The 67,192-nt window shown below is 41.3% G+C and overlaps 1 long non-coding RNA gene across 2 annotated transcripts; it reads right to left on the minus strand.

The window, feature by feature from the left end:
• Positions 1-21,053: 21,053 nt before the first annotated feature.
• LOC140120564 (uncharacterized) lies at positions 21,054-37,229 on the minus strand. 2 transcript variants are annotated; one of them, XR_011853874.1, is made up of 3 exons: positions 37,162-37,229; positions 26,235-26,313; positions 21,054-21,323 (listed from the first exon to the last, which is right to left on the minus strand). It is a non-coding gene; the product is annotated as an uncharacterized lncRNA (long non-coding RNA). The 2 variants fall into 2 exon arrangements; XR_011853875.1 differs by lacking the exon at positions 37,162-37,229 and adding an exon at positions 33,119-33,171.
• Between the last annotated feature and the right edge of the window lie 29,963 nt (positions 37,230-67,192).

The following is a 67,192-nucleotide window of genomic DNA, read 5'->3' on the forward strand; positions in this document are numbered from 1 at the left end:
GTGCCTCAGCTTATATTTGGGTCGGCTTATACTGGAATATATAAAAAATTAGTAAAGCTGTTCCACATGTATTGACATTTAAAGGACATTGGACATAAAGGTACTAATGACCCTTGGTCATGATTAGCAGAAACCAATCTGTGCAACAAGGGTGTTCATTATTAATACATATTCTTCACTGAAAAGCTGAAACAAGTTACTGTTCCTTGTGGCACTAAATGTATTAAAAAGTGTCCGTAATATGACCATATATGCCTACCAAGAATTTCCAAGTTTTTTTTGTATCATACTTTCTTAATCTTGGATTGTTTTTTATGTGACAACTGAAGATTCTTTAGAATGGATGTTTCTATAATACTGTATGAACATTGGTTTTTCTATGTGCTGTTCCTTCCACTGAGTTCATACCCCTAATGGTGTATTGCTTGGAGCACCACCCCTTTTGTCATATGACTGAGGTCTTGCCCTCTTCACACAAGCTTCTCCTCACCGCCATCCTCTCCATAGTCCTGGTGCGGTTCACAAAGAGCAGTATGAAGCGATGGTCACAGACGATTTTGGATGTCCTGTTCATACCTGGGCTCAGGATAAGAATAATGAGAAGACAGACTCCTACAGGGAAATTAAAAAGCAATGTTTAAGTGCATATACTTTATCTCATATAGTTAATATGCATACATTTTAATACTGGCAGTGTCATTTTTTTCCATTGCTGCAATGTATGAGAAATCGGGACTACTACAGACTGGAACTGGAACTTTAGAAGCATATCCAGAGCAGGTTTGAGTATGGTGGACTAGTGGTGAGGACTTCCATCCTGTCTTTGTATTAGAACTACATATTCTACATGTTTCAGGGCACTAACAGTTCAGCGAGGACATTGTGCACCCACATGAGTTGCATTTTAATTGTCATTATTCAGAAGTATACTGCTCATCCACACACAGTAAGGCCTCCTTCACATGGACGTATGCTCACTTGGCTGTAGCCCGAACGAGCATGCAGCTGCGAGCTAGAGAGGAGGAGGGGTGAGTGCTATTCACCCCTTCTCTCTCCATAGCAAGGTATGGCGCCTGGCCGTAAACACAGGAAAAGATAGAGCATGCCCTATCTTTTTCCGTGCACAGTATGGTGGCACTCACCATACCGCACCTAGGAGTCATAGGCGTCTTTGGGGATATATATTCAGCTACAAATTTGCAGTCGGATGTATATCCCCACAACATCCATGTGAAAGGGGCCTAAGAGCTTACAGAAAATGTCTGCCAAATTGCTTAGCCTTCTCAGTCGTGAGATGTATGGAAACAGGTGGAACACTAGCTTTGGAATTTTATGGGGGAAATTTATCATATGTGTGCAAGGGCAGGGAATGAGCACCCATTGGGAAATATTAACAATTCCTGGCAGATTAAGAATTTGAATTATTTTTGGGTTTGTATGCCTGAAAACTGGCATATGGTCCCTAATAAATCCCCCACCCCCTAAGAGTATTCAGGATATAGAGGCCCGGCTGCAACATCTACTGGCAATTGTGCCACAGGACACCATATGGAATCTGTATGCTTCAATGGCCTTCAATGTTTCATATTGTATTTGACTAGAAGCAACCAAAAAAAAAAGTAGTTCCTCCCCAATAAAAATATCCTTTTCCTATAATGTTGTAATTACTTACACATTCACACATATTCAGTTTAAAATAAATGACTCCTTTTTGTTGTATTTTTTGTCAATGAATGTATTTCATGTGTTTATCAGTGTCATGTTAGTTGCTTCCTTCTCCTATCTGACATAATCCCAAGAAAATATTTGGTAAATTGGCCAATGTGAACTATCATTGTTCTTTCTCATTTACATAAGCAATGAAGTCATTCTTAAAAGTTCCAATACTACGCATTTTCTGTTTTGATATCACATACAGACCTGATTGTGAGGTGAAGAATGTGATACAGCAGGGCTCTTTACTGGAACACTACTGGAAGTATCTTTTATCCCACCCCTTCAGCTTCCTGACCATATCTCTTCCAGGAAACTATGGCCAAGAGCAGATTAATTGTTTCCTTTTAAACCTCTCAACTTTTATTCACTAGAAATAAAAAATGTGCTATTTCTTATTCTCATTTAAAAATATGCAACCATAAAGGTACAAAATTATGTAGACCATGACGTCCAAGAATGTCTTCTGTTCCGACCCCAACAATGTGATACAATGTTAGAGTTGTTCAATATTTTTGTAATTTTACTGACAAGACAGAGAAATAGGTGCAGGACCTGAACTGACTCACAATCTCTGTTCCTGTTCTAAATGTATTTACCCCTTAAAGACCACACAAATTTATTTTTTTTGCGTTTCCATAACTTTGTTATTTTTCTGTTTACAGAGCTGTAGAAGGGCTTGTTTTACATCCTAGTGACGACATTGCATATTTCATGCCGTTTACTGGGAAGCTGGAAAAAATTTCGAATGCCAGTGTTTGGGATGACTGTGCCGGGGAACCCAAAAGTGTGCATGTTAGGGTGTGTGGTAGAGCTTGAGGTTACCAGAAAGCAACAATTAGTGATTGCAAAGGTGTTATATCAGTTGGCAAATCTATTGCCTTGCGCTGGTTGGGTGCTGCCATGCCGAGAATGAGGGAAGTGAAGAGGTCATTGAATAACACCACATGGATGGTAAGTGGCTTGACTGTCCGGGGCTGGCCTTGGAGGAATTGCTACGGAGCTGGATACGCGCCCGACTATTAGGGGTGTGAACTGCGGTGTATCTCCTAACACTGCAAGGATTGGAAAGAGATGGCGGAGTGATAGAATAGTCATGAAGATAGGTGTAATTGACTAGATAGCAGGGAGGGGGTTTGAACATGTTACCATCATCTGTTTCTGATGCAGTATCCAATCGTAATGCTATTATACTAGGAAACTGTAATCTATTCTGTGGTATATGCATCAATAAAGTGTTGCTTGATTTAAAAGAGATCCACATTGAAATCTTCTAGCTTTTCTTAAACGCCAGAATGCCATGGACAGAACCTTACTTTCTTAGGTGTATACAACAATTGTATCCTGTGTGCACCATGTTAGAAGTGCCAAACCTGGAGTGCTTTGCCTGTTTCCATGCGTGTTTATCACAGGATTTTATTCATATTTAAGGCCTTTTTAAATCATTTTTAGTGAGTATATTGAATACATTTTTAAGATCCTTATATGTGTCAATGCTACACTTTTGCGATTCTACCTTCCACAGAACGCATTGTCGGATTAGTGGCTCCCATAGCATGCACTCAGAATATACATAAGGAAGTAAGGTCCTGACCCTGGCATTTAAGAAAATGCTAGAAGAATTCTGTGTGGATCTCTACTCTGGATAACATTTTTTTTAGAAAACCCAAGCAGATAAAATCATAGAAACATTCATATCCATATTCCATAATGTACACACAAATTACACAAAACTCCGAGCTTAGATGTCTTGGCTGCCCAAGCAAATTTTTATCCAACTATGTCATCTTTAAAAGAAGAGGCTTAATACATTCCTGCCCATAATGCCACAGCTCAGCGTTCAACGTCCAGAAGCACTCGTCTTCTAGAGCACACTCATCACAGAATCGATCTTACCGGCACTGCCTACGAACAGCCCTGATCAGTCCTCAGGGCTGCCATGGAAAGATTGACGCCCCCCAAAGACAGCACGTGGGGGGATGATTGTTGGATCATGGACATTTCATTAATGAGGGAAGGCTGCTGACCATTTTATTAAAGAGTAGCGGCTGCATTTCCCAACCTAGGCTTAAACTGAAGTCATTGGGGCAGATTTATCAAGCTGTCTGAAAGTCAGAATATTTCTAGTTGCCCATGGCAACCAATCACAGCTCAGCATTCATTTTACCAGTGCTCATGAATATTTTAAAGGGGAGCTGTGATTGGTTACTGATGGCAACTAGAAATATTCTGACTTTCAGATTGCTTGATAAATCTGCCCCAATACGTTTTTCCAGTTTTTTTGTGCTTAAATTAGGCGCCTTTGCTTATACTCGAGTATGTACAGTACAAATATATTTTATGGACAAAGACCAGGGGACATTATAGGAGTGTGTGTGTGGGACTACAGAAAAAGGGGTATTATAGTGTCTCCTTTTCTGTAGCACCCTTCTTATAAAGACAGATAACAGAAAAAGGAGCACTATTAGGAGGGGGCTACAGAAAAGGGGGCAGCTGCAGGAAAGGGGGTATTTTAGATTGAGGGCTGCTGGTAATGGCACAATATATGGCAGAGAGCATGTGTGTCTGGCTTGTCTATCAATTTTGTGATATGTGTGTTATTGCCTGTTTAGTGCCACCAGAAGAAACCAAGATTTTCTGCAAACAAAGCTGAGGACCTGAGCAAGTTAGGATGGCACCTGAGAAGTATTTTATGAGCCCTAAATGGTATATCTGTTATTGATGTCTCAATGTGTAGGCCTAGCCCCCTTCAGGTTCTGCACCCTCTATATAGTCTGTGACTGCTAAGTTGTATGATATACTTTTTGTGCAGTTTGTGTATTCTTTCTATCTGTAATCACTCTTTGGTTGCAGGTATCTTTTGCTATTAGATGCATATGCAACATCCCCCACTGAGACCTAGCCTTTCTTCATTGGCTGGAGGCAGCCGGAACCCAGAATATCGGAGTGGCTGACTGATGCGACCTTGGGCCCGTTATGGTCACAGTGCTTGGTATTTGGACCGGAGGACGGGCAAAAAGCCTGACAGGTCTGCAGCTGGTGGTGTGTGCAAGAAAAGTGGAGGGAGAGGCTGATGGGGGCTATGGCAACCCCTGAGGTGTATAAAGGGATCCCTGGGTGATGATGGATGGGGAGCCTGTGATAGTGAACAGCATTATCCACGGATCACACGGTGGCGTGTTTTGCAAATCACCACAATTCTGTATTGGAACTTCAACAGCAAGCAAAGGCCTAACATCAGGAGCAAATTCAGCAGGCTGGAAAGCTGGTCCGAGTGCAGGTCCATAGGAAGTTTCTGCCTGCCCATGGTGTCAAGCAGTGGGCCTGAGACACCTCTGCTTCCTAGTATGAAACACTGACTTCTGCAATATACAGGCAGGTGCTGCACCCTTGCTTCTGACTCAGCAATTCAAACCAACTTTCTTCTTCTGTAGGACTGCCTGTGTGCTCTCACCCACAAGAGGTTTTATACTCCCGCAGTGACAGTCCCTGTGCAACTAGCTTCCACCTTGCTTTACAGCATTGGTTAAAGGCAATAGATATGCTAACTCTTACCCTCCCAGGCAGTGGTCCCAGGCTGCAATTACAAAGTATTCCACTTTTGTAGCGTTGATCAATCTCCCTAGACAGCTCCTAGCATGGAAAGGGCACTATTCGCAACAACTACCCACGCTATGCATTGGCAGGGTTGTTGCATACCCCTTTGTTAAGTGAACAAGCTACCCACGGCTTAGCTATGGTCTGGATGAGAATGAAGGATGGGGGTTGGCTGGTAATACACAGCCTTCAGAAGGTCCATGGAGGGGCAAAAACTAGAGTGCACTTTGGGTGAAGTGCTTGCAGCTTATACAGTGTTGGGGAGACAAACTGCTCACGGTCTTGGCAATTGGAACTGGGGTTGGTGTCGGACTTAGTACATGCACAATTTACAATACAATTGGTAGCTATCACCCTTAAACCAACTGTTTTCTTAGGCAAGGCGTGGTGTCATGTCCTGTAATTAACTCCTTGCATCAAGGCCTGTTCGAGGACACATCACCTAGGTGGCATAATCATAGACATATGATATATAGTATACCTGCCGTCTTGCAGTCTTACCCTTAACGTATGACATCTAAGCGTCACTGCTAAGCTAAGATAACCCCAGTCCCCTTAAGACCCGCGGTTTACAAAGGCCACAAAGATACAAAGCTTCAGTTTGAGACGTAAGCCTGCAGTCATGAATTGATATAAATACAAATATAGATGGTCTGAGACTGTCTTTTCCACCTGGCTGCAAAGCCTATCAAAGGTTTAATCCATATTAACATATAATACTTGTTACTATATTTGTGGAAACATCTCATTGGCATTAACCAGCTCAATGGGTACATGACTTATAAATGTTAAATAACGTTTCACATGTCTACCTGTAGTATTAGATATAGCAATGTCCATTTTGTCAGGCACAAGGGGAAGTGGACCCACTGGACCACCACGGACGATGATGTATGCGACACCTGGGACCTGAGTCTAAGTGGCAGCCGGTTTTCACCAGAGCCCGTTGCAAAGCATGTTGGACTTGTTGCGGCATGGTCGAGGATGTAGCAGTAGGTTAGGACAGGCAGCACGGGATCAGAGTCAGGAACGGAATCAAGGTCACAATGGGAAATCAGGATAATCACAAAGCTTTCTCTCAGGTATAGAAGCACAAAGATCTGGTGGGGACACAGGTAAGGGCTATGAATTTACATCAGAGTCCATTGGGCACAGTCCTTGATGAAGGACAATCAATGAGGGGCACAGTCCTTAGCAGTAGAAGAGGTAATTCGGCTCACTCTGCGTTCAGCAGAGAGGGGTGCTGGGGATAAGTCCAGGAAAGTCTCTGACTTATAGAATAAAGGGAAAGAGTCTCAGGACAGTCTCTGGCTCCATAGGAGAAGGCATTTGGGCTCAGCCCAACTAGAATAAAGCAAAAAGCAGTAGAAGGACATATATACAATGCAGTAAAGAACCTGTTTTTTAGGGGTTGCAGCCCTTACTTTGAGAAAGATTGTACTCTTGCAGGTAGACAGTAGTCTTTCCTTTTGTCTCTATTTGAGATCAGCAAAGAGTCTGCTGCGTGGAGACCTCTGTTTCCTCGCTGTTGTCCTCATTGTCAGGAACTTAAGTAGCTTAGGGTCAATGATGGCAGCATGCTCAGGAACGGAGTTGTCCTCTAGGGGCAGCGGCACGGGTGACTGATGTAGAGATGACAGCCTCTCAGGGCAGGATCTCCCTGGTGTGGAAATAAGCACAGAGAACTGAGGTATATGGTTATTCCACAGCCACACTCTCCGAAGATAAGAGGTTCCACACAGGCATGGCGGTCGAACATTTTTATTTCCATGTTAATTAAGTAGTTTGAGTAGCATTGATGTTCACAAGGCTGGTATTGATAACAGTGTTATTAGTACCAGGAGGTATGGTGGAGAAAGCAGAAAACAGTGCCCAAGTTGACACTGCAGATGGAGTAAGTCCCTGTAGACACAGCCTGCATGCTGTGTTCCGCCATGGCCCACATGATGCTCTTGTGTGGCTCTGAGGCCCACACACTGTACAGGTTTCCGATGCGGCACTGGGTCTCAAAGGTTCTGAATGGCAGATAGCGGGTGTCATCTGGATCAAGGGGGGAAGGACATCCAGATTTCCATGCCGCTAGGGCTCAATTGTCCCACTGTTGGATCTATGCTGCCTCTATGCCTGCCTGTCTGTATGGTTCTGTGGTGAATGGTGCCGGAGAAGACTGGGGAAAGGGAGGGAATTTAGGGGAAAAAGGGAAATGCCATGGGACGAATTGGACCTCTCCAACAAGTGACACTGCGGGTACAATGGAGGGGGTACAAGCTCATATCATGAGCTCATACCATGCTCATGATTGACCCAGACAGAATTGTCTCCAGTCGAGTGTGTTAGAGGATTGTGTCAGCTGTTAAAAGTGTTAAAAGTAAACTGCTATCCAAACTAAGAATATGTGCTTGTACATCATTGCTTCAGTAATCCAGATATGCTTTTTATATCATTCTTCCTATTTGTTTTTATACCAGATCAGATCAGTTTTAAAAAATGCATTCCTCTGCCTGAGAGCAAGTGACATGTATTAGTTAAACACTACAGCAAATCTGTTGATTGGAAAGTCCTACTTCAAGAGAAGTATATATTGTAAAAAAAATATCCCTTTGTCTCATTAGTCACTCAACTTTTCAACAAACTTTATATATATAAATAGGTTAAGTAAACAAAAGAAACTTTTTAAGCCCCTCGAGATGCAGCCAGTTTATAAGGGACAGCCCCGGCTTTTTTGCGGGATGAGATGCATTTTTATGAATTTTGGAGGGTTGCTATGCCCTATTCATGAAAATGTATTCATTTTTTTTTTGGGGGGGGGGGGTTTGAATAGCAAAAAACAACAATTCTGTAATTGACTTTTGACATTTTTTGGTAGCTTTAGTTATATTCATTACAAATAAAACCAATACAAAATTGCATGCCAAAGCTTTGTCATAGCAGTGATCGGGAACCCCTGAGAACGTTGCTCTGACTGTGGGTGTTACACAGGGATCTCAGCTGTTTGTTACATCAGACATCCTGTGTTTCCTGATGCCGGTTCAGCTCCGGCGATGAGGTGAACCAACATTGGGACAGTTAATTACCAGCGATTGGCGCCGTACATGTACATCGCGGTGCGTTAAGGGGTTTATATACAGTATCTTATCAGAGCAAAGTGCTTCAGTCAGTTAGCAGCTTTATGTACAGATGGGGGATTATGGGGGTTAGTTTACTAACATGTGTTAGTTTACTCCTAAACAGAGAGAACTACAAATTTATAGAGACTGTAGAGAAAAGCTGTTGTAATATTAAAGAGGACCTGTCACCCCGAAAATGACCCCCACAAAATGTGCCCCCATACTCCTATACAAAATAACCAGAAAAGTTTTTTTTATGTAGACCACATTGTGACTGGATTAAAGTCAATTATAAACCAAAGAAAATTTGTCCAATTGGGTCACATGAACCCATTGGTCACTAAAAAGTAACTTTTATTGATATTTATTAAAAGATGGATCTAGCTTCATCCAATATTATGTTTTAAAATTTTTACAGAGTGCAGCGGGCAGCAGCTTTCACCATAACAGGGTGATCAGGATTATTAGGTAGTACACATCATCTCAAAATAGATATCAGAAACTGGCAGTGTGTACAGTCACCGAATATGGGATTACGAGACTGTAGCTGTATTTTATACTGTGGGGGGGATCCATGTTTGTTTATTGGGTTCAATTCACATTAGGTTACTATAACTCACTTCTGTGTAGTACTGCCCTTAGGGTTACAGGTCTAGCTCCCCAGTGTTACTGATGTAACAACCCCACGGCGCTATGCACCTCTTGCCAGTATCCTCTGTCTAACAGTCTGAATTATCGATACTACAGCTATCTAGCTATGTTCATATTTCACCCTAGGTTGCCTATCTGTCCGCTGCCTCTGAATTAAAACCTAAAAACTAGCCCCCCCCCGACATGTTTCGCCACATGCCGTGGCGTCCTCAGGGGGATCGGGGCTAATAATAATAAACATAATAAACATTATTAGGATGACACGGCATGTGGCGAAACATGTCGGGGGGGCTAGTTTTTAGGTTTTAATTCAGAGGCAGCGGGTAAAATATGAACATAGCTAGATAGCTGTAGTATCGATAATTCAGACTGTTAGACAGAGGATACTGGAAAGAGGTGCATAGCGCCGTGGGGTTGTTACATCAGTAACACTGGGGAGCTAGACCTGTAACCCTAAGGGCAGTCCTACACAGAAGTGGGTTATAGTAACCTAATGTGAATTGAACCCAATAAAAAAACATGGATCCTCCCACAATTTAAAATACAGCTACAGTCTCGTAATCCCATATTCGGTGACTGTACACACTGCCAGTTTCCGATATCTATTTTGAGATGATGTGCACTACCTAATAATCCTGATCACCCTGTTATGGTGAAAGCTGCTGCCCCCTGCACTCTGTAAAAATTTTAAAACATAATATTGGATGAAGCTAGATCCATCTTTTAATAAATATCAATAAAAGTCCCCCATACTCCTCACCCCAGCCCCTTTCTCCCCACACAGTTTTTAAAAAAAATGTATTTGTGGTTAATTGCTTTAAAGCGATCCGACCTCTTACTAAATAAGAGGTCGGATTCTCCTATCCCGGGCAGTCGGCCTCATTCATTAGGGGGGCGGCCGACACACCCCCTCCACACCTCCTGTCTGCGGGGACCTGTCTGCTGGCTCTCCGAGTTGCGGCCGTGCCGCACTGACCGTGGCCTGTGGCCGCAGACTTTCTCCTATAAATTGCCGGCCAGCCGCACTGCACTAACAGCAGCTGCGGCCGCGCCAGGCTTACATACAGCGCCGAATCGCAGAGAGCCGTCAGCGATTACACAATACATGCAATGCTGCCGGCTTATCTTACAGATCCCTGCAGACAGGGGGCGTGGAGGGGGTGTGTCGGCCGGTGATTTTCAGGCACACTAGTCTCTGCACTATCACACTCATTGGTCTCTGTGAATGCTGCAAAGGCTTGTACGCTTATGAGGTACACATTATTTTGTGTGACAATGTCCCCTTGTTGGTAGTCAAATTAGCATCAACAAGGGCATGTTTTCTAACTCTGTTCCATAAACGGAAGCTGTTTATCTTTCCATTGACCTTTAGTGGCTAGTTTGCATAAGTACATGGAACTGATGAAGTTTTCCTCTGAGCACTACATCCTGCCTTATGTACAGGGAAAATGTTATCTCTGATAGATACTTTTTTGTATAGCCTTCAATGTATGTAATATACACATAATGTTTGGATATCCTGTCTCTTAGAAAAATAATAGATCTGATACTTGCCTATCATAATTTTAAGAGACATTTACTGTACATTGCATGGAATCAGGTGATATTTAAAGGGAACCCGTCACCACTATTTTCACAAATACAGGTAGTGACAGGTTCCTATAGAGCCCTAGTAACTATCTGACACCCTGCTTGTAGCTAAAAATTATTCCCCTCAGATCCCCATAAAATCAGAGTTATAATCTTGCCTGGTATCTATGCAGCTTTGGAGCGAGTCCATGGGGGCGTGGCCTAATGTCATGTGACCAGGGTGACATCATCAAAGGTCCTTGAGCTACTTAATATGAAAACTATACCCCATGTACATATCAGACAACATAAAACAATCACAGCAGCCTCCATGGACTTCTACTTCTCTCCATGCAGCCTGCTGTGATTTCATGTGATAAAATATGCTGTGATTTCATGACATATATGCTTAAAGTAGAGTTCCTAATGCTACAAAAGCTATAGAACCTGCGATGATGTCACCCTGGTCACATGACATTATAGCAGCATACAGCAATAGGTATGGAGAAAAGCTGCTGGACTCAACCTGAGGAGTCCACGCCCACCTGGACTCGCTGTAGCCATGCTTAGTTACCAGGTAAAACTATAAAGTTGAATACATGGGAATCTCAGGGGAATATTTTTTAGCTATAAGTAGGGTGTCAGATAGTTACTAGAGCTCTATTGGAACCTGTCACTACCTGTATTTGTGAAAATAGTGGTGACGGGTTCCCTTTAACCCTGAAAGTTCTTAGTGATAACAACATTGATATCTTATCCTTAATATAGATCGGTATTTGATTGGGGAAGGTCTAACCTGTTAGATATTTTTCTCCCTGCTTTATTAAAAACTATATTCGGAACTTCGGAATGCACTTCCTGTTTTGAAGTGATCCTATCCTAAAGATAAAGATGTGTCATCAGAAATTTGTTCCAATTCTTTGCAGAGTTTTGGTAATGTTTATTTAAATATCCATTTTATGGTCACAGCAAGTAATGGTTACAGTTCTTATTGTCTAGCACATGCATAATTACGAAAGTAATGCTGCTAATAAAGAGCTGGAGTGAGAACACACATCATCCACCACTAACCATAGGTGATGTCATAGCCCATGTCCCCCACCCTTCCCTGACTAGAGACCTCTGCACAAGTCACAAAGCATATCTAAAACATCCATTGAAGTCAATGAGTTATCTCCAAACACAAGTTTCCTATAGTCATGTGGCTGCTATTTACTATGGAGTATGTGCTATAAACACATGTTCAAACTAGTTGCACATGTATTTATGAAGTTTTTGCACTAGTATTGGATGGCGGCTGCACTATGCACTCAGTGACACAATACTGCACACTGAAAGGGGTGTTCTGGTCCGTATTTGACAGAAATGTGGTGCATGTCCCTAGAACTGAGAGCACCAGAAAAAATATGGTGCACACAGTTCATGCACTTCGGGTACGTGAACAAATTAGTGAGGCAAATTGCATGTAGTGCAGTGTGTCTCACTAATAGTAAATATGGTCCACTGTCTAATAATGAAATACATAATATACAATACATGACACATTCCCTTGTCTCAGAAAAACCTAATTCAATTTCTATCCAACATCCCCAAATATATATCTGACTGTAAAGGAAAAGGAAACACAAACCAAAATGTAGAAAGTATAAAATAACACTTTCTTACATCAATTAAAACAAATCCATTTAAAAAGACAACATACACAAAAGAAAAGTCCACCAATGGTAAACTAAATATACATAATAAATAGATCACAGTAACCTGTGGAGGTATGGAAGGTCTAGTCCTCAGAACAAGTCAAGGTATTTGCTTACAAACAAGTATTACACATTACCTAGAACAGTGTTGGCAAACCTGTGTGCCAACCAAAAATTAAAGCAGTAAATTATTGCTCCCTGTTCCACAACTTTTAATCATATTGGCCTCCTGAGGACAGCAACACAGTCGAAAGATGGAAAAGTTTCATAATTTTAGCTTCTTTCCAGTTCCCCTCTGTACATAGATATTCATGGGGCCAGCAGGAGGTCCTCCAAAAATAATTTGACCCTGTCTAATTCTCCCTCTTCCTACAGTCCCAATTAGCGAAGTAAGTATCAAAATATGACTGAAAGCAGCATCTTTTAAGTTGCTTGGAACTGCAGAAAGATTCAGGGCGATGGTCCGGGTGCCCACAAAAAGGGCTCCGTGTGCCGCCTCTGGCACCCGTGCCATAGGTTCGCCACCACTGACCTAGAAGAATAACAGAAGACAAGGGACACAAACACAGGTCTACACAATTTTTATGCAAATGATATTTATTTATTATTTTCCTAAATGGTGGATGCAAATGACAGTCAGTCAGTATAATAAAAGTCATCATCTGCATAAATTGAATTTTATTGAATAAATCTCCCAATGATAACAGTATCATTCATTTAATTCTTCATAATAAAAAAAAACTTAAATGCACAGTTCCAAATTATTATGCACAGCGGAGTTTCAAAACATTTTATAGGTTGTAAAGAATTGAAAATGCTAATTTGTTGAATTTGCAGCATTACTGTAAGAGAGATTGTGCTAAAATGCCATTGCAAACCAGCAAACAGATATTTGAAGCTGCTGGTGGAGTCCCACGAACCTCAAGGTGTAGGATCCTTCAAAGACTTGCTGTGGTGCATAAACATACTATTCGACCACCCCTAACCAGTGCTCACAAGCAGAAACAGTTGCAGTGGGTCCAGACTTACATGTAAACAGTCTTGGTGGATGGCCACCATGTCCCAACAAGGCTGCAACATCAGCAATGAGGAGAATCATGGGGAGAGAGTTAGTAGGCCCCTTTAGGGTTCCTGAAGGTGTGAAAAAGACCATGGAAAAGTATATAGAGTTCCTGGCTGACCAATTTCATCCATGGTACAAAAAGAAGATGCTACACCATGCTGCAAAGATTCCTCTGTGTCATTGGCTGTGGCCACCATCTTCCTCTGACCTCAACCTCTTAAAGAACCTCAGGAGTATCTTCAAGCGAAAGGGTGAGAGGCAGTTCACATCAGCAGATCTGGGAGGCTATTGTGACAACATGCAAAGAAATTCAAGCAGAAACTCTCCAAAAACTCACAAGAATTGTGACGGTGATATCAAAGAAGGGTCCATGATTTTGATTTGATTTCAGTGAATGTGATCTCCTAATACTGCAAATTCAACAAATGACCATTTTCAGTTCTTTACAACCTATAAAATGTTTTGAAACTCTGCTGTGATTAATCATACGGAACGGTGCATGTTGAGTTCTTTTTTTAATTTTGAAGAATGTTTTGAAGAATGTTATCATTGGGAGGTTTGTTCAATAAAATTCAATTTATACTCTAACGGGTGATGAATTTTATTGTACTGATTGTCATTCCCATTGACTATTTAGTAAAATCAGAGCTAAATATCATTTGCATAATAATTTGGAAAGTGGTGTATACAGACCAAGGGTGGACAACACCCGAAGCATGTTTCGACTTGCTTTGTCAGGACCATATCCCTGAAGTCGAAACACGTGTCAGGTGGTGTGCACCCTTTATATACCTGTGTATGAGTCCCTTGTCCTCTGTTAATCCTCTGGTTAATGTGCAATACTTGTTTGTAAGCAAATACCTTGACTTGTTCTGAGGACTAGACCTTCCATACCTCTATACAGATTACTATGATCTATTTATCATGTATATTTAGTTATTTTGACCATAATAATAATAATAATAATTCTTTATTTATATAGCGCACACAGATTACGCAGCGCTGCACAGGCATGTCAAATTGGTCCCTGTCCCCATGGGGCTCACAATCTAAACAACCTAACAGTATGTTTTGAAGTGTGGGAGGAAACCGGAGTACCCGGAGGAAACCCACGCAAACACGGAGAGAACATACAAACTCTTTGCAGATGTTGACCTGGGTGGGATTCGAACCCAGGACCCCAGTGCTGCAAGGCATGGGTGTACTTTTTCTGTGTATGCTTCTACATTTTGTTTTTTGTTTACTCTTTTTTTGTGGTGCCAAAAAAACTGTCTAAAATGCCTTGCATCACATTTATCAAGGTTTTGACACCTTTTTTGGCACTTTTCTGGCTTGTATGAAGGGGGCATGACCTTTGGAAAATGGTTGTGGCTTGCAATAAATTGTCCATGCGCCCAATATTCTGGCACACGGTTTAGACAAACTGAATGTATGTCTAAAGTAGGTTTCCTAATAATTCATTATGACAGTGATAAATCTGGTGCAGCAAAAGACTTGTGTTTTTCAGCTAGAGACTGGCAGAACCTGAGACACACTACTAAATTCCCCCCATTGACTTATACCACAAACTTCCCCACCTCCCCATTAAAACCTTCTCTGCAACAACAGTAGTAAATACATTTTACTCTCTTTTTCATTATCAGGTGACATTCTGTACCAACCTCTCAGCTTGAATGACACCTCTTAGCTAATTTAAATAAAGGGTGTCTTTTAACATAAAAGAAGGAAGCCAAGAAAAGTATTCATACCCTACCTGACTCCACTGTGGGTTTAGTGGTGAAAATGTTTGTGACAGGTTCCCTTAAGGGATGAAATAACCACAGGAAAACTCAAAACATCAAAACATAAGGAAGTTTAAATTAAAAATACACCAAAAAGTATCCTGGCTTTCCATAGTAAAATAATACGGATTACTTCACATATCTTGTTTAAAAAAGTCCCCAAACAATCACAAACTGCAAATGTAAAATGTCATATTAGAACTTTGTAATACTTACGATTTACATCCATCCCCAGCCAGTTATTACATTGTTTTCATTGTTGTGTTGTCGGAAGCACATATATCCATGCCCCAGGTCCATTTATATAGCAAAAGGAAGAACTAATATAGACGAAGATAGCGGTAGATGGTAAATTATGGAAAATATTCAATTTTTTTAAAGTAGTTTTAACATTGAGGATATTTAGATTGAATAAGTTCCAATAAAACAAGTGAAAAACACATTTTAAGCCAGCCGTATAGAAAAGGTAATGGGCAATAAGTGAGAAATGAGTCAGGGTCTCATCATTTTTCTAGGGAGAAGAAACAAATGCAGTCCCAATCCTTGCCAAGCAAAAGAAATATCCACATCCTGTTGTTGTGAAACTTGTCAGGGCATTGGGCAAAATGATGCAGTGGTCCTATGTGTGACAGAGCACATATCTCTAAGACATTCCGGCTGTCATCATACTGGGGGAGGAACAAAAGGAGGAAAGAAGTCCATATTACACATTTTCTATTTTATAGTACATTCTTCATAATCCAGGTATAGATACAATGCCATCAGAAACGTTTCTTTATAATATGTAGGTTTATTAATGTATACCTAAACATACATCTTGTATGTGCATGTGTCAGTTTTTTCAACATTACAGAAACCAATGTCATGCAATTAAGTAGCTTTGTCTGGCAAGTGACATTTATTATTCTACCAGAAGTAGAATATACAGTATTTTGACTTTGCGTATGTTTTGCACTGCTGTACAGGAATATTGTATCAGTAGAGTCAATACTACATTATTTATTTTACAGTCAGTATACTCAGGTAACAATTGTAGATCCTGCCTTATCTGATGAGCTTACTGGCAATTCATAATTTGGTAACGTTTCACGTCTGGCAACAAACTGGGGCTTATTTACTAAGGGTCCGCGGCCGCACTTTGGTCAGATTTTCCAGCGTTTTTGGGTTTTGCATGGCTGTGACAGGTCTGTGACAGGGGATTGTGTTGCACGCAATCGGATTTTGGTGTAGCTGCGCTGGCTTTCATGCAACAGAAATCAGGGAGCGAGCCACCAGACGATCCGACTAATTCTGAGTGCGGGATGTAACTTTCAAATTATGTTGCAAGATCAAGCACTTACATGCACCAGGAAGAATAAGGTGAACTCTGTCGGACCTGAGCGGGGAAGTGAAACATGCAGGATATCGGGCGCACGATTTTAGTGAATCGTGGCACAATGCATTATCATTGGATAATGCACTTTCGGTGAAGTCCTCCGGACGGGTAGGTAAATGTGCACAAATTAGCCTATGATTGCTGAAATTTTATGTCATCTGTAAAAGTGTGCAGAGAAAAAAAAGATGTCATAATCTATTCTCTCATGGAAATAAATTATGACTCTCCAGTAAAAATATTCTTTCCTATAAATTAGTTCCGGGGTCCCAATGAAATATTGGGACAAATTAATCCACAGTGTTGCTAGGATAGTACCCAAAGCCATACTGGGTAGGTTACACATGGCCACAATCCACTGCCGCTGCGCACTGGTACAAAGGGCTCCCAGTTGTCTTTTAAGATAAATTCACTTCTCTGCCACATACGGTATATGCTGCTAAGGAGACAAACTCCACAGAACAGAAACTGTCCCTATTGATGAGATGACATGCCCTAAAAAGTTGAGTGTGTGCCCTGAAAAAGTCACACCCATAGACTAAACTTAGTATGCCTATTTATTTTAAACACACAATAAAAATTGTGACCTGAGCACTACTGCCTGTTTTTTGCTGAAACCTGAAAACCCAGTTGTGACTGGAACTTGTAATTGAGCCTTTTTTTTGTCTGAACCCTGGAATCCTGTTCCAAAATACCTCCAGGTTCCAGGTATTTTGGTTTCCAATGCAGCCAAGAAAGAATGCACACACAAAAGTTCTAATGATAGGACAATAGGGCATGAGGAACTGAGTGGACTATCATTGAGGTTTTTTACAATCAATCTCTGATCATTCTATGTTAAGAATCCAATGGGTAGTCATATCTGTGTTTTATAGCATTTGATGTATCTGTTTGTATACAGAGATTATTGGCAGCCACTGATAGGACCCCCTTGATTTGTTAGCATAGACTCAGCTGAGAAATAAAGCAATACATTTTCTAGTATTAAGTTTCTAATACGTGTCAAATGTTTGCCTGTAATATTAATTGTTACAAAGTTAGTTGCAAAGTTATTGACATTTATAAAAGTGTCCTTGAGTCCAGTGTCCCCATTACAACAGACAGACAGTGAACCCAACAGTCCTGCCTGCCTGCCTCTAAGTCTCCTAGGCGATACGAGACAACCACGAAGACAGTCCTTTCCTGCGCCAAAGTGTAGACATGGGTAGTTCATCAATCTGGTCACTTCTGAGATAGCAGCTAAAGTACAGAATCCTATACACAGAAGAACAGTCAAGAACATAAGCCAAATATTAAAAAAACAGAAGTACAAATGTATTGCAAGCAAAGCAGAAACATGAAAGTTTGCAAGACAATCTTTTAACCAGCAAACTGTTTTATAAGGGTATGGCATATGCCAGTGTCAGAGTGTTAACCATTGCTGGTTTAGAGCAAGGATTGCAAAGAGCCAGTAGTCCAGTTATAGAGCACTGTTCAGACTGCCGACTGATAAGCACCAGATGGAACACAGCGTCTTCACAGCCTGACAATATGAACCGCAGAAGACCCAAACACAGATGTAACATGCAGACAGCATTTTAATAACTCATTTTACAGAAACATTGTCATAATTCTCCTTATCCTAGTATTCTCATGGAGACATACAACCTGCTTATCATCATGATATGGCTCTAAATGGCTGTCATGTGTTAGGTGTGTCATCACATGAAAAATAATCACATGGTAAATACTCTTGCCTGCAGTAAAGTAATAAAATACTGTCAATAATACGGTATACTAATTACATCAGACAAAAGAAATATCATAGTCTCATTGAAAGTTCAATTTGCAAAATATGAGATCTGCAATTAATGAAAAGAGCAAATTAGCCTTAGCTAGTATTTTTCTTTACATCAAGTAGAGTTGAGTAGAGTTCTAATCTGGTTATATATAAAGAGTATATAACAAGGGACTGCTATGTGACCTCTTATCTAGTAGATGGCTGTGGCTGGAGTAAGAGAAACCCTCGTTGTTCAGGTTTTGGACTCTATAGGATACCATGCACCAAGATGATTGGGATTTCCAAGACAAAAAGGGATCATCTAAAACAGGGGGAGGGAACTTATGGCTCTTTTGATGGCTGCATCTGGCTCACAGACAAATAATTTATTATTAGCGATTGGCAGTGAGTACATCTAAAAAACACACAGCGATGATCACTGGATGCAGGCTGGGATGTTACCACTGCCTGCGTCCTTTTTGTGACCAAGGTGCCATCACTGCAGCGTTGCTTAGGTGACTGCGCCTGTGTCATAGAGTAGAGCAGCATATACTCCAGTGGCGCCTGGATCACAGAGAAGAGCGCAGGAGTGATGAGAAGCTGCTGAAAGGAGAGCAGATAGGTGAGTATTCCCTTTTTGCTGTGACTACCAATCTACTAGGGACGTGTGCTAGAACTATCTACTGGGGGAAATTATGTGCTGGCACTACCTATCTACTGGGGGGCATGTGCTGTGACTACCTATCCACTGGGGCCTGGGGGCATGTGATGGGTTTAACTGTCTACTGGGAGGTATTTGCTGGCGCTACCTATCTATTGGAGGCATGTGTTATAACTACCTATCTACCTTGGGCATGTGCTGTGGCTACCTATCTATTGGGGAGCATGTGCTGTGGCTACCTATTTACTGGGGTGCATGTGTTGTGACTACCTATCCACTGGGGCCTGGGGGCATGTGATGGGTTTAACTGTCTACTGGGAGGTATTTGCTGGCTCTACCTATCTACTGGAGGCATGTGTTATAACTACCTATCTACCTTGGGCATGTGCTGTGGCTACCTATCTATTGGGGAGCATGTGTTGTGGCTACCTATTTACTGGGGTGCATGTGCTGTGACTACTTATCTACTGGGGAGCATGTGCTGTGGTTACCTATCTACTGAGGGCATGTGGCTGGGCTACCTTTCTACTGGGGGCATCTGCTGGGGCTAAATATCTACTGGGGGAATGTGCTATGACTACCTATCTAACAGGGTGCATGTGCTGTGGCAACCTATTTACTAGCAGGCATGTGATGGTGCTACTTATCTACTGGGGGGCATGTGCTGTGGTTACCAATATAGGCTCATAGGGTAGTATCGATTTGAAAGTGAATGGAAACGCTTTTAAAAACCTTCTTAGTTGTGCCTAATCAGGCACAACTCTAAGTAATGTGTTTTTCAGTGGTCGGGGTGCAGCCTCCCTCCTCACTGCTTCTGATCAGTGGAATTGTAGGGAAGAAATGTAGGAGGAAATGAGGACACACACCTCAAATGGTTGTCTTAAAATAGGTTAATTTTTTTAGTTGCCTCTGGATACAACACATTTCAGGACACAATGGTCTCTTTCTCAAGTAAAATTAGAGGCTGAAAAACATATCAAAATGAAAATACATATATACATGACTGTATAATGCTTTAAAGGAAACCTACCATTTAGAATGGCAGGGGTAAGCTGTAAGTACCGAGCACCAGCTCAGGGTGAGCTGGTGCCGGTACTTACTTTCGTTATAAACCGCGGTATCGCAGTTTTAACACTTTTTAAACTCTAGACCAGAACAGGCTTCGTCGCTGCGCGTGCCTACATAGGAAATAGCGGACATGTTGCGCGCGCACGGTCGCGCGCAGCGCCGAAGCCCCTCCTGCTCTAAAGTTTAAAAAGTGTTAAAACCGTGATACTGCGGTTTAAAACACTAACGAAAGTAAGTACCGGCACCAGCTCACCCTGAGATGGTGCTCGGTACTTACAGCTTACCCCTGCCATTCTAAATGGTAGGTTTCCTTTAATATAAGTGTCAGGCTTCTGGGTTAGTGAACCCCCTGAACCACTGCAGACGATGACACAAGCCGACCTCTGGGACCGGGATCTAAGTGGCACCCGGTTTTCACCAGAGCCCACAGCAAAGCGGGTTGGTCTTGCTGCGGCGTGGTGCCACCAGGTCGTTCCACTGGTGTGACTTGTCGAGGTACAGAATCAGCAGGCAATCTCCTGGTCGGGGACAGGCAGATGATCAAGGAGGGCGCATCGGTTCAAGGTCAGGGACAGAGCAAGAGGTCTTGGCTGGCAGCAGAGTCAGGAACAAGTCTGGGGTCACAACGGCAGGTTAACACACGAGAATAACTCGCAGGAAGCTTTCTCTGAGGTATATAGCGCAAAGATCCGACAGGGGATGCTGGGAGAAGCCGGCTTTTAAAGAATCCCAGGAAGTGGCCAGCGCCAATCACCGATGTGCTGGACCTTTAAATTTGCTAGCACCGACACACACGTGCCCTAGACTTGTAAATATATAAATAAAACACTTTCATATATAAAAACATATTTAACAATTCACAGTAAAGCGTGACACATGGTCATCTATAGTATATCTATAGTAGTTCATATATACTAGTTCATTCATAGTGCAAAATTTTATGGGTTGCTATATCACAAATAAATGAATATATAGGGGAAAAAAGCTGATATATTAATCTTTTTTAATTGCTTGGCAGTGAATTGTTCTCGGCGTTCAAATGAAGATGAGTTCATGAGTGATATTATTTAAGACCACTAGATGGTGGTATTGAGTTGTGTAGGAAGAGGTGACCTTATTCTGCTGTCCTGCCTGTGTAGCTGAGCAGTTTGGCTGCAGGATGCTGTTATTTATTGTTTAGTTGGAGGAACGGCTCGCACTCCTTGATTGCTTTCTATGTTGTTGCACTCCTTTGAGGGTTAAATGGAATTGTTTTGCTGTTCCTCTGTTGGTTCTTCTGGTATTCCTAGAGATAGACAAATTTTGGTCATTTTATTTTTATAAAAATCTGCAATTTCCCTTTATCCTTTTTTTAAATGAAATTTTATGTTCATTAAGGAAAATAAATTGTATTCCTTTGCACTCATTAAGCAATTAAGCATTTGCATTTAACATTTGAATAAACTGTTTTGAAAAAGAAGGAGGCAGGAAGGTGGTAGAAAACCATTTGGATAGAGAGCAGAGCGCATTGAGGAGATAATGATGATGACACAGGGTTTTTGACACAGCTCCAGGTTTGCCTATAGGTCTTTGGATGTTTGACATTTTTTCTACCATTCACACCAACCTTGGAAAGTTTTTGGTGGTGGACTTATACCCTTTGGAAGTATTGCAATATGCTAATAATAGCAGCTCTGATGTCCTCAGATAGCTAATTCACCAGTGTGACAAAGGAATGTGGCCTACCATGTGAAGTGGAAGTCATCATTCACGACACATGGGCATCAACAACTAATAACTTATTTAATGCCCAAAACCAGCATCACAGCAAGCATTATGCTTTTCTATCCTACCCCCTCCCCCTTTCCCACCATTGTTTGTTTTTTGTTTTTAATCATTATTTAGCATTTGGCCCTTTGTATGTGCTCTATACAAAAGAAAAGTGTTTCACTTCATTCATATTCTTCAGGGGTTATTCTACATTGTGTACTTCATTTGTGTCAATAGCAATGAGCAGAACTGTGTTTGGTATATGTAATCATTTGCTATACTGTGATTTGCAACTTTTCTGTTAGGTTTGGCAATCTGTGATTTTTTTCCATAAATGATGATTTTTAGTCAGATGGTCACACCACTGTGCTGTTTGTTTGATAATTGGCAACATACATGTGAACAATCTAAACTATTTGCACGACACAAATAAAATCCACAAACACAAGACACTTGGATTTAACACTGCACATAGACCTTTTAATAGATCTGACTGCCGTGCGGCAATCCAAAACATAGTCCAGTGCAAAAAACAGAACTCAATGATAATTGTCCCCTAAAGAGTTAAGTGCCATGCAAAAGGTTCTCCAAAAAGAAACATCAGAAAAAACAGCAGTTTTTCTCTTAGACTTGTTTGATGAAACTGCCCGGATAAATTAAGTGGAAGCAAAATGCTGTTGTCCTTTATTCCATGAGAATTGTGATGTTTCAGCTTACAAGGAACCTTTCTTAAAAAAAAAAAGGGTCACGTGTAAGATCTTTATAAGATTCTAAAACACAGCATAATAGCTGACGATTATACAATTGCACAAACTGACCACCTCATTGTACTGTAAAAAAAAAACATCCAATGCACATTATTTTATTGCAAAACATACACAGGGTCATAATACTGACTATACTGCTTATTCTACTATACGTCTTAATTGGTGTATTTTGTAAAATGGTGTCAATTGTTGAGGGCTCACAATCTTCTTGTAACTCAGATCCTCTGCAAATTCATCATGGTGCCTGAAATCAATTCATAGAATTCCTGCACAAATGCTAAAAACCTGTGCTGTCCCAGTCATAGGATCGCAAGTGAAATCCAACTACACTGCATTGTTATATGTATTGCAGAATATTTAGTGTATCCTGATGCCATCTTGTGGCCATTGTTATAATGGGATTCCATAGTTAGCAGTGATCACTAAATGCCTTGCTTCATGTAACCCCCTCTCCTGTGAGCTTGTATTCTGTGCTGTTCCTTTACAGACATATACAGAGTTGGAGAGTGGATCATTTTCTACCATTCTCCATCAACACTTGTCGAATCCCTCAAGGAACAGTCAATAAACCTTGAAGACAATAAAAAAAGGAGTATAAAAAAAGGAGTATAAAAAACCCTGACCGGAGCTCCCAATGATTCCAATACGGCTGTTGTTCAAAATTCCTTCAAAGATCTTCAATTATATTCTACCGATGAGGAAAGTTTGGCAACAAGATGTAGGTCACTATTCAGAACGTCCTTAAGGTGCAGTTTTCTCCTTAAACTCACTCAACCGTGTGGTAGCAAAAACTAAGAAGAAGCCCCGGAAGAAGCTGAGAACGGCGAAACCCAGGGTCGGGCGAGCGAGTGGAGTTGGCGTCCCGTTTTGTATACTGTTTTATGCGCATTTTAAACATACTCTTGTGAGTATAACTTTTAAGAATAAAATCCAAGGTTTTAAGAACGTACTATGCGATTTGGTGCCTACTTTCTCTTTTAGTTTTTGCTACCACACGGTTGAGTGAGTTTAAGGAGAAAACTGCACCTTAAGGACGTTCTGAATAGTGACCTACATCTTGTTGCCAAACTTTCCTCATCGTTAGAATATAATTGAAGATCTTTGAAGGAATTTTGAACAACAGCCGTATTGGAATCATTGGGAGCTCCGGTCAGGGTTTTTTATACTCCTTTTTTTATTGTTTAAAGTGGGACTTGTTGGATCGGTCTCGGACTGTGGTGTTAGCTCCTGTGGTATGGAAGTGTGCTGCACTGTGTTTTTATAAACCTTGAAGACAATGCATCTTCCTCAGCAGATTTGAACATGAATCTGCTGTGGGAATAAATATAGTCATGAAAACCAACTTTCATAGCAGAGAAAGAGGGACAAAGTATGTGGTGTACTATGTGCACAGAGGAATTTTTTTTTTTTACCATAAGCCACGCCTTTTGCTCCAGTCCCACTCAGTATAATTTCCCCCTAAGGGTGATGGCAGACATGACGTTTTGTCTGCATTTGCAAATGCAAACAAAGTCGCACCCACCGGGGCGGGCCTTGGCCCAATCGCATCAGCGTTTCTTTGGAAAAAACTGCGATCGGGAACGAGCCTCGGGTGTTTTGCATTCAATCAACGCAAAACAACAGCGTCTCGTTCCCGATCGCAGGCGTTTCCATAGAAACGCCGATGTGATTGGGCCGCGGCCTGCCCCGGTGGGTGTGGCTTGGTATGAGTTTGCGGCACGTGTGCCATCACCCTTAGTGCCCTTCATCCCCCCCTTCTTATATTGTGCCCCCAGCTCCTGCTCATTTTAAAGTCCTCTCTTATTGTGCATCAGCAGCTCCCCTTCTTATATTGTCCCACCTAGCAGCTTCCCTCTTATTTTGCCCCCCAGCAGTTCCCCCTCATATTTTGCTCCCTCTCAAGCAGCTCTCTGTAATCACTGTTATTAGCTTTGTGTCTAGACGGAGCTGATGACCCAGCACATACTTCCCGCTGGACAGGACAGAGGACATAGCCCGAAAATCGTGACTGTTCCACTGGATTTTCAACCTGCTGTGTGCTCCAACAGCAGTCCACATACACAGAGGGGGGATTTTATACTAAATGGCATTTGCATAACATATTTTGGGATGCAATGTCCTTTAATCCCTTGAGAAACCGAAAAATCTATTATTTTATTGGAATTATAATTTTTTTATTTACACTCTGAGTTATCTAATTATCTGTATGGGTTTTATATGCCTAAATAATGAAATTGGATTTTAGAAGCTCTCTGCTGTTGCTGGACTTTGTCTTTCCTTTCTGATTGCTGCACATGTTCATCCAGTCTTTGTCATTTGTACATAGAGATCGTTTGGCGTGGAAAAATACTCAGTTGAAGTGGGAAAACTGGAAGTTTTAATTTTCCTTTGGATCTAAATATTTTTGCTAATTATGCTAATGATGTAAGTTTTTCACACCTGGATTTGGGGAACCTCTGCAATTTTCCATCGCAGATCTTCTCCAGTTCCCTCAGGTTGGTGGGCAGCCATTTGTTAAAGGAAACCTACCTCTTAAAAGTGGTAGTTCTAACCCACAGATACATGGCACCAGCTCAGGGTGAGCTGGTGCCGGAGCATATTTTCATTAATGCAAGAAACCCCCGATTGCTGTTTTATACCTTATATTAAAAGCTGTTTTGGCGCATCAGATGACAGCACGGCGCACCATGCGTGTGACCGTGTGTGCGGCTGATTCTGAAGTGCCGGAGAGCTAGTGACATCACTGAGCTCTCGGGCACACTCGGACCTGCACAACTTCGCACAGCCTGTTATCCCATGCAAAGTTGCGCGAGTGTGCCTGAGAGTCACCGGCCCTTCAGAATCAGCCGCACGCATGGTCGCGCACATGGTGCACCGAAACGGCTTTTAATATAAGGTATAAAACAGCAATTGGGGGTTTCTTGCATTAATGAAAATATGCTCCGGCACCAGCTCACCCTGAACTGGTGCCATGTATCTGTGGGTTAGAACTACCACTTTTAAGTGGTAGGTTTCCTTTAAGTCTTTCTAGATTTTAAAATACCAATCTTCGACCTATATGCATCAGTATTACCTTACAGTACCAGTCTTAGACTGAGTGTTAGGTGTAATAGGTTTTCATGAGAAGTTTTTGACTTTATATAAAAATTTGATTTGAATTGCTGTTTGGTAAAATATTTTCAAGGGGAAGTATTTGTACTAGTCTTTGCAGTTCCAGCATCATACAGTAATATCTTACCGTACCTGTCTTAGTATTAAATATATAATACAATGATACCTTACAGGACCGGTCTCAGTACTATGTACAGCAAACTTTTAACTGCATCTGTTTATTTCTTTTAGTGTAAGTGTATATATTCCTGAAGTGCAGTGACAGTGGCAGTACTATTTACATCTATATCCTCATATGGTCAGGACAGAGCTAGGGAGAGGATGAGATAACATCAGGCATTGTTAATAATTGCCCTTTTCCGGCAAAAGTCTGGAAAGCTGCATGAGTATACTGATATGCTCCTATTACACAGGCCACTGGCTAACTTCATCTATATCCTCATACGGTACCATAGTGCAGTGACACTACGTACATTTCTATACAGTAAGTGCATTTGGTTTTATTACTGAAATATTCTTTAATAATGTCGTAATCAAAATGTACAAACCCTAAAATTGTAAGGTCTCACCTCTTCCTTTTGCCTCTGCTGCTTTGATAAGTTCGTGATCCAGCCAGCTCCGATCACGGATGTTACAGCGCGGTGTCACCTGTAATAGACAATAGTGCATTCTCTTATTATTCTATCATGAACTCCAGTGGTGAAATCAAGAACACTATTTTATCTTTATAGTATGGATGCCTTTAACCCCTACACGCACAAGGAGGTTATAGTACATCCCTGCGGGTAGATTCTTCCCACACCGGGACGTTCTATAACTTCCTGCTTCTGGCACCGGCTCACAAACGGGCCGGCACCAGAAGCAGCGGCTGTCAGCTGTTACAGCTGACACCGCGCTGTAACATCCGTGATCTTGAGCCGGCTTAAACTAGAGCATCGCTGGTTCAAGTTCAAATTTGTATAAGTAATAAAAGTAAAAAACACTAAAGTTTAAACATAAGAATAAAGAAAAATAAATACCTAAAAATCTGTATAATAAAACCTGGACCAGCACGGTTACCTCCGTAAAAAAACGCAAAAAAAGTTCCAAAAAAGATCATTTTTAATTAATACTTTTAAAAAAATGCTCTAAAAAGAGATTTAAAAAATGTTACACACTATAAAATAAGACCACTAAAAAGAACAACTGTTCTTGCAAAATGGTCGGAATAGAGCCACCATTCTACTAAAAGAGATTTTTATTGATGTCCTCTGTTATATTCATGAAGGCACGGAGCTGCAGTATACATTCAAGTTATTTTATAGTGTTACGCACTATAAAATAAGCCCACTAAAAAGAACAACTGTTCTCACAAAAAATATGCCCTTAACCGGATTCGTCAGCTGAAAAATAAAAAGTTCTGCATATGAAAAGATGGTAATGCTAAAATGAACAAGATTTTCTCCAAATTAGTTTTTATTCAGTAAAATTTAATACACCAAAATACACCAATACACCAAAATACACCAAACCGCCACATATTTGGTATCTCTATGTCCGTGACAATCTGCATAATAAAACAGAATCATTATTGGACCCGCTAAGTGAACCCCGTAAAACTCAACCTCAAAAAATTCTCAGAAAAAAAGGATAATTTTTAATTAATAATCTTTAAAAAATGCTCTAAAAAGTGAATAAAAATGTTATGCAATCTAAAATAAGACCACTAAAAAGAACAGCGCTTCTCACAAAAATAAGCCCTTAAGATCTGTCAGCCGAAAAATAAAAAAGTTATGCATATGAAAAGACGGTGATGCTAAACTTAACATTTTCGCCAAATTACTTTTTATTCAGTAAAATTTGGAAAAAAATTAAAAAATCTATATAAATTAGGTATTTTCTTAATCGTGATGACCCATAGAATACAAATAATATACTATTTTTATGGTATGGTAAATGGCCAAAAAAAAAATTGATGATTTTCATTTCCTCCACCAACAAAGAGTTAATAAAATGTCACTATTTAGCTATAGATGCCCCAAAATTATGTAACAGAAAAGTTCATCTCATGTGGCAAAAAAATAAACCCCTACAATGTGACAATGCAAATCTGCTCTGGATGGCGCCTCCTTCCCTTCTATGCCCGGCCGTGCGCCCATACAGCAGGTAAACACCACAGTGTACTCGGGAGGAATTGGGTATCTAACTTTGTGGAGCCTTTTTTCATTTAATCCATTTCAAATGTTTAATTTTCCATCCAAAATTAATGTATTGTCAAAAAATATTACAATTTGTAGATTGCACCTCCGTTTAGTTTTAACCCCTAAAAAAAACCCTAAAGGCTTAAACAAACTTCTTAAAAGTGCTTTTTCATACATTGAGGGGTGTAGTTTCCATAATGGGGTAATTTACGAATCTAGCTATTATTTAGGCCTCTCACAGTCAATTAAAAGTTGAACAGGTCCCTCTAAATCTTAAAAAACCATGCCAACATAAAGCAGATAGGATATGTAAGTTATGAATTTATTTGGGAGCTATGACTACCTGCATCAAAAGTAGAGAATTTAGAACTTTGAAAAATAAATACATTTTCCAAATTATACTCAAAATTCACTGTTTTTCATAACTAAACACAAAAGATATCCAAATTTTTAAACGAATTTGAAGTACAATGTGTCATGAGATAACAATCTCAAAATCCTCTGGAAATCTCATATCATTCCAAAGCTATAAGCACTTATAGTGATACAGGGCAGATTTGAAAAATGGGGCCGCGTCCTAAACGCCAAAATAGAGTCCCGTAGGGGTTAAAGATGCAAAATAGAGTCCCATAGGGGTTAAAGATGCAAAATAGAGTCCCATAGGGGTTAAAGATGCAATTGAAAAAACCTGGCCTTTCCTCTTACCGCCTCAAAAATGTGATTGTAAAAATGTGGCCCTGTTTCTCACTGCCTTAAAAGATGCAATGTGAAAAACATGCCCCCCTCCCCCCACTTCCCAAAAGGATGGACAAGTTCGCTTTTTCCAGAAAGTTTCACTTTTTCTAAAAAGGTTTTGTTTTTTAAAAAACGTTTCTGTTTTTGTATATAATTTCAGTTGATCCAGTAAGTAACTCTTGGGATAAGGAGGGAATTTTTCCCAAATTTGAGCGACAGATGACTTTTAGTATGGCCTGCTGCCGAAAGTGTTGGAAAGTGGCTGTGCTGAAAGTGTTGGTTTCGGCCTGACACTGACTGGATGAGGAGACAGGAGAAGATGAAGTGGAGGAGGAGGCAATTGAAGGCAAGGAGTAATGTCCGGCTGACCTTGGTGGTGGAAGTATACTTGCCACAGAAATTTCTACCAAGCATCCAGCTTCCACTATATTAACCAAGTGGGCAGTTAAAGAGAACCTGTCACCAGTGACCCCCCCTCCCCCCATACACACACATATCTCACAAAGTACATTTTAGATCTTTAGTCTTTACACATGTTCCACTGATGTCTCTATCCATGGGAATAGAGCCACCATTCTACTAAAAGAGACTTTTATTGAAGTCCTCTGTCATAGTTATGATGGCAAGGAGCTGCAGTATACATTCAAGTTACCTTGCCCTCCTCACTGTCGCTAACACTGCTAACCCAGCCCCCCTCGTGACATGTGAGTCTCTGAAGAGGATTTCTGAGGGCAGCTGAGGTTTTTTTCTCTTTATATAGCCAGGTCTAAATTAGCCCCACCTTCCTGAGGGAGTGGTTAATGATATAGCAGAGCCATGCCACACACAACTCATGTCTGTCCAGGGATTGTTTTGAACTTCCTACCACTGATAATAGCCCTTGCAGGAAAGTAAAGTGAGTTGTATATGGCAGTCAGTCAGTACTAGCAACATAGCTAATGGTGTAGCAGTGAGACCTGGCAATCAGGAACAGGGAGCCAGGGCAGTCCAGTGAACCTTGAATATGCAAGACTCAATATGCATCCCTTAATAAGAATGGACATACATCAGGTGCGTTGCATATAAGTTACAAACTGATTTTTTACCATTGCAGCTATGGAAAGGAGCTATTTACAGATAAGGACAATGCTTAATTTTTAATGAAGTAGTTATTTCGGGAGGGTTAAGATGAATAACAGGTCAGGTTGCCTTGTCAATTGAGAGGCTAAGACAAACGAAGCAGCAGAGGGAGCTTCAGTTGTTTTCATGTCCTTATTTTTGTGTCATCCACACAGCTGATTTTTATGTTTGCCAAGGGCTTGGTCATACATGTGGTGCTCAGCTCGCTTCAAGGACTGGCAGCTCGGTGTGCAAATGAAATGTGTTTTGTCTTCTGCACATTGCTTGATAAAATGGTTTCATCATGATCATGGTAGATGTCCTGCTATAGTCTGCTGCCCAAATTCTCATCCAACATGGGCTAACATCTTGGTTGGGCATCTGGGAACACTAAGTCTGCAAATGGGGTAGGGGCAGTTGGATAGGCCATTTAATCCCAGCAAGGAGAGTTATCATAGACTATTCCATGACCGGCAGATGAGACGTCCTTGCTGTTTTGAACGGGGGTGAGGTAGAGGGCTTTGAACAAAAGAGGTGGAGTGGGTTGAAGACAATCCAATGAAACTTGAGGCACTCTTTGAGATGTAATTGACTAATGCCTTAACTTCGTCTGGCCTCTTCATTCTGGGAATACATACACAGCATTTCACAGTGCCTTAAAAAGACTAATTATTTAAAATATCTAGCTGCCCCTCACTGTCATTCTAGCTGCCTCATCTCCCACAAACATTGTAGCTCAAGTCCCCTCATCACCACCCTTACCATCTTCTACCACACTGACATTAACACATTGGTGCAGATTTATCAAGCTGTCTGAAAGTCACAATATTTCTAGTTGCCCATGGCAACCAATCACAGATGTCCGTTAAAATATTCATGACCACTGGTAAAATGAAAGCTGAGCAGTATTTGGTTGCCATGGGCTTCTAGAAATATTCTGACTTTCAGACAGGTTGATAAATCTGCCCCATTGACAGAATTTTATTTTATGTATTTATTTTTTTATTATTTCTTTTTTATGTTTTCATTTTAAGTACATTACCGTGGAAATGGCAAATACATTGGAATGGACAAAAAAACACTGTCTGCTATTTTCTTATGGGCTTAGTTTTTTTGAGTTTTTACTTTGCCGTCCAAATGACACATCTCTTTTATTCTATGGGTCAGAACAATCACAGAGATGACAATTTTTTTAGTGTTCTTTTTATGTTTAAATACTTAAAGCTTTTTCACACTTAATCATACAGCACTGTGTAAAGTGTTTTTGCAGAACAAGCTGATGTTCTAATTGGTCCCATTTGGAGAACTTTATTCTTTTGATCATTTTTTATTCAAACTTTATAGGTGGCAAAAACATATAATTTTAGACATTTTTACATTTTTCTCCATGAAAGGGCCTTAAATGTCCTTTCTAGAATTTCCTTTTGTTTACCTATAAAAAAAAATTCTCCTCCAAGAAAATGAGCAGAAAAGAACCACATTTTGCCTGATATTAGTCAACTTTAGAGGGTGCAGGGAGACTGTAACTTCAGGTGCTATCTTTGGTTCTATAGTACCTACAAACAATCTTTTTGTGTAATATGAAAGACATAAGACTCTCATCTTTCAGGATTATGATTCTGTGAGCTATAGAAACTGAGATATTAAAGAAATGGGGGGACTGGTTCTTTACCTGAACCTTGCATTTACAAATATATCTTTAAAGAAAATCTACCATTTGATTTCATGCATTATGAAGCAAACATACCTTGAGAATGCTGCAGCTACACTGATGCAGGCACATATCTTGTTTAATCCCTGAGCTGAGTGGTTTTGCTGAAAAAATAATTATACCATTTGGCACTTTTCCTCTTACATTAGTTATGTAAAGCTCCAGAGAATGATGTAATCACTGTGTTGTGCCAGACAGGCAGAAACAATCAATTGCCGCACCATCCCCCTGCTGCTGTTTATGAGTGATCCAGTCTGTACAGTTCAGGAAGCTCCACGTGTAATTTATTTATGTATGGCACCCAGCAGCACCCAGCTTTCCCAGGGTCCTGAATGTTATAACTGCTTTTTCAGCAAAACCACTCAACTGAGGGATTAAACATGATATGGTTCTGCATCAGTGTAGCTACCACATTCTCAAGGTATGTTTGGCTCATACTGCATGAAATCAAATGGTAGATTTCCTTTAACTGTATGTATCTCCGGTTCTGTAGCTCACAAAACCACAAGAACCATATTTCTAGTTACTACAGGGTCTAAAAGAGGGGTATCTAAAGTTACATTTCAGTGCAGCTAGGTCAATTTGCCTCAATTTTCTCTTTACCAGGCCTTTTTTTGTTAACAGGTCCATTGCCTTATTTTCTAAATGTGTCATCCCCATTCTAAACACACTGTGGTGGCGAACGAAGCCTCTGATGTCCCCGCAAACTAAGGCCCTGCATACACCAGATAAAATTACTCTGACAAGGGCAAAACCGCTCTCAGGAACCTAACTAACAGACCTTGAATGACCCTGCAAAGTGACACGAAAACATTTTGTCTAGCAGTCGCTGGATGATGGATGATGGAGCGGACAGCTAACATGTAATCAGAGTAAGACCAGTACATCACACTAGTACACAGAAAAGTGTCAAGCCAAAAACAAATAAGTCTCATATAGCAATAGAATAGACAATAACACATAGCTAAAGTCAAATACACAGAATAGCAAACAAAGAATAGCACCACATAGTAAGAGAAGACTGACAAAAAGGGACTGAGCAGAATATAAAGGGAGTAATGGACACCATCCCCAGCACTGACTGGCTCAGCCATCCATCATTCAAGCCACTGCTGCACAAAAAACTAGCTCAAACTCACACCCATTTTTCCTTAAGGAAAGATCCTGAATGGTAGCTGTCAATCAAGGCAGACTATGGTTTTCAAGCACAGGCTGTGGTTTTCAAGCACAGAAGTCTGAAATCTGATCCTATTCAGAGCAATTTGCGAGTCTGGACAATTGTACTCACACTCTACTTTAGAATTATATACCTTAAATTATTTTGATATGGCCTGTAGCTATCCCTAACATTATGGGGAGCAACAATTGGTCTTCTAAGATCACTGTCAAAGTTCATCTTTCTTGGCATTACTTCCTACTATTTTACTACCATAGACCAACAAACTTCTGTTTTTCTAATTCCAATTACCAAGGGTATTTTATCAGGAGCACCTGGCTGCTACATACCCTCTGGAAGCAATAAAAGGAAGTGTACTTTTCACACATGAAAAAAAATCTTCACTAATATTTCAATATTTGGCATCCAAGTTGACATATTCTGCCTCCCAATGATTCCTTTAGTCCAACGGTCTTCAACCCCCAGGCCGCAGCCCAATCCGGGGCCTTGGAACACCAAATTCCAGGCCATAGCCAAAAACGTAAACTTGGGGAAGAAAAAAAAAATCAGTACACTAACGCTCCTCGTCAACTTGCAGCTCCGGCTTTTTCTGTTCTCAACATCCCGGCACTGCCCGCGAGCACCCACTATGACTCAGGCATGTCACCGGCTGATGACATCATAGACATGCCTCTGCCCGCAGTGCTGGGAAGCTGAGAACAGAAGATGCCAGGGATGAAGGGTGAAGATGATATATTCATTGGTTCACTATAAAGGGTGAAGAGGAGCACCAGAGGTAGGTGTTGTATTTATTATTTTTAGGGTGCTCCTATGTGGACATTAAATTGGGGGGGGAGCACTCCTGAGGGCATTTCAATAGAGTGGAGCGGTGCTGGGGGCATTTCATTAATGGGGGAGCACTGCTTGGGGCATTTCATTAGGGGAGAGCACTGCTGTGGTCATTTCATTAGGGGAGAGCACTACTGGCAGCATTTCAGTAATGGGGGAGCACTGCTCGGGGGCATTTTATTAGTGGGTAGCACATCTGGGAGCATTTCATTAAGGGGGGCACTGCTGTCGACATTTTATAGGTGGCGGAGCACTGCTGGGGGGCATTTTGTTAATAGGGGAGAACTGTAGGGGACATTTTAAAGGATGGGGAGCACTGCTGGGGACTTTGTGTGTTTGGGGGACTCTGCTGCAGACATTTCATTGATGGCAAGGAGGTTGCTGCGGACATTTCATTAATGGGGGAAGTTGCTGCTGACATTTTTATTAATGGCAGGGAGGCTGCAGCAGACATTTTCTTAAGGAGGGAGGCTGCTGCAGACAATTTATTAATGAGGGAGGCTGCTGCAGACAATTTATTAATGAGAGAGGCTGCTGCAGACATTTTAATAGTAATAAGAGGCTGCTGCTGGACAATTCATTGATAAAGGGAGACTGCTGAACATTTTATTAAAGATATTAAAGAGTATTTCCCACCCTAGGCTTATACTCAAGGCTGTTTTCCCAGTTTTTTTGTGTTAACACTCGGTCGGTTTATATTCAGTATCTTTATTTCCTCACAGTGAAAAGCCGAATACAAGGCAACATTATAGATGTGTGGGGGCTAAAGAAAAGGGGATATTATAATTTCCCCTTTTCTGTAGCCTCCTTCTTATGAAGACATTAAAAGGGAACTTCAGAAAAAAGTGGTACTATAGAGGGCTACAGAAAACGGGGCAGCTGCAGAAAATGGTGCATTTTAGACCACGGGCTGCAGAGAGTCATACATTATATGGGTTGTAGTTATTCAAGGGCACACAAGAGGGTTACCTGGCCTGGTACCTGGGAAAAAAATTTTGGCTGCAGACGGTCCCCAGATACAAAAAGGTTGGGGAACACTGCTTTAGTCTATCTGTTTCTATCTGTTCATCAAACACTGATCACTCTAACATTAAAGATGATTGGACATAAAATGGTTCTACCCATCAAGGGCCTGGCAGCGGTACTTATTACTCAGGCTGTGATCTTGGCAGGTACATAGACTCTTTAGCTATGGGCTTAAGGTTCCCAAAATGAAGTGAATCTGTTTTAGGAAACAAACTTTAGAATCAAATGTACTGTATTTAAACAAAAATTCAACATAAATAATCTCTCAATCAGCTTTACTAATAAAAGATCAGAATCATTTATTTGGCCAACAATTGTCCCAGTTCACAGTTAAAGACCCTGGGAACCAATTCCGTGTACACACTGTTATCTCTGTTGCTGTGCCACTGTTCTGCTATTTAGTGTATTGTATTTAACTAAGAAAAAAGTCAGACAGATAGAAAATTCCCGTAGTGACACCTAACTGTGAAGGGAAGACATGTTTAAGCCTTAAAGCCTGCTTAATACACAAGCTGTTATTTAAAGGGATGCCACATAAGACAAGCCACACCAGATATGTTTAGAATATATAAATTACCTGTAAGCCTATATCTACAAAAGTGATAAAGAGGTAGTAACCTAGAAAGTTCTTCACAATCTCATTATATCAAATTAGTTCTGCTAGTATTATATAAGATGTGATCTGTGAATTCCTCCAGACGGGTAAGTAAATGTGCCCCAGTATGTGGTACCTGTCACAATTTCGGTAGTTTAGCATTGATCGCTTGTATAAGGCTTGGTCAAACTCCAAAAAGTTCCTTTATCTGAATACAAAAAGTTGTGTGATATAAATAGAGACAATTCAGTGCAAAGCTTTAAATAAATTACGCTTATACATTTGTCCATACTAAAGAATCTGTGGATGTGCTGCAAACATTGGGGCTCATTTACTAAGACTCCGTGGACCGCACTATCTTCTTAATACCTGACGATTTCCGATCTTCGCCACATTTAGAAGAGGTTTGTGGCGCACGCGATCGGATTTTGGAGCCCCGGGTTGGGTTCGGTCCGTCGGACGATTCAACGGATTTGGACTACGCGCTGGATTTAACAAAGCAATTTGTGTCGCAAGCCACAAATTTACATGCACTGGGAGGAAGGTGGTGAACTCCACGGACCTCCGCGGGGAAGCGACTCATGCAGGAACTCAGGCGCACGATCTTCATGAATCGCTGCAGATGTGGATTCCGGCGGACAACGCACCACTGGGATCGCGTAGGGACCAGGTAAGTAAATGTGCCCCATTGAGTTGTATGTGAAGAGCGTGTCTATACTGTCTAGTGGAAGTAATATTAAGGTTTCACTTCTTACCTTAAAATCCGATCCAAAAATGTCCCCTCATGTATCTTTCATTGTTTTCAATGAATGGGAGCATTATTACTAAAAAAAAAAAAAAAATCTATACTTTCCATCCTTTTTCCCTGCTTTCAGCAGCAGAATCATAATTTAAGCTGTGGGTGGACGAATATGGATAAGCCTCTTTGTACAGGGTTAATCTACATGCAAACCTACAGGAGAAAGCAGTACAGAATCCTGAAACTTAAGCCGACTGCGCAAGAACATGCTCAGTCCCTGGAAATGAACCTGTGTGCTGTCAGATCCAACGGACTGAGCACAGTGCAGTGGCGGCCCTTGCATTATAGTGAAATATGATGCAAGCACTTTAATGTTCGGTGCTGCTGTTTGGCCGGCAGGATCGGATCTGAATAAGCATATTAGTAGGCAGCCGGCCTTAGGCTAGCCTATCTTCCACAGATTCATGAGGAAAACCACTCCAAAGGCTGATCCAAGAAACACTGTGAACCTGGTATATTTGAGTATATGTAAAAACAATATAAAAATGAATTGATTTATTGTTATTTCTGAAAATAGCCAATATTTAGCTATACATTTTTTTGAAAATGTAGGCTTTTATCTTGTGTACCTTAACATTTATCGATTATATTACAGACAAGTATTACAAGTATTTTGTGTTTAGTCAAATTTAGGGTCGTTTTCTTTTGTACCTATGGTACAATTCTTTTTAGCAGATAACTCCCTTTTAAACAAGATAAATGACAAGAATTTATACTATGAAAAAAGGAAAAATCAAAAGTAACAAATTGGGAGGAAAAGGAGAGATTGTCATTTGTCTAGGTGTTGTTGAGTGGGACTATACGGAACAAGATGTTGTTTGAGTGTGAGATTTCAAGACCTCCCAGTTATCCTTTAAAACATTGAGATGTTTGAGGTCTGGAAATCTCATGTACAAACATCTCTTAAGAGAACTTTCATGTGCTTGCATTAAAAGGTGTCACTGGAAACAGAGTAAACAGATTATCACACTTAGCACTTCAAAGTGCATGTTCACAGCCCAAAACATCTGCAGGGCTCCGTACAGCTCCCACATGCTGTACAGCCATGATCTTTATATGCCTTTGTATACTTTATACAGTTGAGGTGTTTCAAGGCAAATTAAAAGTCAGATATACAGAATACAACAAAAACTATGGGGCGGACCGTGGTTCCCCAGATCCTGACTATAAGATTTAAACAAAAAAAGGAAATCAGAGCTTTGCATTTTTCAAATTTACATACATTAGTTCTCCCTAAATGTCCAATATCATGTTTGGAAACATGTTTCAATTCATTTTAAATGTCACTGTACATGTTGCAGCTGGTACGCGAGGTCATTTACTCAAAGTAATTGAGTAAGTTCATACTTAAAAAAGCCGGTGGTTTGTGGCCGTCGCCATGTTAACTCGGCTCGTCGTTCCCCATGACGTCATCGGGGAGCGGAGATCCGTTGCTATGACAGCCTCGGGTCACACTAAGAACCGAACCTGTCTCTTTCGCACCATATATTACAATGTGCGATTTACACATTATAATAGATGGTGTGGAAAATCCCCATATACAGCCATTCTCTAATATGGCAGTATATGGTAGGATTAATCAGATAACCTAGGGTTAAAGTACTCTAGGGGGGTCTGAAACGTTGTAAAATTTGAAAAAGATTACAAAAAATAATTAAATTTAAAAAAATCTAAAAATTCAAACCACCCCTTCCCTAGAACTGATATCAATATAAATAAACAGTAAAAATCATAAACATGTTAGATATTACTTCGTATCAAAATGTCCTATCTATCAAAATATAATAACGGTTATTTTCAGTATTTAAACCTTTAATGGAAATAAATCAAAAATTCCACCTATTTGCTATTTTGAAACATATAAAAAAATCAATAAAGAGTGATCAAAAGGCCATACATTCCAAAAAATGGTAGCATTGAAAATGTCATTAGACGTCGCAAAAATGACACAACCCACAGCTCCATACAGGGAAGTATAAAAAAGTTAGCGCCAGAACAGGAGGTTTTAATATTTGTAAATGTATAAAAACATAATAAAACATATATAAATTTGGTATCCCCATGATCGCACCGACCCAAAGAATAAAGTAGACATGTCATTCGGGGCGTACAGTGAAAGCCGTAAAATCCGAGCCCACAAGAAAATGGGGCAAATTAATTGCACTGTGCTCCCCAAATGACATGTCTACTTCATTCCTTGGATTGTTGTGATCACAGGGACACCAAATATATACAGGTTTTATAATGTTTTCATACATTTACAAAAATTAAAAAATCCTGTACAAAAAAAAATCAGAATTTTGCCATTTTTGGTGCTAATAACTTTTTCATACTTGGGTGTACTGAGCTGTTAATGGTTTCATTTCATGCGACTTTTGATGACATTTTCAATGCTACCATTTTGAGGACTGTACAACCTTTTGAACACTTTCTATTGAATGTTTTTAATTTTTCAAAATGAAAAAGTAGCATTTTTCGAATTTGGGTGCTATTTTCGGTTACAGGGTTTTCACACCGGGAAAAACGGTTATTACATTTGGATAGATTGGACATTTTGGGACGCGATGATACCTAACATGTTTATAATTTTTACCTTTTTTTAATTTATATCTAGAGAAAGGGGAGTGATTTGAATTTTTAGTTTTTACATTTATTTATTTTTTAACTTTTTTTAATTCAATTTTTTACTATTTTTCAGACCCCCTAGGGTATTTAAACTACATTATGGCAGTATATGGGGATATTACACATCATCTATTAAAATGTGAAAATCGCAGATTGTAATACATGGGTTAAAATCAGACAGCCTCGGGTCTTTGTATGACCCAAAGCTGCCATAGTAACCGATGACTTCACAGGGGGCGGCAATCAAATCCAATATGTAATTTCTGATTATACAGTTGATTTAATTAATTACATTGGGTATGGGCTTACTTATCTGGTGGCTTACATTTGCTTTCTACATTTTTGCAGAATATCGGAAGAGACAAGTTTATGGTGGTTAGCAAAGATCCCAGAGATGTTAGGCTGGTCCTTGTAGCGTTCAAGTCTCCTCGACACCTACAGTGGTTTTAAAATCCGACTGACTGCTTAATATTTATAATCCAAGCATTATCTTGCACCATCATTAGACTGGTGCCCCACATTTAGATAACTACAGCTTTGTATGAATTGACTTTTTGATTTCACTGTGTTTAAATTATGGGCATTTGCCCTCTTCCAAAATAATGGTTAGGGCTTAGAAACACTATTGATTATGATTTCACAATTCCGCAGATGGAAGTAATAATTCCCTTTAGGATTTGTATGTATTTATACTTCCTTTTTACATTTGTACCACTGCTTGAAAATGCTGTCACAGAGAGGGTTAGACGTTGGGCTCTATGACATGTTGGTGAAATAATAGACACAAAAAAGTATTGGAGTGCTGCCTCAGCTTGGATAATTTTTGTATTCATCGTTAAGGGAAGACCAACCTTCCAGGATTAGCACCCACTCAAGAGTCAAGGATAAGCAAGGAAAAGCATACGGCATGAATAATTAGCAGCCAAGAGCACCGGACCTGCAGGAGGAGTGAATAATTAGCAGCCCAGAGCCCAAGACATCGTGTTCCCGTGCTCTGGACTGCTAATTATGCATGTCTCTTGCGTGACGTCACCTCCATCTCCAACATGAGAGAGGGAGGTATCTATCATGAATGAATTTATGCCTCTTGCGTGGGGTCAGCTCCCTCTCTAGCATAGGAGAGGGAGGTTGTGATAGGCGTGTAATAAGACCAGTGCCGGTATTGTGATGAAGAGGACAGTAGGTGAGTATGTTTAGCTTAATTTTACTTTTGTGTAGTGGTAGATGTTCTCTAAGTGTTATGTTCAATAAATGGGTTTTTGTTCTTACTGAACTCTTGGTTAAGTGGAACTGAACAGTACCTTGACAAACTTACCCAAACAAAGATGGTAGGCACATCATACAATCATAAAAAAGAATAAATGCTTAGAAATAGAGAAGACCATGTGTATACAAGGCTCAATGTGTAATCTTGTAAATTGTATTTAATTACATATGTAAAAAACATTATATAGAAAAACACACAAAAACTACCAACACGTGTGCCAGTATGGGTATATATATAGATACATAAATCATTTTTGTAATACACTCATTAGAAAGGATATTACATACTTGCCAAAATATGGCTGCAGAATTACGAAGAACAAAAGTATACCTATATAGAGCCAAACTACCCTAGGAAAAAAGAGGCAATGTACAAATCATATACAAATGACATAATATATACACAAAAGGTATCCTGTTTTAAGATTCCATGTGTCCTCATATGATAGTTTAGTATATTGTAAATGAAGAGGTATCTCCAAAGGAAAGATGGCCAGGCCAGGACAATGTCTAATATGGAACTAACAGCCCATAGGGATCATATGAGTTCTCCATGTTAGCAATTACAAGATCCAGAAAAGGTCGAAAAGGTTTAGGCCAAAATCACAGGGAAAAGCTTTGTTACAGAGCTACTTTAGCTATCTGGACAAACTAGTTGATGCATTGCAAATGGTGTACTGAAGAGTAAGAGCCCCATACACTACCTCCTTAGGTTACATAAGACACTTCTTAATCTTTTCTTAAAGCATTGATGTTACCAGATTTTTGTGCTATTGGTATGGAAAGCTGTAGGTCATCATGCTAATTATTTTTTATGTGTTTTTAATATATTTTATAGACCCAAATTATTGTCACACAGTGTCTTATGTTTTTCAGGGACAGGACTATAGGTTAGCCATATCTGAAATACTCTGGATCATGCTAAAAGCCAATATATTCACCTATAACATCACTGGAATGTACAGGCATTTCGTAACACTTTGTGGAATAAAATATTCACGGAACCGAGCGCAAACCTGCATCATGCAAAACAAGAGTTATAAAAACATGTGTACCTTTCTTTGCTACTTGTTTTAAATGAAAGTTCCCCTTTAAGTGTCATCAGCCATTTGAAATATTGGAAGGTATGAGGTGGGGTTAGAATGACATAAATCTTTCAAAATGCACAGGGGAGTCATGATCCAAAGATCTCCAACAATAAAGCATGGGAAACAGGAAGTCACTGCTCACTGAACCCATGAATTCAGCAAAATAGCATTTCAATTTTATTAGTGCAGACTTGAAAAGTAAGTCATAAAAACATTGTGATATATTTAGTGAATCAGAATACTTTGGGATCCTGCACATATTTTAACATTTTTGAATTTAGCAGGTTGGAAAGGTTGTGAATGGAATGCGATGTGAACGAGCTGACAGTATGGCTCACTTTCTAATAAAATCATTACCAGATTGTAGAGGATACTTTTACATGACTGTGTTATGTGCGCTGTAAAACTATTGAAGGAAATCTATAATGAAGGAGCTAAATAAAATGTGTTGTGCTTTTATATGTTTAACCCCTTAACCAGGCTTGATAAAGCCTTAAAGGAGATGCCTGGAATTAAATGATTGTGCCATCATTAGAAGTTGTTATAAAAGAACTAAAGAGCCTATACTGGGACCTTCATCATGCTATCTTGTCCAGCAAGGTGCCTCCCATAACTGTTGTTCTTTTTTTCAATATAAGACTATGGTGGACTTCAACTCTGCAAGCTTTCTACGTTGTTAAACATGATACATGCCATCACCACTGCAGCCACTGTATAAAAATAGAGACTGATGGTGACAGGACCTTCTATGCTGAGCCAGAGGAAAGGAGAGAGTAAGGCCTCATGCACATATATATAAGAAAACGACCCCATTCATTGCAATGGGCAATACGGCCATCCATTTTAATCGCCGTATTGTGCAACGTATCGTACCATACTGTGAACAAGGCGTAAAAAATATAGAGCATGTCCTATTTTCTCATGTATTTCCATTCCGTATGCCCCATAGAAGTTTATGAGAATGTAGACAGTTGTATATGTGCAGTATCCAGGAAGACGAGAACCAATTGGAGGTGAATTCCGTCAGTAGCCAAGTTAGTCAGTTAGCCAGCCATCATTTGCTGGCCATACATGCTCATAGGGGTGAAAAATGTCCTGCATTTATGGCCAAAATACAGATGTATATACAGGACAGGAACAAACATGGTTATGTGCATAAGGCATAGGCCTTAAATGGAGTCTACCAGCTCCAATTTCACTCAAGTAAAACCAGCACTGTGAATGACACTTGGTCCACTAAGATTCTTGGAGCACTAAAGTCAATGACATGAACATCAGGTGCACCTGTTAATCCTGGACAACCAAGTACATGTTAGTGGTTTAACCCCCTTGTGAACGATGGTCATTGGTTCCTGAATGTCCAGGTCAATTTTTGACGTTCTTCTATTTGCTTACGATATCTCTGGAAAATCTCCCCAGTATATAGCGGGCCCCTGCCCGAGTATGTCAAGTCTTTAAAAGAAAAAATTAACACTGTACTCACCTTTCCGACACCCCCAAGCAGGTCCTCTTCTTGCTTTGGGTGCTCTGACTCCCCTTCAGGTCACTATGTGATGCCAGCAGCTGGCGTCATTGTGTGTGCCAGCCGCACGCGCCGAAGACGGAGCTGGAGGAGCCGCAGCACCTGAAGCAAGAAGAGGACCTTTGGAGAGATTTACGAAGCTGAGTACAGTGTTAAATTTTGCATACTTGGGCAGGGGCTGGCCGGCTATATACTGGACAGTTGGGCTGTCTATGTACTGCATGGGCTGACAGGCTTTATATTGGGGGAGCAGGGGTTTGCAAGCTTTATACTAGGGGTTATACTACCACAAAAAACAGAGTTACAGCGTCATGAAATAATTAGTGTAACAGAGGAAATCCAAACAATAAGTCCGATAAGACAAAAACTCATGACCGCATTATAGAGTATGTTGCTCAGTCCCTTAGTTGACACATCAACAGTTAGTGTTATTTCCACAGAAGTGTATATCAGGGGTAAACATAGGATGTGCACCTAGACATAAAGCTCACAAAAAAAAGACTAGTGTCCTACTCATTTCGCGCAGTCTATGGTTGCCTCTCAGACTCCCCAACGAGCGTTTCGCCCACGCTTCTTCAGGGGGTGCGATACAATTATGTGTTGTTTTATGTATTAAATAAAGATATCGATTTTTTGGTTTTACTAAAGAACGCTGTAACTCCGTTTTTTGTGGTAGTATATTCGTTATGGTGGAGTAGTTCTACATTTTGAATATGGAAGGCTATATGCCGAGTCCCTAACGACAGCAATATGAAGATAAGGCATTTAATTATATACTGGGGGGGGGGGCTGGCTATATACTGAAGGGGCTGGCAGGCTATATACTCGCGGGGGCAGAGGCTGGCAGGCTATACACTGGGGATCTGGGCTGGTAGGATATATACTGGGGGCAGGGGGCTGGCCAGAAATATACTGGGGGAGAAGGGGACTGGCTAGCTATATAGTGGGGGATATGGTCAGCTTTATACTGTCAGGAGGCTGTGACCAATGTATTTCACAACCTAGGCTTATACTAGAGTCAGTAGGTTTTCCCAGTTTTATGTGTTAAAATTATGTACCTCGGCCTATACTTGGGTCGGCTTATACACGAGTATAGTACAGAAAAAAAATTTCATTAAGCAAACCGAATAATTAAAATCACCCCCCTTACCCTAGAACTGATGTAAATATGCAGTAAAAATCATAAATATGTTAGGTATCGCCCAGTGTTAAACCCTGTCACGGAAAATAGCGGCCAAAGTCGAATATGCCGCTTTTTTGCCATTTTGCTAAATATAAAATATCTGTTCACTGAAGTATGAAAAAATTATTAGCCCCAGAACATGGAAACATGAAGAATTTTATTTTTCTACAGTTTTTAATTTTTTTAATGTATGAAAACATTATAAAACCTATATAAATTTGGTATCCCCGCGATCGTACCGACTCAAAGAATAAAGTAGACATGTCATTTGGGGAGGTCGGTGAAAGCTGTAAAATCCAAGCCCATAAAAAACCATTGCGAATGCATTATTTCACCAATTTCCCTATATTTGGAATTTTTCCTGCTTCCAAGTACATGGCATGGAATATTAAATTCTGTCACTATGAAGTGCAAGTTGTTACACAGAAAACAAGCCATCACACAGCTCTCTACATGGAAAAATTAAAAAAGTTATAGATTTTTAAAGGTGGGGAGTGAAATACGGAAATAAGCTGTGTGTGTGTATAGGTGAGCTGTGTGTGTGTATAGGTGAGCTGTGTGTGTGTATAGGTGAGCTGTGTGTGTGTATAGGTGAGCTGTGTGTGTGTATAGGTGACCTGTGTGTGTGTGTGTGTGTGTGTGTATAGGTGAGCTGTGTGTGTGTATAGGTGAGCTGTGTGTGTATAGGTGACCTGTGTGTGTGTGTGTATAGGTGAGCTGTGTGTGTGTATAGGTGACCTGTGTGTGTGTATAGGTGAGCTGTGTGTGTGTATAGGTGACCTGTGTGTGTGTGTATAGGTGAGCTGTGTGTGTGTATAGGTGAGCTGTGTGTGTGTATAGGTGAGCTGTGTGTGTGTGTGTGTGTGTATAGGTGAGCTGTGTGTGTGTGTATGTGTATAGGTGAGCTGTGTGTGTGTATGTGTATAGGTGAGCTGAGTGAGTGTGTATAGGTGAGCAGAGTGTGTATGTGGATGGATGATGCAGGGCTGAGTGTGTAAATGTATGTCTGTGTGTGCTGTGCTTTAGTGCGACCAACAGGGATATTTTAATTGGTATAAAATGTATTTTTCCTTTTTTGGAAGCCTAAATCTGGGGTGCGTCCTATAGTAAGAAGCGTCTTATAGTCCGAAAAATACGGTAATTAAATATTTTCATTCTTTATAAAATGTGCCAATAATTGACTGCATGTGTGAAAAAATAAGCTTTTTTGTCAATTTTCCGAATTAAGGTTTTTCTTAATAAGAAGTAACTTTTACCAAAATATGTTATGAATACGTACAGCATTATTGTGGCACCCTTTCCCAGGTCCAGCTACAGATGCAGGGGGTGCATGTACTTCTGCAAAGGGACAGTGAAAGTCTTTCCAACAGCTTCTTCTCCATTCTGAGTTCAGCTTACAGGCTAGAGGAGGACACACTTCAAACACCTATTTCTCCTGAACCTTTGTACCTGGAAACACAATTCAGTTTCATATTAAACAGGAGAGTAATATACAGATTGGTAATCGGAAATAGAAAGCTGTATATAAAAATCAACATGTTTTTACTACAACTTTAAGTGTGGATATCTCTGGTTCTGTGATGCATCTATACACAAACAATATATTATAGAGAAATCCCCCTGTTTAATATGACACCAGAGTTGTGTTTCTAGGTGCCAGGGTTCAGGAGATAAAACCGTTTGAAGTTGGCCACTATCATGACGTTTATAAACGTCCTTTCTGCACGGGCAGGTACAAATAGAACGTATATAGCTGTATGGCAGTCATGAAGGATTTAATGTTCTAAATTATTTTTTGGGTTGACAACATAAAGGAATCTAACATTTTTACAGATTTTTTTTATTTTTGATGTAATTTGAGATCTGCCAAACAGTATGTAGGCATAACCTACCAGGAATTCCACCACTGTGTAGGAGACCATCTGAGGAACATCAAGCACAATTGGGATAAACCCCTTCCCAGGCATATACATGATCAGCATGGAGGTAGCACGCAGGGTTTATCCTTTAGACAAAAGGAAACACGCTGGATCTTCAAATGAAAAATTTACCCCCCTCCCCTTGTCATACTCGCTTTATGTACACATTGTGTTGTGTCGGCCTTTAAATCCCTATACTGTAGATATTTTGATCGGATACTTTTGGTAATTTGACTCCGATCCTTTGTATACTTTTGCACCATATGGATCACTGGTGCAATTGGCACACTATTGGAGTATAGGATACTGTAATTTGAATTTTGTCTTGTTTGCTGACCCTCGTCCCCCGGAGACTCTTGTTTTACGCCTGGTGTTTGGGCATCTTCGTGCCCTCCCTGCTGTGTTTTCGGTAGGCACCTCTGCACATGTCTGTGGCCGGTGTATCTGCACCTGCGCAGGCTCAGGCCCGACCGCTCTTACTCTGGGAATTATTCCTGATCATCCGGCACTGTGATGGGGCTGGGCTTTGGGGGCGGGTACAGGGCACGCTTCTCAATCTGTGCTAGCGTACCTTGCATATGGTCCCGCTGGTTTCGTCAAGCTGTGCACGGGGATGCTGTATTTCTGCCCCCACAGCCTCCCACTGTAAAGCACTAGGCTGCACCAGACACCTGAGTTACTTATTAACTCTCCACCATTGTGTGCAGGATTCTATCCCGGAAGCTCAAGCATCCATTGATTTGCAGAGTCTAGCATTTTTGCTGATGACCTGCTAATGATTGTCTCCCTGCACTTTGTCGCACTACCCAATTTTGTACTGTTAGGTCCATATTCGGGTTCATGTCATAGGGTCATATTGACCCAGAACCTAACATTCCCCTTGGAATTGGTCCAACATCAACTTAAACTTCGCCTGATCAATGGGGCATCTGACTATGTAGGTATTTCTACTCCAATTAGTTATCAATTATTATCCTTTATAGAATAAATAAGGGATATTAAAATGTGTATATACAAAAAGTCCTCCAGCTCACCTGGATCATGCGGCAACTTAGTCCGCTAGCACGGATCCACCCCGCTGCTGGGCAATGTAGTCCACAAAAAAGAAATTTCCGGATCCAGCTAGGTGCAGATTAAAATCGCCTTTATTCGATTTTCAGGGCATCCATCAGATAAAATACAGGTGGCATGGTATAATCGTCAACGCGTTTCTAGCACATACAAGTGCTCTTAATCATGACACAGTCATGATTAAGAGCACTTGTATGTGCTAGAAATGCGTTTCGTCAACGCGTTTCATCAACGCGTTTCTAGCACTTGTGAAATGCGTTGACGATTATACCATGCCACCTGTATTTTATCTGATGGATGCCCTGAAAATCGAATAAAGGCGATTTTAATCTGCACCTAGCTGGATCCGGAAATTTCTTTTATATTAAAATGTGTACCCCTAACCCAAACAAATACCAGGAGATAAGGAAAAATAGTATACTTTATTTCATATTAATTGGAGGATACCTGGAGAGGAGGGGGCTCGAGAGATCCCGAGATACCCCGTGTGGAGGGGAGGCACAAGCGGGAGCGCAACCTCGTGTGATATCGTTAACCACTAGAATATATATGTAAGACTGTCCATAGACTCTCACCTGGTGGTTAGCTTAACAGGGCATGTCATAGAAGTAAATCGGAGCAGGCGGTCTCGATGAACCACGCTTCGATATGCAAGACCAGGATCCCGGAGGCGTGTAGACCAAAAAGCTAGATGAGTCCCGAGGGATGATGGATTGTTGAGCCGGCGCTTCCTACGTCATATTACTGGGACCCCGGAAATTACGTGATCCGGGGTCCCGGTAATATGAGGTAGGAAGCGCCGGCTCAACAATCCATCATCCCTCGGGACTCATCTAGCATTTTTATTTCATATTGATGCATGGTAAAAGGGAAAATAAAATACTAAGACATACAGCTGATACGGATAAAAGTTATTAGGCTTCTACAGAAGAAAACTGGCATAGAAGCCCTGAAAATAATCTCAAATGCTAGCAATTTGCCAGAATCTGCAACTATTTTCCCCTTTACTCCAGCTCCTTGGCAAGGCGGCATGGAGGGGCATGAAAGGGCGGACGGGCCTGCGGCGACACAGGGCTTTCCTTACGGTGCCTGCTCACAAACTATAGCGAGCAAATTTTCAATTGATGTATTGACTCTCAAAAAAGGCCTGCAACATATGCAGCATAACCCCTAATGTCTCCCTGTTTCCTATGGAATGAGTTAGAACCTATAAAAACTAGTTTGTAAATAGAATGTAAGATGTATCTCTTTGTTCCATGTTCCATCGTACTGGTGTGCATCTGTTTATTAGTACATTGCTATACTGATACTTATAAAACATAAAGGCCTCTTCTGACAAGGTAAAATAATTATACTGTGCAGTATATCCCACAAAAACTAGTTATAATATGCAGTGCCAAATTATAAAGGATAACAGTAATAGTTGAACTGTACATTGCAAACTCAGGAAGGATCAAAAGTGGTACTGTGTATTTGTACTGTGCAGTACTCATATGTGCAGGATAAGAGGTATTACTTTGCAGTGCTTAAAAGAGAAATTGTAATATGTGAGCATTAAGAGTAACAGTACTGTGCTTTGGCCATATATGCAGGATAAGAAAAGCAGTATAATCCAATACCCACAAAGCAAACATGAAATGGAAGTAATACTGTGCATTGCCTATGCTTACAGGGTAAAAGTAATGCTTTACAATGTCCAGTTGAACAGCTTACAGCAACAGTTGCAGTACTTTGCAGTGCAATGAATACAGGATAAAGGGAGTGGTACTTTGTGGTAGGATAAGGGTAGTAGTATTCAGGGCCGCCGATAGGGCAGTACAACTGGTACTGCCCTATGGGGCCCGGACTCTAAGACACTAGGGGGGGGGGGGGGGCCCGGGGGCCCGGCCGGTGGGCCGCAGACTGTGCGGTCTGTGCTGCACACAGGTGCGGCCGGCCGGTCTGGGGCCGGGCCGGCGCTGATCCGGGCCGCCCGCACTCCCTCCTTACAATTTTTGATTTAATGTATAGTACCTGCATCGTACGATCGTTCGATGCAGGTACTATTGATTAGTACACAGACGCAGCGCAGCACCGCTGCTTCTGCGTCTGTGTATACAGGCAGCTACACAGGTTGCGCAATCGACGTCATTGCGCAACCTGTGTAGCGTGGAGGAGGCTGGCACTTACCATGTCAGCTCCGGCCCTCCCTGCAGCTCCGCGGCTTGGTGTGGAGGCGCGGGGCAGTGACGTCACTATCCTGAGCCTCTACACCAAGCCACAGAAGACCGAGGACAGGAAGAAACCTGCGCCAAAGGGGTGAGTATTATGTATTTTTTTTTTAATTATAGAAAGGGGACATTAATTTTATGTCTGGGGCAGGGGGGGGGGGGCATTATTCTGTATCTTGGGCCCGCAGGGGGCATTAATTATATGACGGGGGGTATTCTATATCTGGGGCTGGCAGGGGCATTATTTATGTGTCTGGGGCAGGGGGGGACACATTCTGTATCTGGGGCCCGCATGGGGCATTAATTATATGACGGGGGGCATTCTATATATGGGGCTTGCAGGGGGCATTATTTATATGTCAGGGGGGGGGGGGGCTTGCGGATATTATTCTGTATCTGGGGCCCGCAGGGGGCATTAATTATATGACGGGGGGCATTATTCTATATCTGGGGCTGGCAGGGGGCATTATTTATGTGTCTGGGACAGGGGGGGGGGGGCATTATTCTGTATCTGGGGCTGGCAGGGGGCATTCTATATCTGGGGCTGGCAGGGGGCATTATTTATATGGTGGGAGGCATTATTCTATATCTGGGGCTGGCAGGGGGCATTATTTATGTGTCTGGGGGGGCATTATTGTATATCTAGGGCTGGCAGTGGGCATTAATTCTATGTCTCGGGCAGGGGGGCATTAATTATATGTCTGGGGCGGGCTGGGGCCATTACTTCTATGTCTGGGGTGGGCAGGGGCCATTCATTCTGTGTCTGGGGTAGGCTGGGGCCATTCATTCTGTGTCTGGGGTAGGCTGGGGCCATTCATTCTGTGTCTGGGGTAGGCTGGGGCCATTCATTCTATGTCTGGGGTAGGCAGGGGCATTTATTATATGTCTGGGGTAGGCAGGGGCCATTCATTCTATGTCTGGGGTAGGCAGGGGGCATTTATTATATGTCTGGGGTAGGCTGGGGCCATTCATTCTATGTCTGGGGTAGGCAGGGGGCATTTATTATATGTCTGGGGTAGGCAGGGGGCATTTATTATATGTCTGGGGTAGGCAGGGGCATTTATTATATGTCTGGGGTAGGCTGGGGCCATTCATTCTATGTCTGGGGTAGGAGAGAAAGAAGAAATAAATTACCCTTACCATTACAGTGTGTTACATTATGGGGCACTATTTGTGTGGTACTAATATTTCAGGGGGCTCTATTACAGTATTTGGGGCACAGTATTGGTGGTAGCAGAAGAAGGGACAATGGGAAAGTGCAGAACATAAGACGTCTGTGTGGTAAACTCTGCAGGAATTCTGTGTACGTGGAGGAAGAGACAAGGTGATGGTGGAACTAATGGAGAAGAGGAACGAGAACAATCCGAGGACACGTCACCTGATGTCACTGGATGCAATAGGTGAGGATCTCATGTGTTTTCTGTAGCTGTATATGATAAATACTGATTTTTTGCATGTTCACTTCTGTGTATATATGTAGTATTATAGTAGTTATATTCCTGTACATAGGGGGCAGTATTATAGTAGTTATATCCCTGTACATAGGGGGCAGTATTATAGTAGTTATATTCTTGTACATAGGGGGCAGTATTATAGTAGTTATATTCTTGTACATAGGGGGCAGTATTATAGTAGTTATATTCTTGTACATAGGGAGCAGTATTATAGTAGTTATATTCTTGTACATAGGGGGCAGTACTATGGTAGTTACATTCTTGTTTATCAGAGAAGGTATTGTAGTATGTTTTTAGTGTACATATATGGCAGTATTAAGTTGTGTGCTCTTAAAATAGAAGCATTATTCCTCTATAATAGAGGCAGTACGAGTTGCATTTACTTTATCCATTGAATGCTGATGCTTATTTATTGGCATTCTTGTGACTACACACTTATAGATGCATGCATCTAATAAAGTTATTTTTATAGTGTGGTACATGAGTATTTTGTCTTTATATATATCCCTTGTTTAAAGGGAATCAAGCACCAGGTGCACAGCATAGTACCTGAAGGTATCATGCTATGCACCTGATGACCCTGACTTCAGCACTGTAAGTTCCATCAAAATGGCCTCTATGGTTATCCTTTAATGCTTTTATAAAGAATTATGTTAATTACCAGCTTAGGAGCAGTGGGAGTGCTCCAGTGCACCTAAGGGCTCCTTATGTCACCCAGCGGCCAGTCCTGCGGTGATCCGAAATCCCGATACCTGTGCCTGCTCAGCAGCCTCTGTGAATCAGTGTGCAGGTGCTGGGACTTTAGGTTTCCTTGGGGCATGCAATGAACGCTCCTTCTTTTCCTTCCCATTGGTTCTGAGGAAATATGAAGTATTGACCCTTATGCAGTGATTCACAGAGGTTGCTGAGCAGGCACAGGTACCAGGACTTCAGATTACCTCAGGACTGGTGGCAGGGTGACGTAAAGAGCCCTTAGGTGCACTGGAGCACCCCCACTGGTAATTAACACAATTCTTTATTAAAACATTAAAAGATAGTGGCGGCCCTAGCAATTGCACTTTATAATGTTATATTTGTTATATGTTGTCTGTTAAACACTTTTATATGTTTACTGTTCACCATGCTTTAGTTTTTGATGCCATATTTGCACTATAATAAATATACTTGACCAAAAGTATGACTCCTATTGGCAATCTACCAGAAGAGTGTGCCTTGTCGTAGCAACAGGCCTCAAACCCTGTTTGTGAAAGGTCACTGCGGGGGGCAGGAGGCTTGTTCGGTTTTGGGGTGTGTTGGGGCCCAGACACTTTTGCTGTATGGGGCCCCGAATTTCCTGATGGCTGCCCTGGTAGTATTATGCAATACCTATATACAGGATACAACAAGTGGTATTGTAGCAATGTGCAGTTCCAATGTATGCTGGATAAAAAAGAGGTACTTAGCAGAATATGCAGAATAAGAGTTGTGGTACTATGTGTCCCTATATGCAGAATAAAAAAGTAGTATTGTGCAGTACCCACATGTGCACAATAGACTAGTAGTGTGCAGTGTAGATATATGGGATAATGAAAACAAAAATAGGCGGCAGGTTGACGCGCTGTACTACAGACGAAATGAAAGGCAGATGGGAAAATAGAGACGAGCGTTCATTTATTTTGTAATATTTAATAGGCAACATGTTTCAGAGCCAGAGTGGCGTCTTCATCAGACCTAAAAAATAATAATAAATCTGCAACTCAGAGGGTGTATTATGCTGCTTGAAAGAACCTCATCAGAGAGCTCATATGCTGAATGGATGAGTTATGCAGATGATCAGAGGTTCGTCGCTATCCACCTCCAATATTCGGCATAACTCATCCATTCACCATATGAGCTCTCTGATGAGTTTCTTTCAAGCAGCATAATATAGTTGTGTATATATTTTTTTTTTTATTTGGAGTAGGATTCCTTCTGAAGCTGTGATTGGGTAGGAAGGAAAAGGGTGTGTATCTCCCTATACCTCCGATTAGTGGATATCCCGAAAAGAAATGTTGATTTAAAAAATGGATCTGTTTAAAACACAAGATATTAAGGGGAATAGGAGAAAAGGAAAAATATGATTTTATTAATATATAAGAATTGAATAATGTTAACGGAGATTACAAATTATGGTCAAACATAACTATATAAGAAAAGGAAAATTTTAAAGTTAACAGTGGTATAACGCGTTATGAATGCCTTTTTTTCTGGGAAAGTTACAATTTCTGCTTATTTGTAAGGAGTATAAGGATAGAATGTGTGGATATTTTATTGTATTTAAACGCCTATTGAACACTTATCACAATGTGCTATTTCAGTTTTTCTTGTTTAAATTAGCAAAGATATCTACGTGTCTATTTTTTTCTGTCAAGTTGGGGTGCAGAGTGTACATTAATCAGCAAAAAAGAACTTTTTTGATCTTACCAATTGGCCACTGTGAAAAAATGAGTGAAAAATGTGTAGAGGTAATATATACACACATAGATAATTTGATAAAAACAGCAGATTGATATACAATACCTAGATATAAATATATAGGAGTCGAGATAGTTACATAGATGTGTAGTAGGATGCATATCATATAGCATAGAACTAAGAGATAAAGCCCTGCAGTTACAGATACTAATTTATAGTATAGTATTACAGTATCATTCATAACACTTTGCTATCATTACCATTATTTTATTGTGTGAGGGATCTATTGCCTTTGCCTTGAAAATCTGACTGACACTTTGCTGAGGAAAGATGCAGTAGCTTTACAGGAGGGAGGATTCAAAGTTTGAATCAAGGTAAGGCATGGTCATTAGGGTGATGATTGATGACTACTGGGAACATCTGGTGAATTTTTATAGTCCCGGATAACCCCTTTAAAACACTTTAGCTGCTCCCTAGCCCCACTTATCACATTGTTAAATCTGTAGATTTATCTGAACATACTGATAAGCTAGAAAACAATCCACTACATAGCAGTCTGATCGTTGGACCTAGCTTACAGTGGTCCGGCGTATTCAGGCCACTCCCATACCATATGGTGGCGGTGACTGCCAGACTCAATGCTGCAGTCAGTGCCTCCTCGGACTGCCACCTCATGAATAAGTATTACGTTGAAGCGTCTATTAAAAGCAATTCGTGCCACCACCAGCTCCCCCTCAAATTGTGGCCCCATCATCTCCCTCTCATATTGTGGACCACCTCATCCCTCTCTCATATTATGGCCCTCTCATCTCACCCTCATATTGTGGCCCTATCATCTCCCCTTCATTTTGTGACCCCATCTCATGTTTCCCACATATTGTGGCCTCACTCATATTTCCCTCTCATTTGTAGCCCCATCGTCACTCTCATATTGGGGCCTTTCATCTCCCCCTCATGCTGTGAGCCCCCATCATCTCCCCTGCTTATTGAGGCCCCCTTTCATCTTTTGAGTCCCTATCTTTGTTTCAGCATAGTTAAAAAAATAAATATCAGATACTCACCTCTGCTCATTGCCCAGCAGCTCTTCTCTTCTTCCTCTGCTGTGGCTGTGTGCAGTGATGCTGGCAGGTGCAGCAACAAAGGAACAATGATGAGGCAGAGAGTGGGGGGCACACTCAGTCAGTGGCTGGCAGGGGGTGGAGCCAATGGCGAGGGCCAGCGTTGGCTGGGGCTATTTATGCATGATAAGGATATGCATCATAAAAGAATGCAGTGCCTACTAATGCAGGATAAAAATAGTAGGAGTGTGCAGTGGTGACACTCTTCAGTGCCCATATGAGAGAAGTAGTACTTCTCTTTATATGTAAGAGTAGATGTGCTGTCCCCATATATGCAAAATGATGGCATCAGGATAAGAATAGTCATACTGTGCAGTTCTTATATGCAGTTATATGAGTAGTAGCACTATGGAGTGCACTGTATGTGAAAAAGTTTGGGAACCCCTTTTAATCTTAATCATTTTTAGTTAGCAAACTTTGGGGTTTTGCAACAGCTATTTTAGTTTGATATATCTAATAACTGATGGACACTGTAATGTAACAGAAAATGTACAATATGCATTAAAACACAATCTAACAGGTAGAAAAGTATGGGTACCCTTATCATTTGCTGGATTTGAATACTCCTAACTACTTTTTACTTTTGAATTAGTGAAGCACTAAATTGGTTTGGTAACCTCATTGAGCTTTGAACTTCATAGCCAGGTGTATACAGTCATGGGAAAAGCTATTTAAGGCGGCCACTTGCAAGTTGTTCTCCTATTTGAATCTCCTCTGAGGAGGCATCATGGGTCCTCAATACAACTCTCTAATGATCTTAAAACAAAGTTGTTCAGTGAAGGGATACAAAAAGTCTTCTCAGAGATTTAACCTGTCAGTTTCCACTGTGAGGACTATAGTAAGGAAATGGAAGACCACAGGGACAGTTCTTGTTAAGCCCAGAAGTGGCAGGCCAAGAAAAATATCAGAAAGGCAGAGAAGAAGAATGGTGAGAATAGTCAAGGACAATCCACAGACCATCTCCAAAGACCTGCAGCAGCATCTTTCTGCAGATGGTGTCACTGTGCATCGGTCAACAATACACCGCACTTTGCACAAGGAGAAGCTGTATGGGAGAGTGATGCGAAAGAAGCCGTTTCTGCAGGCACGCCACAAACAGAGTCTCCTGAGGTATGCAAAAGCACATTTGTACTAGCTAGTTTCATTTTGGAAGAAGGTGCTGTGGACTGATGAAACAAAGATTGAGTTGTTTGGTCATACAAAAAGGCGTTATGCATGGCGGCCAAAAAACACAGAATTCCAAGAAAAACACTTGCTGCCCACTGTGAAATTTGGTGCAGGTTCCATCATGCTTTGGGGCTGTGTGGCCAATGCCGGCACCGGGAATCTTGAAAGTTGAGGGTCACATGGATTCCTCTCAGTATCAGCAGATTCTTGAGAATAATGTTCAAGAATCAGTGACGAAGTTAAAGTTATGCCGGGGATGGATATTTCAGCAAGACAATGATCCAAAACACCGCTCCAAATCTACCCAGGCATTCATGCAGAGGAACAATTACAATGTTCTGGAATGGCCATCCCAGACCTGGATATCATAGAACATCTGTGTGATGATATGAATCAGGCTGTCCATGCTCCGTGACCATCGAACTGAACTGGAATTGTTTTGTAAAGAGGAATGGTCAAAAATATCTTCATCCAGGAACTCGTGAAATGCTGCAGGAAGCGACTAGAGGCAAAAGGAGGATCTACTAAATATTAATGTCACTTTTCTGTTGAGGTGCACATACTTTTGCACCTGTCAAATTTTGTTTGATCTTCATCTTTATCTGTATCTTCATCTCAAAATGCCGATCTATCAAAATCTAAAAATGGTTGTTCTCTGAAGTGAACCCCATAATGGAAAATAGTACCAAATGTCTGAAACACTACTTTTATACTATTTTACATCACAAAAAAGTAATAAAAGTGATCAACAGGTAGCACAGTCCTCAAATGGTGGAAATGAAAACATCAGCTCAAAATGACACCTCACACAGCTCCGTACAACAAAATATGAAAAAGTTATTAGCATCAGAAGATGGCGAATCTAATTTTTTTCATACACATTTGTTCAACTTTTGAAAATGTTTTAAAATATAATAAAACCTATATAAATTTGGTATCACAGTGATCGTATCGAACCAAAGAATAAAGTAGATGTCAGAACTCGCAAATTGTTCTGATGGGATCAGGTTTAAGGCTTCTGTGCCTCAAAACCACACCCAGAGCCGCCTGTGATTGACAGCTCCCTTTCTGATCTTTGGGAAAGCTGGGTGTGTGTTTGAACTTGTTTTGTCTGCAGCTGCGGTTTGAGTGATGGACGGCTAAACCAGTCAGTACTGGAGGTAGTGTCCATTACTCCCTTATATTCTGCCTAGCCCCTTCATTGGCTTCTGTTTAGTCAGTCTCTTGTGTTTCCGAGTGATCTTGCTATTATGTTGTTTGCTACTGACAATTCTATTTGCTATACCATTCTGTACATTTGCCGCCATCTTGGTTTTGACCCGATTTGTTTGACTCCGCTTGTTTGTCTGTATCTGTTGTTTGTCCCTCAGTATCGTTTATCTCCTGTTACTTTCCTGTCTCAGACTTGTGTTGGTTACTGTGTACCAGTGCGAACACTGGTCTATAGCTGTATTCTGGTAACCTGTCCCCTCCACCGTTCAGCAGCTGCCAGTCGAAGTAATTCTTCCCTGTCACCTTGTAGGGTAACTCAGGGACCCTTAGTTAGGTTCATAATAGTGGGTTCACCCTTGTCAGGGCAGTTTATCTGCTGTAGGCAGGGCCTTAGCTGCAGGGTGAGTTTGCCACCACTTACCCAGTCTGACAGCTAGCACCAAGCCTGGTTGTGGTTGCGTGGTTGCTGGACAGGTTCTGGCAGTAGATGTATAATTTGGAGCACACAGTGAGATTCATAAAAATTGAGCCCACAAGAAAGTGACACAAATGCGGTCAGAAACCAGAGACAGCTATCCTTGGATACTGCCACCGATGCTGGGGGAATTGCACAAAGAAACAAATTGTATGTAGGTGGTCATATCCAAGTACAGCTATCTTATTTCTGAGGACAACATGGCAACATTTCTGGGAAATTATCTTGATAAAGGTGCATTTTTTTAAGTAACATCCATTTGAAGAAATGTATACACATATGTGGCAGAGGAATTAAATTAAATGTGTATGGGAATATGCCGTAACAGCAACAAATTATGAACCATTCAAAATAACCCTCTGTTTCTATCCAAGCGGTGTGTCTACCATGTATATACCATCCAACCATCCATTCGCTAATGTATTTTTACAAAGAAATGTGGAGTCCATTTTTTGGGGGGATAACTTGGGCAACGTTGCCTTCTCAGACAGTTATTTGGCAGTGAAAGAATGTAATAAGCCCCATTAGAAAACTGCAGCTAAAATCTATGCCACATCAGACCTGGTCTAAACAGGTCCGGTATGGCGGAGAAGGCCAGATCTACTTAATATATTCCCCCCAAATCTTTTTTCATTAATAATAATAATTCTTTATTTATATAGTGCACACAGATTATGCAGCGCTGCACAAAACATGTCAAATTGGTCCCTGTCCCCATGGGGCTCACAATCTAATCAACTTAACAGTATGTTTTGGAGTGTGGGAGGAAACTGGAGTACTTGGAGAAAACCCACGCAAACACGGAGAGAACATACAAACTCTTTGCAGATGTTGACCTGGGTGGGAATCAAACCCAGGACCCCAGCGCTGCAAGGCAGAAGCGCTACTCACTCAGCCACAGTATCGCCCTATTAATTGTTTTGGGAGGAAAAAAATGTTACTTGCCATTGTTTCATTTTTTCTTTTAGGTCCCGTCCACATTACAATTCTGATAGCCATTATAATGTGTTGGTGCAGACTGCAATTTCCATGTGTTCCCTTTTTAAAACTGTATGTAGCATTGTCTTAATAAAGTTGTTGGTTCATTTCTGTCCCTCAGTACACATAACCACACCTAAGTATGCTCTCGTCCATCATTGAAAGTTCATACTATAACACGACTGTACAAATTGTTCTTAAATTGAAGCTTCACATTCAAGGACACGATTATGTCATTTAATTACGTCCCATAGTGCTGTGTATGTAAATCTCTTTCAACAGAAGATGCTTATTTTTATCTAACAGTGGCGTTTGGGTGAAGTCAATAATAAAGTATTACATTTTCTTTATGTAATGGGTACATTGGAATACAGTATCTTAATTTTAAGTATCAAAAGATGTTCAATTAAACTAACACAAACCAGTAGCCGCAGATAATATACAGTTTTGAGGCATTGTGCACTATTCAACAATTCCTTTAAGTCTCCCTTCTGGCCAATTAATTTAAATTCATATAAATAAATCAGGTGACCATAAATCTGGGGAACAAGCATCTCTGCTATTTAGTAGCTTACAAAAAGTAATGATCCCTACAGTATTATAAATAAAACTAAACACACCCAAACCTGAGGTAATGTAATGGAAAACAAATGACAAGGAGAACTGTAAAATGACTTTCCTCAACAGCCAATTTAGTCTGTCAGGATTTGCTTAAAGAAAGTCACATATAGAAATAATGACAGTAACCACAGCATTTTCTGGAGTGATCCATGTTCTTTAGCTCTAGCAGACAATTTAGTATTGTAAACGCCCTTGAACTAAAAATATTGAAGGATAAAATGTGGATGGAATTTTTTTTAATAAATACAGAGCACAGTATCCACTGAACATTCGCATGGCAGTTTATGCGCATGTTCTTAAAGTGACACATTAAATGGAATAGATATATTTATGTGTCATTTTTTTCACTCATTACCCAAAGAGAAAATATCGCCATATACTTTTTATTGGTTTTCATGCACAGAATTTCCTTCTCAAGTCAATGGGACGTAAAAGGAAACACTGCAACACTTGCACAACACTTTCTCTGGAGTCCTTGTTTTAGACCTCAATGCCTAGTGTCTATAGGTTTACATCCAAGCTGGTGGTTTATCTTTTGTGCAGTAGTCAGGATCTCATTCACTAGTGTTCAGCACTTTGAGACCAGTTCTATGGGAAAGATTTATCATATGTTGGTGCTTTATGAAAGCCATCACTCTGGCTTTGCTGGATACATATAGAGGCTACAGTGCCTTGCGTACAATCGCGCTGCTACCAGCAACCAGTATAGACTTGAATGCTTGTGGCCGCCACCATCTGTGCTCCCCTTCACATATAATAATGTATGTAGCAGCATGTACCATGTATGTTATTTCATATATAGTGACTCCACTTTTTTTTAAATATGTACATTGTCCCTCAAATTAATATATAGTGTCATATAGTTCCATACATAAATATGAAACCAAAACCAAAATTTGTACTTACATGCAAAACCAGAAGCAGACCTCAATACATAAATACAATCAATGTTGGACTAGGGGCCCTATGGTCCATCAGAGACCCCCCTGCTACTACATGGGAATATTACCAGTACATTTTAAAGGAAATTAGCCAGTTGCAAAAACACAAAAAAACTAGAAATTCTCAGCATGGGTGGCGAGGGTATGCATAATTAGCAGCCCTGAACGCCAGACAGCAGGTTCTTTTCTCATATTGTGGACCCCTCATCTACCCCTCATATCGTGGCCCCACTCATCTCACTCCCATATTTTGGCTCCATCACTACTCAAATACTGTTGCTGCTCATCTCTCCCTCATATTTTGGCCCCCTCTCCTCCCAGATTTTGGTCCCCTAATCTCCCCCATATATTATGCATCCCCATCTCTCCCTCATATTGTGGCACCCTCATCTTTTTCTCATATTATGGCCCCCTCTCATCTCCCACTCATTTTGTTGCCCCATCTAATCTCCTCCCTCATATCACGGCCAGTCATCTCACCCTTATATTGTGGCCCTCTCATCTTCCTTTCATTTTGTGGCTCCTGTCATCCCCCCTCATATTGTGGTCCCTTTCATTTCCCGCTTATATTGAGGTCTCTCCTCTTCCCTTCATATTTTGTCAACCTTATTGCCTCCTCATATTGTGGGCACCCTCATCTCCCCCTTATATTGTTGTTCCCCTCATCTCCACTCCCCTCGCCTCCATATTGTGCCCTCTATCCTCCCCCTTATATTCTGGCTCCCCCCCATATTGTAGCCCCTTTCATCTCCTCTTTACATTGTGGCCCTTTATCTCCCCCTTATATTGTGGGGAACCTCATCTCTCCCTTTTATTGTTATTCTTAATCCCCTCCTTGTATTGTTGTCCCCCTACATCCCCTTCATATTATGGGATTATGTCATCACACCTGCACCTTATGTTCTCTGACCATCATCCAAAGTTCTGGGTAGCACGTTGACATGGGCCAGCAGCCAGAAGGGGGTGGGTCCAATAGGTGCCTGTGCCCAATAGTAGTTCACCAATACAATGGTAGGCCAGTTCGACTCTGACCACATTACCATAACAAAGTTCACACATAAAGCAGGCACCAAAACTGAGCTCTGTACAAAAATTCAGCAGCAGAACCGTCTCCATAGAGTAATAAGGCACCAGGATCTGTCTAGCATACAGAAATACATCACCATAACCAAGCTCAGTACATGAATACAGAATCAGAACTCAAGCTTAATACAGAAATAAGGCACCAGAACCAAAATTTATACATACATAGAAAAACAGAACTGAGATCTATCAGAAATGCAGCAAGCAAATTTTGGATAGAGCTGAAAAAACAGTTAACAATAAGGATAGGAAAATTCTATTACAAGAGTACACATTTAACAGCAAACAATGAGACAAAGCAGGTAGCATTTTCAACTCCCTATAGTAACGATTATTATGATATAATCAACATGATCAAAAAATATTTGCCCATCCACACAAATGATAAGCTTTTTGATATACCGAGCAATGGGTGTTGATTTGTTGCGCTTAAAGCTATGGCGATTGGCAATGTAATGTTATTATCAGCTTATGATAGTAAAAAGAAAATTCAAGCCACAACCTGGTTAACATCCAAAGGATCCCTATAGTTTTTCGGGATGATTTCTCTATCTCCATTGAAGAACTATAACAGTCAATACATTGTATATGATGAAAGGAACATATCCGTGATGCAGTCAAAGTAGATAAACTAGTAAATAGAGGTAGGTCATGCCTGTCAAAACACTTCCTCACTGTTCATAAAGGAGATGTCTCCATGTTACTAGTTATACTAGTTACTAGACATAGAGAAAGTACCACCCCTAAAAGGGAAGGAGACAGACTCTGTAGGCCATGCAACAGGGAAATGTATTGGATTATGTATTGGAGACATGTTCATCAAAAGGCTTAAATAACAGGTCAGACACTATGAGGGATACTTATCAGGGCTTCTGCGCCATGTCAGTTATTGCTAGTACTTGCGATTATTTTCCCCAATCCGCCTCCTTCATGCCAGTGGCCAGGCGAGCAGTGGGCACAGCCGTCGGGGAGTGGGTCAGTGTAGGGCGTTACTGTCCCCATGTCTGCGCACTCGATGCAGCCAGCAAATTTTCACATGTGAAAAGTCGCTGGCTGCATTTATTTCTGTGCCAGACAGGGCACTGCACAATACCCCGCCAGATACATTAAGAGGCTGAAGCCACCTGATGTATCAGGTTGTTCCATAGCAGGATAAATAACCCCCAATGTATTTGTATTAATGTGTTTTTTGGATAACACAAAGATGATGTTTAATAAATTGTTTTCTTGGTACATATGTTTGTAGTTTCTTTGCACTGCACATGCTCAAATGGTTCCGATGTGGTAGACATGCAGTATTTAAGTGATTACTTTACTACTAGTAGTTAGACCGTGACACTGTTGGTGCCGTTTTCCTTTTTTGGTGCTTTGATCACAGAAATACAGAACTATAACTAGGGTCTGTACATAAATATATCTCCAAAAACCGGGTTCCATGCAGAAATATCGCACCAGAACCAGGGTCCTTACAAGCATGCTTGATTTAATATGCTGGGTAGCTCCCAGCAGGGTGAGTACAGCTATAAGTTTATTAGGAGCCATGCTCCTGTAGTTTGGTTAAAAATCTTTATGTAAACAAAGTGGAAGTGCTCGGGGGTGGGTTGTCAACAGACCCGTCTGTTCTCCAGGGCTCTGGCTCTACTCCGCTCCTCCCTGCTCATTTTGCACTTTCCACCTACTTCTGCTTGCTGTAATCTCTAGGCAGCACAGAGTATGTAAGTCCCAAAAAGTAAAAGAGTTTCATGTGCTTCTAATATGCCTACGGGACTGGAGTGACTTTGCAACTTTATATCGCACTTCTTACATTCGGCCTTTGCACGACCTTTGACTAGCTCTCAGATTGATAAATCTATTGGGAAGTGCTTCTATGTTTGAGTGCCAAGAAGTTGCCCTGCGCAACTTTTGTCTGACTTACCAATGCCAAGAAAAGCAAAGAAAAAGCAATGATAATCATCCCGAATAGCCTTGAATTGCTGCAGTCCTTTTACATTTTCAGAACCTTTTTATTTTTCAATTTATAGAGCCACATGGGGCTTGCTTTCTGCAGGACAAACTGTATTTCCTATTGTCACCATTTCATTTTTGCTAGCACCGATCGTGGGTGTTATCCCTTCCATCGCCGCCGGCAAAGCTGCTAGTGTCTTCAAAAAGATGGCCCTGCATGGGCGCTGCCATCTTGGTGACGATCGTTGCTCCCCGTGAAGTCATCGGGGTGGGGGGGGGCTATCGGCCGGGCCGCATCTGCCATGAGGCGAGATGAAAATCTCGCTTCAGGCGGCAGAATGCGGAGCCCTTTAAAGAGCGGTGATATTCGCCGCTCTAATCTGGGTGATTCCCGTTGCCGCCCAAATTGGCCACCAGCTAAATAAATTGCGCCTGTCTCTTTAAGAGCGATTTATTAGCGGAGCGACGCAGCGCCTATCTGGCTGCTGGCGTCGCTCTGTTCTAAGCAGAGACACAGGCGGCGGATGATTACGTCACGCCGCCTGTGTCTCTGATCAGAGCCGCAGCTGACAGGAGAGCCGCGAGAAGATGGGAGCCGCGCGCTGTGGGAGCACCCTGCCCGGAGGTAAGTATAAGTTTTATTATTTTTGATGTCCCCTTACTAATTAAATGTGGCCAATAAGGGGGAATGTAGGATTATATAGTTAATATAACTGTGTAGGGGGGGGGGAGGTTTCTCTATATATTTATATATGGGGCCATAATCCTTTTATCTGGGGGGGGGGGGTTCCGTGCATTTTATATGGGGCCATAGTCGTTTTATACTGGTGCTGGGGGGAGGGGGGGTTCTATTAATATTACATGGGGCCACAATCATTTTATAATGGGGGTGGGGGTTGTATATATTTATATGGGGCCAGATTTCAGCTGGGGGGCTGTATATGGGATACAGTATATCACTAAGCTGGGAGGGCTGCATATGGGATATAGTATATTACTAAGCTGGGGCTGTATATGGAGTACAGTATATTACTAAGCTGGAGGGGATCTGTATATGGGAGCTATATATAATTTAATTGGGGGTGAACAACAAGGCCTTTAAATATAGAGCAGGGCTTTATATAAATAAATTATTATATATACACAGTATATATTCATTAGGGGGTGCTATATATTTACATTGGTCAGGGTAGCACTGAATATAAAATCTAATGTAACAGGGTGGGATATATTAGTGATGGGATACAATAGATAACTTTGCATCATGTGGACCAAATGTTAGGGGTCTGTATTAATAAATTAGGGGTGTTGTATATTGATTGGTGTGCAGTGCATGCTATAATTCCAGTAGAATATATATACACTCACCGGACACTTTATTAGGTACACCTGTCCAACTGCCTGTTAACACTTAATTTCTAATCAGCCAATCACATGGCGGCAACTCAGTGCATTTAGGCATGTAGACATGGTCAAGACAATCTCCTGCAGTTCAAACCAAGCATCAGTATGGGGAAGAAAGGTGATTTGAGTGCCTTTGAACGTGGCATGGTTGTTGGTGCCAGAAGGGCTGGTCTGAGTATTTCAGAAACTGCTGATCTACTGGGATTTTCACGCACAACCATCTCTAGGGTTTACAGAGAATGGTCCGAAAAAGAAAAAGCATCCAGTTAGCGGCAGTTCTGTGGGCGGAAATGCCTTGTTGATGCCAGAGGTCAGAGGAGAATGGGCAGACTGGTTGGAGCTGATAGAAAGGCAACAGTGACTCAAATCGCCACCCGTTACAACCAAAGTAGGCAGAAGAGCATCTCTGAACGCACAGTACGTCGAACTTTGAGGCAGATGGGCTACAGCAGCAGAAGACCACACCGGGTGCCACTCCTTTCAGCTAAGAACAGGAAACTGAGGCTACAATTTGCACAAGCTCATCGAAATTGGACAGTAGAAGATTGGAAAAACATTGCCTGGTCTGATGAGTCTCGATTTCTGCTGCAACATTCGGATGGTAGGGTCAGAATTTGGCGTCAACAACATGAAAGCATGGATCCATCCTGCCTTGTATCAACGGTTCAGGCTGGTGGTGGTGGTGTCATGGTGTGGGGAAATTTTTCTTGGCACTCTTTGGGCCCCTTGGTACCAATTGAGCATCGTTGCAACTCCACAGCCTAGCTGAGTATTGTTGCTGACTAGAGATGAGCGAGCACTAAAATCCTCGGGTACTCGTTATTCGAGACGAACTTTTCCCGATGCTCGAGTGCTCGTCTCGAATAACGAGCCCCATTGAAGTCAATGGGAGACTCGAGCATTTTTCAAGGGGACCAAGGCTCTGCACAGGGAAGCTTGGCCAAACACCTGGGAACCTCAGAAAAGGATGGAAACACCACGGAAATGGACAGGAAACAGCAGGGGCAGCATGCATGGATGCCTCTGAGGCTGCTTAATTGCACCATTATGCAAAAATTATAGGCAACAGCATGGCCATGACAGAGTGACCGAATGAGGCTAGATAGCATCTAAAACATGCAATAATTGACCCTGACACTATAGGGGACGGCATGCAGAGGCAGCGGCAGCAGTGGCAGGCTAGAGAGTGTCATGGCGACATACCCTAAATGGACTCAGGTTTCACCAAAGGAGGTGAAATGATTTCCTATGTGAACAAAAGGTTGACGGTATATTTAGTTGATAACACAGCATGGTGGCGACATAGTGACCAAGTTCCATAACGTATCTGGTGAAACACCCGAAAAATGAGCCTGACACAGCTCTTTTGATAAGGGGACGACATGTGGAGTCAGCCATGGAGACGACTTCCATGATTAAGAGTGACAGTATGGGGCATTCATATTGCGCTGCTATGATTGCAACTTCAGGTCTCCAGCATGGCGGCGACAGATAGACCGAGTTCCACTATGTATCTGGTGAAACACCTGAAAATTCTGCCTGACACAGCTCGTTTGATAAGGGGATGATGTGCTGCATATCCTCTCGTGCTCCAGCATCTGGGGTATAGAGAGTTGAAATGAGACATTGGTGGACGCTGTGGAGGATCGTGGAGGCAAAATGGACAGGAAACAGCAGGAGCAGCATGCATGGATGCCTCTGAGGCTGCCTAATCTTGGGATGGAGCTGGCAGTCCACTGCCAGGCGAGCTTTCGCCTGTCCAAGCCCCTGTCTCTCGGCTCCTCCCCACCCAAAATGGGCCTGGGAGCCAGAAGCGTTTACTTTGAAAAAATTACAATTTTCAAAGCAGGCCGGGTCGTTTGAATATTTCACCTAGGAATAATGGAATAGCATAGTGGTTCTATTTTTAATTGTTTTTACGGAAATGGTTCCATGATTAAGAGCGACAGTATGGGGCATCCATATTGCGCTGCTATGATTGCAACTTCAGGTCTCCAGCATGGCGGCGACAGATGAGTTCCACTATGTATCTGGTGAAACACCTGAAAATTCTGCCTGACACAGCTCGTTTGATAAGGGGACGATGTATGGAGGCAGTGAACTAGTGGTAGATTAAAGGTGCTGCAGTTAAAACTATGTTAGTTGGATCTTGGGATGGAGCTGGCGCTCCGCTGCCAGGCGAGCTTTCGCCTATCCAAGCCCCTGTCTCTCGGCTACTCCCCAAACAGCACTTCTAAGAACCTTTTGTATAAGATCAAGTGTAGTAGCGTTCTTATAAGTTTGTGTTATGGCGGGTGAGGGGAATGTAAACAGATGCGCAAGAAGCGCTGAAATAATATTGGTAAATGATAAAAGTTTGCCAGTATATTTTGTGGATTACACAGCAGGGTGGCGACAAAGTTAACAAGTTTGATGTGGAAGCCATGAAAACAACCCAAAATTCTGCCTGACACAGCTTGTTTGATAAGGGGACCATGTATGGAGGCAGTGAACTAGTAGTAGATTAAAGGTACTGCAGTTAAAACTATGTTAGTTGGATCTTGAGATGGAGCTGGCGCTCCGCTGCCAGGCGAGCTTTCGCCTATCCAAGCCCCTGTCTCTCGGCTACTCCCCAAACAGCACTTTTAAGAACCTTTTGTATAAGATCAAGTGTAGTAGCGTTCTTATAAGTTTGGGTTATGGCGGGTGAGGGGAATGTAAACAGATGCGCAAGAAGCGCTGAAATAATATCGGTAAATGATAAAAGTTTGCCAGTATATTTTGTGGATTACACAGCAGGGTGGCTACAAAGTTAACAAGTTTGATGTGGAAGCCATGAAAACAACCCAAAATTCTGCCTGACACAGCTCGTTTGATAAGGGGACCATGTATGGAGGCAGTGAACTAGTAGTAGATTAAGGGTACTGCAGTTAAAACTATGTTAGTTGGATCTTGAGATGGAGCTGGCGCTCCGCTGCCAGGCGAGCTTTCGCCAATCCAAGCCCCTGTCTCTAGGCTACTCCCCAAACAGCACTTCTAAGAACCTTTTGTATAAGATCAAGTGTAGTAGCGTTCTTATAAGTTTGGGTTATGGCGGGTGAGGGGAATGTAAACAGATGCGCAAGAAGCGCTGAAATAATATCGGTAAATGATAAAAGTTTGCCAGTATATTTTGTGGATTACACAGCAGGGTGGCGACAAAGTTAACAAGTTTGATGTGGAAGCCATGAAAACAACCCAAAATTCTGCCTGACACAGTTCGTTTGATAAGGAGACCATGTATGGAGGCAGCTATATGGACGACTTTTGGAGGCAGCTATGGCGATGATGTGTGGAGGTAGCAATGAAGACAACGTGTGGAGCCAGCTAAAAAGACGACATGTGGAGGCTGCTATGGAGACAATTTAATTTGGATAGTGCCTGTATGTGGCAGTCCAAAAAAGTTTTCAAACCAGAGGAGCAGGTAGGTGGTCCTCCAGAAAAATTAAATAAATTGAGTGCCTGTATGTGGCAGTCCAAAAAAGTTTTCAAACCAGAGGAGCAGGTAGGTGGTCCTCCAGAAAAATTAAATAGATTGAGTGCCTGTATGTGGCACTCCCAAAAAATTGATTAAAACAGAGGACCGGGTAGGTGGCCCTCCAGAAAAATTAAATACATAGAGTACTATAGCTGGAGCCAGTTGGCC

The sequence above is a fragment of the Engystomops pustulosus genome, chromosome 3, assembly GCF_040894005.1.
Source record: "Engystomops pustulosus chromosome 3, aEngPut4.maternal, whole genome shotgun sequence".
In the NCBI taxonomy this organism is placed as follows: domain Eukaryota; kingdom Metazoa; phylum Chordata; class Amphibia; order Anura; family Leptodactylidae; genus Engystomops; species Engystomops pustulosus.